This window comes from Zalophus californianus, chromosome 4 (genome assembly GCF_009762305.2).
Source record: "Zalophus californianus isolate mZalCal1 chromosome 4, mZalCal1.pri.v2, whole genome shotgun sequence".
Lineage (NCBI taxonomy): Eukaryota > Metazoa > Chordata > Mammalia > Carnivora > Otariidae > Zalophus > Zalophus californianus.
In genome coordinates, this window is record NC_045598.1 from 65291462 (window position 1) to 65363550 (window position 72089).

Genomic DNA, 72089 nt, shown 5'->3' on the forward strand with positions numbered 1-72089 from the left:
ATAACACTGATATCAATGTAAATAACCCAGAAAACAACCTGAAGACTGGCAGAACAAACCTCCCAACTAAATGTGGAGAAAAGGCCACATCAGAGATGGTAGGAAGGGGAAGGTGAGGTGGGAAGGGACTTGTGGGCACAGAGAGGGGAGAGAAAGAGACTATCACACTTGGGGAGCTTGCATAGGGAAGATGAATCGCTGTAACATTTGGCATTGAAAACCAGAGGGGCTGAATTTCCTGAACTCTTACAACCAGCAGGACTTAAAACCTGGAATTTTTAAAAATCAGTGGACTTCGCTTTGGAAGAAGGGGGAGGGCAAGAGAGAACTGAGGCCCTGCCCTTAAAGAGACAGTATAATAGTCTGTCTGGAGATAAAATATAGAAGCAGCAGTTTGAAAAATGCCTAGGGCATATGGGAAGCAGAGTTATTTATTAATCTCAGCATGTCCTAGAAGGACAGAGATCACTGGGAGACTCCTTCAGGCTCAAAGGAGCTGGCAGGTAACATTTCCTTCCCCTTGTCCAGCATAAACCTACAGCCACATAAAGGAACCAGTGTGGCACTGACATTCCCTACCTAACTTGCTGACACCATGCCCCCCCACCCCCTGCTGTGCTTCAACGGGTCTGTCCCCTCCAGCCAGGCCTGCCTTGGTCCCAGTGCTGTGGATCTTTTCTCTCAGAAGACCAGTGCAAACCTTTCTAACACATCTTCTGACATGTGCACTTTATGGATCTGCCTCTTCCAACCTGGCTGACCTCAGTCTTGGCAGTGGCAGTGGCAGGTCCCCTCTTATAGAGAACCAGCATGCAAACCTTGCTAAAACTGTGTGCCCTGTCCCCATGCATCTTTTGGATCCACCACCTTTAATATGCTCTTGGCTGGAGCCCATCCAAACCAGGGCCACAAGCCTGGTAGTGTGCAAGCAGCCCTGATAGAGGTCAGCACCACTCCAAAGTGACTCCTGCCCCAGGGAGAAGGAAGGATAACCACACACACCAGTCATACTGAGGCCTCAGCAGTGGACTGGGGGAAGACAGCTGGTCTGATGGTAGGTCCCACCCACCAATGAATACTTCTTAGGGGACAACACAGGGAAAGCACCCTGCAGTTTGGTGTGACTACATCTCTAGCAAATGCCTGGTCTGACTCAACTCAAGCCCAAGGCAGCCCAGACTGGTCCATTAACACCACAGGGACCAAACACTGCCCACAAGAGGCAAAGAGAGCCACTGAGATGAATGGACTTGAAGGAAAAATTAGCTCAGCCACAACAGCAGGGCACATGCAACACACACAGAAGATACCTCTAAAGTGCCAGGTTCTGGTGAACAGGGGACTTTGTACTGCAGGGCACTACAGGACATCTTTTTCATAAGGTCATTACTTTCAAGAGCAGGAGTCATAGCTGACTTTCCTAACACAAAGAAACATAGAGAGTTATACAAAATAAGGAGACAAAGGAACATGTCCCAAATGAAAGAACAGAATAAAATCACAACAAGAGACCTAAGCAAAATAGAGATATATAATATGCCTGATAGAAAATTTAAAGTAATGACCATAAAGGTACTCACTGGACTTGAGAAGAGAGTGGAGGACATTAGTGAGACCCTTAACAAAGAGATGAAAAAGGACCAATCAGAGATAAAGAACACAATAAATGAAATTAAAAAAATACAGATGGAATATATATGGAGTAAATAGCAGACTAGAGGAAGCAGAAGAACAAATCAGTGACCCGGAGGACAGAGTAATGGAAAGTAATCACATTGAGCAGGTTAGAGAAAAAAAAATATGCAAAATGAGAATAGAATTAGGGGACTCAGTGACATCATCAAGTGTAATAACATTAACATTATAGGAATCCCCAGAAGGAGAAGAGAGAGAAAAGAGGGCAGAAAATTTATTTGAACAAATAATAGCCGAAAACTTCCCAAATCTAGGAAAGGAAACAAATATTCAGATCCAGGAGGCACAGAGAGGTCCCAACAAGATCAACCCAAGGAGGTCCACACCAAGATACATAGTAATAAAAATGGCACAAAATCATGACAAAGAGAGAATTTTAAAAGCAGCAAGAGAAAAGAAAACAATTACACACAAAGGAAACCCCATCAGGCTATCAGCAGACTTTTCAGCAGAAACTTTGCAGGCCAGAAGGGAGTACCATGATATATTCAGTGCTGAAAGGAAAAAAATCTGCAGTCAAGAATACTCTGTCCACAAGACTATCATTCAGGATAAAAGGACAGATAAAGAGTTTCCAAGACAAACAAAAGTTAAAGGAATTCATGACCACTAAGCCAGCCCTACAAGAAATGTTAAAGGAAATTCTTTGAGTGGAAAAGAAAGATGATAAGTAAGAGTAAGAAAAGTAGGAAATACAAAAGCAGTAAAAATAAATATATCTATAAAAGTCAGTCAAGGGTCTCACAAAAGGATGTAAGGTATGACATCATATGCTTAAAACATGGGGAAGGGGGTGGGGGGAGAGGAGTAAAGAATGGGTTCAGACTTATGTGATCATCTACTTCATATAGACTGCTATATGCATAAGATGTTACATACAAACCTAATGGTAACCACAAATCAAAAACCAGTAATAGATATGCAAAAAATAGATAAATGAATCCAAGCACATCACTAAAGAAAGCCAGCTTATCATAAGAGAAGAGATGGAAGAAAGGAACAGAGAAGAACTACAAAAACAAGTAAGAAAATGCCAATAAGTCCATACCTATCAATAATTACTTTGAATGTAAATGGACTAAATGCTCTAATCAAAAGTCTTAGGGTGATGAAATGGATAAGAAAACAAGACCCATCTATATACTGCCTACAAGAGACTCACTTCAGACCTAAAGACATATGTAGATTGAAAGTGATGGGATGGAGAAACATTTATCATGCAAATGGATGTGGAAAGAAAGCTGGGATAGCAATACTTACATTGGCAAAAATAGACTTTAAAACAAAGACAGACACCATAAAATCATACAGGAGACAATCTAACAAGAAGATATAACAATTGCAGATATTTATGCACCCATACTTAAGCAGTTAATAATAAATATAAAAGAAGTAATTGAGAATAGTACAATAATAGTAGGGGACTTTAACACCCCAGTTACATCAATGAATAGATCATTCAAACAAAAAATCAACAAAGAAACAGAGGCTTTCAATGACACATTGAACCGCATGGATTTAATAGATATATTCAGAACATTCCAACCTAAAACAGCAGAATACACATTCTTTTGAAGTGCACACGGAACATTTTCCAGAAAAGTTCACATATTAGGCCACAAACAAATCTCAACAAATTTAAAAGATTGAAATCATACCATGCTTCTTTTCTGACTATAATACTATAAAACTAGAAATCAACCACAAGGAAAAATCTGGAAAGAGCACAAATAAATGGAGGTTAAATAACATGCTACAAAACAATGAGGAGGTCAACCAAGAAATCAAGAGGAAATAAAAAAATACAAATGAAAATCAAAACAGAATGGTCCAAAATCTTTGGGATGCAGTAAAAGTGGTTCCAAGAAGTTTATAGCATTACAGGCCTGCCTCAAGAAGCCAGAAAAATCTCAAATAAACAACTTAACTTTACACCTAAAGAAGCTAGAAAAATAACATAAAAAAACTCCAAAACCAAAAAAAAGGAAGGAAATAATAAAGATTAGAGCAGAAATAAATGAAATAGTAATTAAAAAAACAATAGAACAGATTGATGAGACCAGGAGCTGATTCTATGAAAAGACCAATAAAATTGATAAATCTTTAGCCAGACTCATCAAGGAAAAAAAAGAAGAGATGACTCAACAAAATTGTAAATGAAAGAGGAGAAATAACAACTGACACCACAGAAATACAAAGGATTATAAGAGAATGTTAGGAAAAATTATATGCCAACAAATTGGATGACTTAGAAGAAATGGGTAAATTCCTAGAAACATATAACCTCCCAAAACTGAATTAGGAAGAAATAGAAAATTTGAACAGACCAATTACCAGCAATGAAATTGAATCAGTAATCAAAAAAAAAAAACAAAACTCCCAACAAACAAAAGTCCAGGGCTAGATGGCTTCACAGGTGAATTCAACCAAACACTTAAAGAAGAGTTAATACCTATTCTTCTCAAACTATTCCAAAAAATAGAAAAGGAAGAAAAACTTCCATATTCATTCTATGAGGCCTGTATTAGCCTGATACCAAAACCAGATAAAGACACCACAAAAAATAGAAAACTACAGGCTAATATCTCTGATGAACATAGATACAAAAATCCCCAACAAAATACTAGCAAACTGAATCCAACAATACATTAAAAAATCATTCACCACCATCAAGTGGGATTTATTCCTAGGATGCATGGGTGGTTCAGTATTCACAAATCAATCAATGGGATACATCATATCAATAAGAGAAAGGATAAAACCATAAGATCATTTCAATAGATGTAGAAAAAGCATTTGACAAAGTACAACATCCATTCATGATAAAAACCCTCAACAAAGTAGGTTTAGAGGGAACATACCTTTAGAGGGAACATAATAAAGGCCTTTATCTGAAAAACCACAGCTAGCATCATACTCAATGGGGAAAAACTGAGAGCTTTTCCCTTGAGGTCAGGAACAAGACAAATGTGCCCACTCTCACCACTGTTATTCAGCATAGTACTGGAAATCCTAGCTGTAGCAATCAGACATGAAAAAGGAATAAAAAGCATCCAAATTTGTAAGGAAGAAGTAAAACTTTCCTGTTTGCTGATGACATGAGACTACACAGAGAAAACCCTAAAGACTCCACCAAAAAACTACTAGAACTAACAAAGGAATTAGTGTTGGTGAGGACATGGAGAAAAAGGAACTCTCTTGTGCTTTTGGTCAGAATGCAAATTGGTGCAGCCTGTGGAAACAGGATGGAGATTTCTCAAAAAATTAAAAAAAAAAAAAGAAATACTCTGTGATCCAGTAATCATGGTACTGGTTATTTTCCCAAAGAATACAAAAACACTAATTTGAAAGGACATATGTACCCCTATGTTTGCTGCCGCATTGTTTACAATGGAAGCAGCTCAAGTGTCCATCAATAGATGAATGGATAAGAAGAGGTAGTATATTATTCAGCCATAAAAAAGAATGAAATCTTGCTATTTGTAACAACATAGATGGAGCTAGAGAGCATAATGCTAAGAGAAATCAGTAGGAGAAAGAAAAATACTATATGATTGCACTCATATGTGGAATTTAAAAAAACAAAGGCAAAGAAAGAGACAAACCAAAAATCAGATTCTTAACTATAAACAAACAGAAGGTTATCAATGGGGAGGTGAGTGGGGGAATGGATGAAAGAGGTGATGAGGATTGAGAGTAAACTCATCTTGAGCACTGAATCATGTATAGAATTGTTGAATCACTATATTGTACACCTGACAATAATATAACACTGTATGTTAACTATACTGGGATTAAAATTTTTAAAAAAGTAACACAACAATGCTAAAATACAACACAAGAGATAACACTTAAAATATTTAAATTTGATAACATTAAAATTAAAAACAGATTTGACAATTACATAGTTTACAAAATGCTCACCAGGAAGTATAGTTACCATCTGTCATTATATAACATTATTACAGTATTATTGATAATATTCCCTATGCTGTACTTTTCATTCCCATGACTTATTTATTTTATAACTGGAAGTTTGTAGCTCCTAATCCCCTTCACCTATTTTGCCCCTCCCCTCTGGCAACCACTTGATTGTTAATCTGTATTTCAGTCTGTTTCTTTATTTTGTTGCTGCTGTTTTTTGTTTTATTTCTTAGAGTCCATGTACAAATAAAATCATGTTTTTGTCTTTCTTTGTCTGACTTATTTCACTTAGCATAATACCCTCTAGGTCCAACCATGTTGTCGTGAATGGCAGATTTTATTCTTTATTTATGGTGGAGAAATATTCCATTGTGTGTATATACCACATCTTTTTTATCCATTCATCTAGTGATGGACATTTAGGTTGCTTCCATATCTTAGCTATTGTAAATAATGCTGCAATAAATGCAGGAGTGCATATATCTTTGAATTAGTCTTTTTATTTTCTTTAGGTGAATACACAGAGGTGAAATTCCTGAATTGTATGGTAATTCTATATTGTATGCCTGAAACTAATGTAATAGTATATGTCACCTATATTTCAATTAAAAGTGCAACATAGAAAATAAAAAAATATGCAAAAACTGAACTGCTCATAAAAAATGATAGCATAAAGAAAATGAAAAGGCAAGATGTGGGCGCCTGGGTGGCTCAGTCGTTAAGCATCTGCCTTCGGCTCGGGTCATGGTCCCAGGGTCCTGAGATCGAGCCCTGCATCGGGCTCCCTGCTCTGCAGGGGGCCTGCTTCTCCCTCTCCCACTCCCCCTGCTTCTGTTCCCTCTCTCGCTGTGTCTCTCTCTGTCAAATAAATAAATAAATCTTAAAAAAAAAAATAAGAAGAAAAGACAAGATGTGATTTGGAGAAAAAAAAGATATTTTCAAAACATTAACTGATAGAGGTTAGTAACTAGAACACAAAAGTATTAATGAGAAGAAGACAAACAACCCAATAAAAATTTGGACAAAAGAGACAAATAGGTATTTCACAGAAGAATAAATATAAGTGAAAAGGGAAATGTCATTTAGGTCCACAGTGTAATATCATTTTACTATCATCTGGCTGGTAATAATTAAAAAGCTAGACAATTCCAAGCCATTATCATGAATGTGGCCGATGAGGAATTCTTATGCACCATTTAAGGAGTGTGAATTGACACAAGATTTCAGCATTATCTTGTAAAGTTGAGTTGAACATTCTCACACCCTATGACCCAGTAATTTTATTCAAGGTACGTATTCTAGAGAAACTCCCATATAAGGTGAAGGGCATGAGACCATACTCATAGCAGAATATTTCCTGAGAAAAAAAAATTGGAAATAACCCCGAGGGTTATTGACAGAATAATTCAAAACTTTGGATAGCCAAACATTGAGGTATTATAGAAGTTTGTTAAAGAATGAACGACTATTGCATACAATGATATGCACAAATCTTACAAGTCTTGTATGAAAAAGTTATGGACTGGTAAATCATAAGATAAGGAAAATTAAATAATATATTGGTTCATCTGCATATTTGTGTGATAAAACAATGAAATTCAAGAGAATGATGACAAACACACAATTCAGGATAGTGGTTATCTCTGTTATTTCTGATGGAGGGGTACAGAGGATTGGAATGGAGGCAGAAATATACATATAGATGTAGCAATATTATTCATGTTCTAATATAGTTCTTGTTATGGATTGAATTGCTCCCCCCCAAAAAGATATATTGATGTCCTAACCCCCAGTATCTGAGAATGTGATTTTATTTGGAAATAGGGTTGTTGCAGATGTAATTAATTAAGACCATGTCATACTGGAGTGGGGTGGACCTCTAACGCAATATGACTGGGGTCCTTAAAAGACCTCCTGTGAGATCAGAGACACAGGGACGATGGAATATGATGATGAAGGCAGAAATTGGAGTGATGCATCCACAAGCCAAGAAGCACTAAAGAATACCAGCAAATCCCCAGAAGGAAGGCATGGGACATGGAGTAGATTCTCCCTTACAGCCCTCAGAAGGAACAAAACTGCTAACACCTTGAGTTTGGACTTCCAGCCTCCAGACTGTAAGACACTACATTTCGGTTGTATAAGCTACCCACTTTGTGGTACTGTGTTACAGCAGCCCTAGGAAACGAATGCAGTCCTTATATTAGGTAGTAGGTGCCTGGGTGTTTTATTTTTTATAATTCACAATTTTCAAATGTGTGACATATGCTACTTTTCATGTATCAAATAGTTATATAATAAAAATAAAAAGACAAAAGATGTTATTATTTTCATCACTACCAAATCAGGGCATGTTTCTACTATTAATCTCAATGGCAAATTCCAGAAAAGCTTTTCTAGACAGTTTTATTAAAACCATAAAATTCAACTTCCAACACTCCCTTTAACTTTTATGGAATTTTTATTGCAACCTCAGTGTCACTGAGTCCCCGTTTCTCTGACTTTAATTACAATGTGCACATCTTCCGAGCAAAGTGTCCTGCATCTAATTCTGAGTGAAGGTGATTGCCAAGCACACACCTGTCATGGTATGTTAGCTCCGTGCAGACTGGCTGAGGTCAGCTTTGCCTCCATTGAACACAAAGGGAATCCTGAACATCTAAAATCACTGCAAGGTCTCCAGGACACGTGCCCCCAAAGTAAGTGCCTTCCCTTAACATAGAAGTCACACCAGAGGAGGGGCTTTGTAAGCTTTGTTCACACAGCTGTATCGCTGCCACCGAGAAACAGTGCCTGACATGAAGTAGGTTCTCAAAAAATTTCTTGAATGACTATATCAATGAATAGTTTTGTGAAAGTGTCCACTTCTCAGGAGAAGTTCCAATAGCAACTACCACATTTCAGGAGAGTTTATGAGCCATGCCCCAGACCCCACTAATTTTTTTTTAAATCTGTTTATTTCTCTTATCTGTAGAATCACCAGCTCTTCTTCCTTATATAAGCAGCCAAAGGCTGCCTTTGGGAACTTTGAATAGAGGATCAGATTTGGATCCCATAAGGCCAGAACCCGCCCCCCACGTGTGTATATTTTTTCTTTTACCAATAGGTGTCTATTCTTCCATACCAATTAGTGCTTGCTCTGCTACTAGTAACATATTCTTTCTATCTTGAGGAGAAGAGATGTCACTGCTTTAGAATCTTTTATTGATCTTCAAGTGGAATGCGTCTGGATTAAGGAGTGGATTCTAAAAAAGAAACTCCAAGAATACATGCAAAGTAGATAATTTAAAAAGAAATGGAATTTATGGGGCACCTGGGTGGCTCAGTTGGTTAAGCCTCTGCCTTCAGTTCAGGTAATGATCTCGGGGTTCTGGGATAGAGCCCTGCATTTGGATCCCTGCTCAGCAGGGATTCTGCTTGTTCCTCTCCCTCTGCCCCCTCCCCTGCTGTGCTCTCACTCTCTCTCTTAAAAAAAAGAAAAAAGAAAGGATTTATGTAGTATTTTGAAAAACAAATTTCTATTGTTTTAAATATATTACATAATGCATGTTATGATTTGACATTATATTGAGATTTCTTTCTTTACTTGTTTCCCCCCAGTAGACAGAGCAGCTGATGTTAGTGAGGTGCTCCAGTGAGAGATGGAGAATTTTCAAGATCTCAAACTATAATACTGAAAAGGCTGATTGTACCATCGATGAATTCAAACAGCATTTGGTAAGTGTACAGGCACAGTCCTAGGTGAGGGTGGAGATGAATAAGACCTCTGCAGGAATTCATTTCAGTGGGAGAGACAGAAATAAACACATAATTGCAATGTAATGTGATTAAGTGTTCTTAATCATTGAGGAAAAGACTGGTGCTTTATGGCATTCACGTTTTCTGTGTAGTTTATTACAGAGTTGTTCTTTGTTTACTGGCCATCTAGATATAATATTCCTTTACTAACCTTTGATTAGTCAAATTGTTCAATTCCCTCACCATACTTGAGTAACAATTTTACAAGTTATGATCATATCATTAACAAAACCCTCAATATCTACCACAGGGGAAAACTGTGCAATCGTTCTTTTCTATAGTTAATGGCTAATTTATTTTATCTCACTTTAGCATTTTACGATCCTTTTCAATTTCCAGGAATTTAGAGGCCCCTTCTGACTTTAGAACAGAGTAAAGAGGGTTTATTTCCATGTGGCACTAATTTTTCACATAGGTGGTGGAACACTTTACTAAAATAAAAAGAACAGAGGTCACTAATAGATTCCTATCTATTTTATCTTCCAGTTTAGCTGGAAAAATGAGACACAGTAGGTATGGATCAGAACAATATCGGCAAAAAGCAGTTCCAGTATTAAAATGACCCAAATCATAATTCCTAGTGAAGTAGTGGGTATTTCTTCACTTGATAATAAAATGATCTCCACAAAATTTAGATTCAGAACTCTCTGGGTAAACATATCATTAGAAATACTGTCACCATTGGGCTTTTAAAAAAAATCATTAAAATGTTACTAATACCTTATCTGCAGGTGTCCTTCAAGAATACTTCTCATCCCTTTCCCTTCTTACATTCCTTAGAAAGTTAGAAACATAGTCCAGTCCTCTGATAGTGAACCCCAAGGCAGTGACTGTTTTCCTTCACAACCACGTGGCTTAAATACTTGTTTTTAACTCCCTGGGGATATCGGCCACTAAGCCCTTTCCTCAAATACACCGTCTCTTTCTTTCTGCCTGATTTCTTGATCTTTTTCGAGCTGGATTTGGGACGGATTCAGTCAGCAAACTACAATGTGACAGTCCAACACGCTGCCACGACAGCTGTCGGTAGGCTTTCCTGACTCTCCTGATTCCTATTTTGCAGCTTTAGAGATGGCGCCTTTAGCTTGAACATGAGTTTGAAACAAAACTTTTCCCTAAGTGGTGGGGCTGCTCCTCTGATGCTGGTGCAGATGCCGTAGCATCCGAGCGCGGAGCCCTGGTCTCTCCCGGTCGGGCTCCGGGCTCCTGGCAAAGGGGGCGGAGAGGAGACAGGAGAGGAAGGGGGGGGGCGGAGGTCACCCGCACTCGCCATCCCGCCCAGGCTGCGAGCGCCGCCGGGTGCTGAGCGACCGGAGGAGCCCTGTGCGCCCGCAGGTTCCGCGCTGGGGGAGCGCACGGAGGGACTCGCGGCGGGGCCGAGCAGAGCGGGAGCGGGAGCCGGAGCCGGAGCCCGAGCGGGCGCGCGGCGCTGCGCGGGAGGAACTCCCCTTGGCGGCGGAGCGGAGCCCGGCGCGCCATGGCACTCGGAGCGGGGCGCCCTTCTCCGCCGAGAGCCCTACCGGCGGCCCGGGATGCCAAGGTAACCACCCCTCCAGCGGCTGCATTCCCATGGGTCGGCCTCCGGATGCTCCACCCCACCGAGGTGGAACCCTCACCCGGCCGCACTGGAGGGCACCTTAGTCTGAGCTTGGCAACAAGTTTGGACCAGATGCCCCGAGCTGGGGAGACCTTCAGAGAGAGGGGTATTCCGGCTGACCCGAACTGATTCTGAACTGCGGGTAGAAAGGGTCTCAGGGGAGGGAACCGGACCAACGGAGAGATCTCTTTCCCGTCCGGTGGTTCCTGGCCGGCGACCCTTGGAGTCCCGCACCCGGGCCAGCGCAGGCCTTTGGCGCCCCCCAAGGAGGGAGGGAAACGGGCCCTGTGGCGTTTGAGCAATAGCAGAAAGTTTCAGCAAGTTAGATTTGGGAAGGATGTTGCAAGCAGAGGCTTAGGGGCGGTGGGGTAGTCACCGCGAAAGTTGAGCTATAAGACCCGGAGCAGGCGGCCGTCCTCGGGCAGCCCGGGCGGCTCCACTCCCGTCCGGCCCAGGAAGGCTGGCTCGGTAATTCCCAGCCTCCGGGAAAGCTGCTCGGGGGAAACCGAATTAGCAATCGAGTTAGCTCGAGGCGTATGGCTGTGGTCGTGGGTATGGAGGGTCTGTGACTCAGGCCTCAACACACTACGGAAAGAACGATAAATGAATACAAATGAATACTTTGTATGAGACGTTGCTACCCTGAAGCTGTAACTTGATCAACAGCATGTAGGCAGACGTTCTCACAGGGAGCACGACGACGAACTGCCTCCTTTCCTGTCGCGAGCCAGGATTTCTGCACAGGTGCTAGCTGGACCAGAAAACCTTCTTAGAGACTCACCACTCGACCTTCCACAGGTCCCACATGCGTGTGGTTTGCTGTAATTTGATCTAAAGCTAACAGTTTTAGAATGTATTCAGAGAAGCCCCATTTAACATCAGTGAGTTTGCAGGTCCACTCGGTCCCCTGCCAAAGTTTGAAGAAGATTGTTTTGTCTGCCTGACAAACACTTAGAGAATAATCTGCAGTTTGGGGACAAAGCCCATCCAAGAAAAAAGCAGAAACTTTAAATGTCACTTCGTTATTTAAATAGACGATCATGCTTTTAAAAACTTTGTTGGGTTTAAATCTAATCTTGTTGGTGACTTTGTAAACTTTACAAGTTTTAAGGTGCCTGAGACGGTCAGGAGGAGATTTAGGAGGTACCCATTTGCAGAGGGGCCACAGAGTGAACTGAAGGGAGTCTCAATTTTGGCAGCTTGTTTACCTTGAAGATGAAATGTGGAAGGGGGGGCAGATGTGTGCTGCTGTGGTATGATGCAGCCTTGCTTATGATAGGCCAGATACATCTGAGTCCCACCGCAGGGCGCTGGGGCGGTCAGTCTTAAATGTCAGATGAGCAGTTATCCAGTGCTCACCATTCCTCTGTCTTTATGCTACAGATGTCCGGACTGCAAGCCTGCACTGTGCTGAGAGGGAGATGACTTGAGTGGCCAGCTTTTTTTTTTTTTTTATCTCCACAACAATGTCTATGAACAATTCCAAACAGCCAGTGTCTCCTGCAGCTGGGCTCCTTTCAAATACAACTTGCCAGACGGAAAACCGGTTTTCGGTATTTTTTTCAATCATCTTCATGACAGTGGGGATCTTATCAAACAGCCTTGCCATTGCTATTCTCATGAAGGCCTATCAGAGATTTAGACAGAAGTCCAAGGCATCGTTTCTGCTTTTGGCCAGTGCCCTGGTCATCACAGACTTCTTTGGCCACCTCATCAATGGAGCTATAGCAGTCTTTGTATACGCTTCTGATAAAGACTGGATCCGCTTTGACCAGTCAAACATCCTTTGCAGTATTTTTGGTATCTGCATGGTATTCTCTGGTCTGTGCCCACTTTTTCTAGGCAGTGTGATGGCCATTGAGCGATGTATTGGAGTGACCAAGCCAATATTTCATTCTACGAAAATTACATCCAAACATGTGAAAATGATGTTGAGTGGAGTGTGCTTGTTTGCTGTTTTCATAGCTTTGCTTCCCATCCTTGGGCATCGAAACTATAAAATTCAAGCATCGAGGACCTGGTGTTTCTACAAAACAGAGCACATCAAAGACTGGGAAGATAGGTTTTATCTTCTTCTCTTTTCTTTTCTGGGGCTCTTAGCCCTTGGCGTTTCATTCTTGTGCAATGCCGTCACAGGAATTACACTTTTAAGAGTTAAATTTAAAAGTCAGCAGCACAGACAAGGCAGGTCTCATCATTTTGAAATGGTCATCCAGCTCCTGGCTATAATGTGTGTCTCCTGCATTTGCTGGAGTCCATTTCTGGTAAGAGCCTAACATTTTGACAATTTCTGCTTTCTTCCATTTTCCTCTGTTTAATACAAGGTTTGTTGTCTTTTTCCAGAGTTGTTGGTCTTGATGGGCATCAATCTTTTTTTTTTTTAAAGATTTTATTTATTTATTCATGAGAGACTGAGAGAGAGAGAGAGAGAGAGAGGCAGAGGGAGAAGCAGGCTCCCAAGGAGCAGGGAGCCCGATGCGGGACCCGATCCCAGGACTCTGGGATCATGACCTGAGCTGAAGGCAGACGCTTAACCATCTGAGCCACCCAGGCACCCTGGGCATCAATCTTTTAAATGCTGGAGTTTACTCCTACTCAAAACTTATTTCAGCACCCAGCTCTGGCTCAGGATTAAGCTACTTATGGTACACATGGTTATTTTCCCACAAGTCCTGAGTTGAAAGAAATGTCTTGCTAAACAATTCTAACTATACTGTAACCTGCTTGCAGAAGAGGATAAAGTAATTTTAACAGAGCAACATAATTTTAATATACTTAATAGGATTAGTTTCTAAAATGTGAAAAAAATGACCAACTATATTGGTCATTTAAATTTTTTTTCATGATGTTCTTGAGTTGGTCCTAGGAACCCAAGCCCAGGGAGGCCCGGTTGGGTCTGTGGGTGGCAAGTCAACATTTTGAGGCTTGCCTGTTGTCATTTCAGGAGGCCTGAGGTGAAACCAAGCAGGGATTTGATCTGTGCTCATAGTCTAGTTATTTGACTCTGAATAGCAGAGAACAGTATTGGACTGGACTCAACTAAGTCTTGGTAGAAAGTGAGACAGACTTTTATGTAAAAGTCATATTAGCTCCTGGGTTTTCTAAACACACAAGACTAGGTCTTGGCTTCCAAAGGGAGGTGATGAGTTGAGATAGTTGGACAGTTGAGGTGAACTCTATGGATAGGTTAGGTGAAGAAATCACTAGTTCACCAACCCAAGAACAATGCCAATGGTCCAGGGAGAGGTGTGATTGGCAGGAAAACCAGGGACCCTCCCTTACTTATCATTCCATTCCTTTAAAAAAATTTTTTTCTTTTTAGTGTAGCCATTCACTATGTTTGACAGCTCGATATTTTTATTTGGAAATCTAAGGTTAAGGAATTAACAACAAACATAAGTCATTTATAGTATCTTGTAGATAGAAGAAAAAAAATACTTATGATTTTTAAGTATGGCCTTAAACTCCCTTCATCATTTTACTTTATGATGGAAAGAGTGACAACATGCCATTGAAAGAGAAAAAGAGTCCTCTGTATGCAGCTAGTGATAAGAGTAAAGATGATTTTCATTCCTTTCTCAGTACTGGTGAAGAAATGGGCTAAAGACAGTAATACAGGGGATTCACAGATGGGGAGACAAAGGTAGATGGACCACAAAGGCTGTGATCATCCTGGTGGTATGAAGGTGCTTATTACTGATGCAGTTTTCCTTGGCCCTTAGTAGGGCCACTGTCCACACGTTGTTGCCAGTGGAGTTTTAATAAACAATCTTGATGATCCTGAAGCACGAGGAAGTTTGTGAGAGCTGCTGTTGCAGACAGATCCCATGGCAGCTGATTTTATTTTACAAAAGGATTTCTGCTTTTTGAAGATTTCTTTATTCATATCATGTCCTCACAATTTGAATTTAGCTGCTTGAATTGTTAAATCATTTAAAAATTTTTTTCATGATGTTCTTGAGTTGGTCCTGGGAACCCAAGCCCAGGGAGGCCAGGTTGGGTCTGTGGGTGGCAAGTCAACATTTTGAGGCTTGCCTGTTGTTTCAGGAGGCCTGAGGTGAAACCAAGCAGGGATTTGATCTGTGCTCATAGTCTAGTTATTTGAATCTGAATAGCAGAGAACAGTTCTATCAGTACATGGAATCACTTCAGCGTTCATTCTTTAAGTTTAATTTATGCCACTCGACAAGGGGAATTCCCTTGGAAGGATACTTCTTTTTTTCCCCTAAACTTTGAAATAGAGTAGCTTTTCAAAATAAAAAGTGAGTGTGAGTAGCACTGAAATGAATTGGGGATTGGAAAGAGAATATGAAGAAGGTGAGAAAAGAGGTACCTTAAAATATTTAAAAAACATTTTAAATGAAGGTCATCGCCCCAGAGAGAACCTGCAAACAATGGAAGAGGGAGCTCAGGGAGAGAGACAGGTGGTCTGGACAACTGAGGTAATCACTTGTGCTTTGGTTTTTGTTTGTTCTCAGTCCCCTTTAAAATTCTGCTTAGTTCTGGCTTTTGACTGAGAAATAGGAGTGATTGATAGGTTGACTGCTATGAGACTATGGAAGGTAGCAAGATTTCATGCTCATCATGGATATTTTGAATTTATGTTTTTCTCTAATTTTTCTTCCCGAATTTTTGGTTTCCTTCACTGTTGAAGTAGCTATTACAATTTAGTTCATATTTTGAACATATTTCTACTGGGAACATAATTTTATTTTTGTGAAACATTTTCCAAGGTCTATGTTCTATTTACAAATTATCAACACACCTATGACACCAGTGGATCAATACTTCTAAAATGCTTTTTAGGTGTGAGAATTATTTCTGTGTTAGATGCAGAGTGGATATACCACAGATACTTCTTGATGGATTGATATTTTATTTGAAGTGTTCTTTGCGTTCCTGGTTTCTTTTGTGGAGACTTGTGTTTTCATAGCACATGTTTCTGACTAAAAGATTTATAACTTTTGTGGTCTGGACACAAACTAGTGCCTTTGGCATTAGTTTAAGGCCATCAGACAGCTCTAAATGGAACCTGAGTAAAAAACTCATGTTTGAGAATGCCAAATAACACCCAGCACTAGCATCTCATTTGAAACATTTCTCTTTTTTCCCTTTAATGCTTAGGAAAAATTGCATAGGTGTTAATGACTGAGCCATCACTCTCTACCCTATATTATAAAAACTAAGAAGTTTTAAAAATGCCTTTGAAATCAAGCTTCTGGATTCCCATAGTTGTCCTATAATGCTGACTAGCTTCCCCTGATGCCCTACTTTACATCATGTGCCTTCTTTCTATGATTGATGAGTATGAATTGTTGGATTTATAATCTGGATGAACATCTGTACCCACTTTTGACCTGTTATCACTGTCATTTTAAGCCTCAAACTGGAACAAAGTTACAGGTGCACACATTAAATGGAGCAGATGAATAATGCTGGTAATAGCGGTTGTGCTTGATAAGATTCATTGTATCGAACCTTGTCAACAGTGGCATAATTTCTAAAACTATTTAAATTTGTAGCTGATGACAAAGGGAATACTTTATTAATTTCGATGATGGTGTTCAACCAATACAAAGGTAAGATGATCATGTTGTTTGAGTTTTCTCCTCCTCTGTCTATTTAATAGACTTTATTTCTTCTTGAGTAGTTTTAGGTTTACAGGGAAATGAGTGGCAAGCGCAGAGTTCACATTATACCCGCTCATGTTCCCACTGACCCCTTTGTTACCTTTATTATTAAGTATTGCTTTGGTGTAGTACATTTGTCACAATTCATGACCCATTCTTCTTGACTAAAGTCTGTAGTGTTTTGCCATAATGTTGTACATTGTGTGAGCTTTGATAAATGAAGATTGACATGTGTCCACCATTGTAGTATCATACAGAATGATTTCATTGCCCTAAAAATCCCCTGTGGTGTTTTTTTTAAATTTTTAAAATTTAATGTGTTATTTTTCCGAAAGAGGAAATGTTTTCAATAATTAAGATTTAGAAATGTAGTACAAACTTATTAGTTTAAGTTATAGCTCATTAAAATTTTAAAATTTAAACTTTTACAATATCTGATTTTATAGTTTTAAACATGGTGAACTCATATAAATTCATTTAATTATAATCCCAACTGAAAAATGCAAGAAACCACAAGGGGCACTTATTAGTTTACAATTTCATTTAACAACAAATTAATACAAAAATCTTTGAGTCATTGTCTTCTGTGTATCCTAGGTGAATCATGGTTCCTTAATAAATAAATCTTGAAGACATTCTTTTGATGTTCCTAGGGTGAGGAGGAAAAAAAAACATTTACCAGCCCTTCAAGTAACATTTTCTTAATATTATTTTTGTCTTTATACAAGTAATGATTCTTCTTAATGTTCTGTTCTAGAATACATAACCCTAAAAGGAACTTATTATTATTGCTATGCTTATTTCATCAGTTTGGCAGAGCAATAAATACTTGTTGACTGGTTGACTGTAACTTAAGTAGTATGAATGTCCAAAGATTGCAAATGATTGACCAGAATGTGGATTCTCAGTTTTGTAGGTAAGAGTTAATTAGGCAAATACTGAAACCAAATGGTAATTTTTAATCTGTTCCCTAAGTCAGCAACTGTAGACACTATTAAACTTCAGCAATCTTTTACTAGAAGGACATACATTTGTTTACTTTCTCTTCAGGGAGAGAGGATAATTTTGATTTGGAAAAAGAAGAGTAAAGCATATGAAAAGTAAATAGATGTCTTATGTAGATGGGTTTACCCAAGAAATGTGTTCTCTTGCATATATAAAGTTTGAACTTGATTTTTTTAAAGATTATTTACTCTTAATGCTAGTGTTTCTAGCCAGTGTAGTTAAACATTTAGTCACTAAGATGTTTGTCAGCAATAAATTAAAAAGTTGGGTAGCTGATTGAAGTTTGACTGAAATTACTACAGGTATTGGCATCATAATGAACAGGTCTTAGAGGGCTTATAGCAAATGATGGGTGAGCCTCGCTCTCACAGGGAAATTACCCTCAGCCAAAGGAAGCTGCTTTGACTGTGGTGCCCCCCCTTTTTATGGTCACTCTGTGCACAGTGACGGGTGGATGCAGAGATATAAAGCCCTGGCCCCCTTGCCTCATTTAGGACATTTCTGAAGGGTCATCCATGCTTCAGAGCTTGCTGAGGTTTTCTTGCAACTGCACTGAGCTCTGCTTTTCCCTTTGCCAAATCCTGCTTCCCTGACCACCTCACACTCCCCCAGAACACTCCCTGCAGACAGATCTCTGTCTCAAAGTCTCTTTCCTGCAAAGCCTGGCTTCGCACAGTCTCTCAGAAGTCCAGTTGTTCATACATTATCAAAACGTAAAGTATATTACAGATAGGTTTACAGTGTGATTTGATTAACATATTGAGCTATGTATAGACCTTTGGAGTTGAATTCCTTCAAGTTTATTATCTCACTCCATGAAAGTGTCTGGTGTAAGATTGGTCCAGTAAAGGTCAATCAATTAAAGAAGATATTGCTAAGCTGAGAATTTTCATAAAAGTCAGTTGCTTTAGATGTGTACAGTGGTGTGGAATACTTTTGGTATTTTAAGTTAATTTACTCTTGGCAAAACATGATTTCCTGTTTTTAAGGAGAAAGAGTTATAAAAATGCCCAAAGATACCATAGACATTGGGAGGGCACTTAAAAACATTGCTTGAATGATTCAAGAGTAAATGAATCAGAAACATGTGGATTAAATTTATACCCTCTTGGATATAAAAATCTTCTGGCTTAATGCGTCTTGGGGTTTTTATTAAGCTCCAAAACATTTAAAGAACAATTCAAGATGTTAATGTGCCCAGAATCTCTCTAGGTTGCCAGTTTTAACTTTGTTTAGTCTTTCTTATTTATTTATTTATTTATATTAATTAATTTATTTATTTGACAGAGCGAGAGAGAGCACAAGCAAGGGGAGTGGCAGGCAGAGGGAGAAGCAGGCTTCCTACTGAGCAGGGAGCCCAATGTGGGACTTGATCCCAGGACCCCGGGATCATGACCCGAGCTGAAGGCAGACACTTAACTGACTGAGCCACCCAGGTGCCCCAACTCTGTTTAGTCTTTTTTTTTTTTTTTTAAGATTTTATTTATTTATTTGACAGAGAGAGACAGCGAGAGAGGGAACACAAGCAGGGGGAGTAGGAAAGGGAGAAGCAGGCTTCCCACTGAGCAGGGAGCCTGATGCAGGGCTCTATCCCAGGACCCTGGGATCATGACCTGAGCCCAAGGCAGTCGCTTAACCGACTGAGCCACCCACACACGCCCCAACTTTGTTTAGTCTTATCCTTACAAGAGGTGTATAAAATACCTTCCATTTATATTTGCTTGGGAAGGCATTTCTAGCCACACCAAATTTTAGTTGGTACATCAATGCCATTTTTCTATATTTAGAGAAGACTTCACCCAATAGGAGAAAACTATCTTTTGACATTTCCAAGTATTACTTTTCAAAGCTTGTGTAACTGTCATTCTGTCCCTCCTCTGTCCTGGGTGTAAGGATGGTAATGCCATAGAAGAGTGGATACAATTGTGGCTTCGTGCAGACAGGGAGGTGGTTTTTCTCACTCCTCCTGATGGTGGACCGCCAAAATGGAGTGGCTGTGGTGTGATGGTGAGGGAGACAGAAACAATTGGGTGATATAAAAGGATTCATTTTAGCTTTCTGTGCACAGTTCCAAATCAAGCCTTCTTTTTAAGATGCTGTGGTTATTTAAGTACAGGTAGGGAGGATAGGGTCCCATCCCTACCACCTCTCGGCTGTGACAGGGAGTTACTCTAAGCTGATATTGTACGTCTGTGAACGGGTTATAATACTACGACTTACTTAAAAGTACTATCAGAAAAAATGATTTGACCTCCCTACATCTCATAAGACAGTGGGTGGCCTGTAGTAAATTGAAAATCCAAAAATCCTCAAAAAGTCTATTGCTTTTACTGCCACCCACCATCTCAATTAGAAAATTAATTAATCATCTGTGTTTTGTTCAGGTGTTTTCCATGTTCTCTTTTAAGAAGGTTTGGTTGCAGTGGAAAGGAGCGGAGGGGGCTCACAGCTTCTGAAAACTTTTCTTGGACCTCTCCACCTAAGTTTCGGGTTACCTTTCTTTATTTCACTGTCTCACCAGAAATAAAAACGTTGCCTGATAATCTTTTGCATATTATTCAAATTCAAATACTCTAATATTTTATAATGATAATCATTTATAAGATATTAATTTATAAATTCCTGGGATCAAGTTAAAATTAGCCCCAAATTATTGAGACTGTTATGTATAAGGCACTATGCTCGGGTTGTGAGTAGTTCCAGGGAGTAAGAGATAAAGCTCTTTCCTCAAAGAGCTTGTAACTTAGTGGAAGTAAAAGGCATTCCCTGAGAGCTAAGAGAGTCTTCTTTCTTCCACTTCCCGCCTATGTGACCATAACCACTCTGTGCCTGTTTCCTCATGTGTAAGATAGGTATTATAATGCTTCATTGTGTTGTTGTGAGGACTAAATAAATTCGTATATGTAAGTTAAAATAGTGCCTGACATAGTATCGTATACTGCAGTTATTATACTATTATCGTTATTGTTGCTGTTACTATTAAATATTACTGCTGCCAGACGATACCTTTGTCAATGAGACAATCGAAGGCACTTTTTAGTTATTAAATGAATAATGGATGATCTAGTTGGTGGCTGTGCCTTCCGATTTGGTGGCCCACAATTATTTGTTTATAGGTTTGACAAATATTTATTGAGCATCCTACCATCGTGCAAAACAGTGCTTTAGATACCACAGTAACAATCTCTGTGATTTAATTGTCACAATATCTATGCTGTAAGCAACAATACTTGTAGAAGATGAGAAGAGAGGGCATGTGTAGGAAATTGAAATATGAAGGTATTTGATTGTGTTTTCTGTTATAAGAGAATAACAGGTATTCTTTTGTGAATATATATGGATGAGATGATTTTTGATAACATAAAAGTGAAAAATTTCTATAGTACATCATTTAGGAGGAAAAATTACTGGAAATAAATGTGATCCTAAGTGAAATAATGTAAATTATAAAAACCAAGGAGTGAAGAGTTAATAATGTATATAATTCCTGAGATATAAAAATGTACAAATAAACAGTGTTTGGGACAGACTTTTACCATATCAGAACACAGCAGGTCGTGATAAATTAATAAAAGCTAGGAGAATTTTCAAGTAATGACACATGAGTAACAGAAAAAATAGATCAGATAATAACAATTTAATAATTCAAATCAGTATGTTATACTGTCTTTTGGTAAGAAAAGTGACTCAGTATATAGAAGAGAAATAAATGTGGGTGAAATGAAGCATTACAAAAACCAAGTCTTTCTAAGAATTTATGTTAGGAAAGTGTCAGAAAGGACTGAAAATAGAGAAAAACAGATTGCTGTGAACATTAGTAATAGAAATGAAGAAAATAAAAAAATCATTTATGCTTTAATGTACTTGTTAACTTACTCATTGATTTGCTCATTCGGCAGACTTCTGCTGGGCGGAATGTTGGTTGTTTCTCTAGGTGGACAGTGAAGCAGAGACAGAGACTTGACCTGGGAAAATATTCCTGAGGCACCCTCTAGGAATTATCTCTTTTAGCTTCATTTTATCCATGGTCTTTGCACTCCTCTCCAACCTCTAATTCATACTTTTCCTTCTCTTTCCGCTTTTATTTTTTAAATTTTAATTTTTTTAGAGAGGGAGAGGAGGGGCAGACGGAGAGGGAGAGAGAGAATCTTATGTGGGCTCGATCTCACAACGCTGAGATCATAACCTGAGCCAAAATCAAGAGTGGATGCTTAACTGACTGAGCCACCCAGGCGCCCCTCTCTTTCCACTTTTAATGTGGGATAAATATAACTGGTTGCATTTTTCTGGCCTTGTGTGGGAGCAGGGCAAAGGGTTAACTGCTGTATGAATTGCTTTAGTAAATAGTGGAGGAACGTCTGGGCCCAAAGATGCATTAATAAGCATTCAGTAAGAACACTGCTGCAGCGGCAGAGACAACAGTAGTTGATATTGTTATTATGATTACATATTCCTTTATTTTGCTGCTTGCATTTATGTTCATGGCAGAGGACCAGAAAACAAGGAAAACAAAACCCACAGGAATGTCCAGGAAGGACTGGGAGACAGATGCAGGAGTGCGGGCGGGGTGGGGGGACGAGCAGGTTCAAGGCAAGGAAGGAGGCAGAAAGCCAGAAAGGCAGGTGTGGGAGTCACAAGTGAGTGGACAGGCACTCCAGGGTCTTAGAAACTCCACTGGAAAGGAAAGGCCTCTCTTTATTTCCACAGGTATCTTTTCCATATTAAGGAACAGTAAATTTTGTGTATCATATTCTCTCAAGCTACTTTAAAAAATGCAATGTTTTCTCTAAGTAGAAAATTTTATTGTAAAAAAGATACAGTAAACTACACATTCAAATTAAGAAAAAAATCTTCCAAATCCCACTCTCTAGAGATTACCACTGTTAGCGTTCTGAGCGCATACTTTGACTCATCTGATACGGAAAAGATATTGGTTTAATTTCTTTGATTAATAGAATAAACTTTCTTTTTCTTATATACTTGGTCATTATCTTCTTTTTTGTGAATATGTAGATTTCTGTAAATGATTTTCAAGAACTCTTTGGATAACAAAGAACAGATAATGCTAATATATAAAAATAATTATAAAATCAGTTTTTGTAAAAGCAGTTGTTTTTCCATGTTCATTGTTAGCCTTTTCATTTAGTATTTTAATTTATAAAAGTAGAGAATGAATCAATAAGTTTTTTTGTGGTTACTGCTTTCATGTTCAGAAATACTTTTCTCAGGCTGAGATGATGTTGGTATTCATCTCTTTTTTTCCTAGCACTTTTGCTTTTTCATTTTTTTGTATTTATGTTTTTAATACATTTATACTTTATTTTGTTTAGTTTGCAAATTAATAATATAAATTTTCTTTTGAATGGTTAGCTAGCTGGCCCAAAATAGTTTATTGAATGATTTTTCTGTAACTCTCTAAAATTCTACCCTTATTATAATTATGAAATTGTTAAATGTGTTTGGCTCTTTCTCGACCTTTTATTTCACCCTACTGATCTGTCTTTAAGTACAACTACCATCTTCTTCACATTTTATTTAGAAGTGCATTCAGTTTAGCAGTTACAATGTAGAGTGTTCCCTTCCATGACCATGATCTCCCATAATTGAAATCATTTTCTGAGTAATAATTTATTTTTATTGTGACAAAATTCACACAACATAAAATTCACGATTTTAACCATTTTAAAGGGTACAATTCCATGATGCTTTTTACATTCAAAATGTTGTGTTACCGTCATCACTATCTTGTCTAGAACATTTTCATCATCCTAAAAGGAAGCTCCACACCCATTAAGCAATCATTCCCCATTCTTTGCCTGTTTCCCACTCCCTGAGGCCCCTGGCAACTACTAGTCTCTCTGTCTTTATGGATTTGCCTATGTTGGATATTTCATATAAATGGAATTTTAAAATATGTGACCTTTTGTGTTTGGCTTCTTTTACTTAGCATAATGTTTTCAAGGTTCAAGCATGTAGTGGCATGTATCAGTACATCATTCTTTTTTTTTTATGGCCGAGTAATGTGCATTTCTATGCATATACCACATTTTGTTTATCCATTCATTAGTTGATGGACATTTGGGTTGTTTCCACCTTTGACTATTGTGAATAGTGCTGCTGTGAACATTTGTATACAAGGTTTTGTTTGAACACTTGTTTTCAATTCCTGTGGGTATATTACTAGGGTGTTTGCTAGGTCATATAGTAATATTATGTTTAGCTTTTTGCGGTAACACCAAACTGATTTCCACAATGGCTGCACCATTATACCTTCCAATCAGCAATGTATGAGGGTTCCAATATCTCTACATTTTTGCCAACACTTGTTATTTTCTTTTGGAACATTTTTTTTATTATGGCTGTTTCAGTGGATAGCCAGTTGTAGTTCATTATAGTTTTGATTTGCATTTCCTTTCTGACTAATTATGTTGAGCATTCATGTATTTTGGGGAAAAGTCTTTTGTGCATATTTTTGTGTTTAAAAAAGTTATATGGGTCTATAATTTCCTTCTTTTATTGTATTCTGCTTTTAATACTAGTTTAAAAAACAATAGGGAAATTCTATCTCTTATGTACTGGAATAATTTAACTAACTTGGTTGTTAGCTGTTTTGTGATGACTTGACATCATTTCAGTGTTTTTTTTTAAGATTTTATTTATTTATTTGAGAGAGAGAATGAGAGAGAGAGAGCACATGAGAGGGGATAGGGTCAGAGGGAGAAGCAGACTCCCTGCTGAGCAGGGAGCCCGATGCGGAACTCGATCCCGGGACTCCAGGATCATGACCTGAGCTGAAGGCAGTTGCTTAACCAACTGAGCCACCCAGGCGCCCCATTTCAATGTTTTTTGATAGAGTTTCAGAGTTTTTCTTTTTTTCTTTCTTTCAAGCTTTTATTTAAATTCAAATTAGTTCACATATAGTGTAGTATTAGCTTCAGGGGTAGAATTTTATGATTCATCAGTTGCATATAACACCCAGTGCTCATTCCATCAAGTGCCCTCCTTAATACCCATCACCCAATTACCCCATCTCCCCACCCACCTCCCCTCCAGCAACCCCCAGTTTGTTCCCTATATTTTAAGAGTCTCTTATGGTTTGCCTCCCTCCCTGTCTTTATTTTTTTATTATCTTTTAATTTTTCCTTCCCCAAGTTCCTCTGTTTTGTTTCTTAAATTCCACAAATGAGTGAAATCATATGGTGTTTGTCTTTCTCTGACTTATTTTGCTTAACATAATATACTTTAGTTCCATTCATGTCATTGCAAATGGCAAGATTTCATTCTTTTTTTTATAATTTATTATTTTTTAAAAAGATTTTATTTATTTATTTGACAGAGAGATAGAGAGAGAGCACAAGTAGGCAGAGTGGAAGGCAGAGGGAGAGGGAGAAACAGGTTCTCCACTGAGCAGGGAGCCCGACGTGGGGCTCGATCCCAGGATGCCCAGGACCATGACCTGAGCCGAAGGCAGTCGCTCAATCGACTGAGCCACCCAGGTGCCCCATGATTTCATTCTTTTTGATGGCTGAATAATATTCTACTATATATTCCATTATATATATGCACACCACATCTTCTTTATCCATTCATAAGTTGATGGGCTTCTGAGCTCTTTCCATGTTTTGTCTATTGGCTATTGTCGATAGTGCTGCTATAAACAGTGCATGTGCCTCAGGGTTTTTTTCTGATTTTTGGTTTGAATTTTCTGATTTTTGGTTTGAATTTTCTATTTTGTCTTGAGCCAACATTGGTATTTTGGTATAATTTAACCAATTTTATTGAGAGTATGAATTTATTAGTACATTTTTGTACTGAGAATTTCTTTATAATTGAAGATATTTTTATCTATTAATTTATATTTATCATACATATAAAATTATGTATACATTTATATGTGTTTATTTTACCAATATTTTGTATAATATTTGTATTTTTTCTTTTTAAATTAGGCTGAATTTTCAGAGGGTTGTCTGGTTTAATAGTTTAAAAATTTCTTATACCAACTTGTAAATCTTATTGTTTTCAAATTAGTTAACTTCTTACTATAAGATTTTGTAAATGCTTCTTGGGCATTTGAAAAGAATCTATGTTCTTTTTTTTAAGTGATAAAGTTCAATACATAGGTACTAAATCAATATTATTTATAGAATCCTGTTTTCTTAAGCAATTATTATTGCAATAATAGCAATAGACTTTTTGAATATTCTGGATTTCATTGTGCATTTACTATTACTGATACAGTCTAAGGAACTTTTAGTGCCATTCTTATGAATAGAATACAGCATCATCATAACATTCAAACAAAACGAGTAAAAATTTTTCCCCTCTCTGTCATGCCCCCATATCTCTTGGTTGGACTCCAGAATTCTGACATTGAAAAAAAATAATGTGGAGAGTACATTTTCTTCTTATATTTGGCTACCTGTATTCTGATAGCAGCTTTGGTTTTGCTGATTTAGTAAGTATAAAGTTAAATCCAAAGGAAGTCAATGAATGGAAGAACATGGTTAAATTTGCAGTTTAGAAAGCAAACTGATTCTGATTAGTCCTAGGAATTTGCTCCTGACAACTCTGAATATCAGCACCTGTAATTGGCCTATCCATCCAGTTCTGCTTGAGGTTTTGGTTTAGAATTTCCCAAGACCTGTGCACCAGGAAGACACTTCTGAGGCTATTCCTCCAGCCTAGCATGTTCTTTGGGTCTGTTGATATTACAAATGTGCTTTCTGGAGAAAAGCTGGAATAGAACTGCATATAGAAAGAACTGTGTGAATGCCTTCTTACTCCTCATTTCCTAATATAAAAGCTTATTTCCAAATGGTAACACAAAAGTAGCAACAGATATCTTTATCATTATGCTTGTGTTCCTTGCAGTGCATGGAGAATCAGTTTCTGATATAGTTTAATCTTCATGTGCTTCTATAACTACATATTTTTATGACTGATGATTTCAGTATTTCTCTTGTACATTATTTCTGCATCAAAAAACTATGTGACATACCAAAGAATTTTTTTTAAAATTCCAGAGTCTTAATAAACTTTGATAGCATGAGGGGGTTTTGAAATGATTATAGGATGTGTGGTGATTCTTTTCTCTACTGAAAGTCCAAAGACAACTAAGGCAGACTGTTTCTTATTTTGAAGGAATATAAAGAATTGCTGGGAAAAAAAACAACAACAATGTACCAAGCAGTTCTAAATGCATGGCAGTTAGAAGTGATCTTTGTTTTTTTAGTTCATCCCTTGAAGCTTATAGCAGGTTGATCTATGGATATGGGTGCTGAAGCCAGTTTGCTAAATGCTGTCCTGGATGGTGGCAAATCCAGCAGTCTGTCTAGGAACAGTTTCCGCTGTGTGCTATTGACCTCCTAATTGCATGCTTTAGGTTTATCTGTATAAGCTAAATGGTAGTAATACAAAGTCATTCTGCTTATTTAGATAGTTTTAGATTGATGTGGATTTCCACATGGTCGATTTAGCACACCATTTATATTTGGCCATAAAGATGAATGGATAACCTCTTTCACCTATATTGATGCCCTTGCCTCTAATACCCCCCTTGTGTATGAACTGACATTAAGATGTAAGCCACAGTGTTGGTGCTATCCTTCTTTTGAATTTCTTCGTTTGTTTTATATGGTTGCCGAAATCTCAAGTTCAAATCAATTCAACTCACCCAGATATTATTTGTCTGCTAAATAGTATAAAGAGACAACCAAATAATCAATTAAAAATCATGCATCACAGTGATTTCTGAGTGATGCCCTGTATATTCAAGTACTGAGCAAAATAACAGAACCCAAAGAATCCTGAGGAATTTCTGTTACCCTTCCCTACCCTCTTCCCTAGTGAGGCCAAAACACTAAAAAATGTTTTAGCTTGAAAGATGGAGATCTCTGTTTTGGAAATAACTTCATTTTCCCTGTCTACTGAAGGCCACTCTTTGTGGTGGGTAGAGGGAGAAACACAGCCTTAGGCCTTCCTTCCCAGTGACAGACCTACTATCCCATCCAACCTGAAGAGGGCAAGGAGGGATGAATATGCTGTGGTTGTAATAATATGTACATACTGTTCATTAAATAATGTTTTATAATTAAAGTCAGAATGCTCATATATAGGCGCGCCTCGGTGACTCAGTCGTTAAATGTCTGCCTTCAACTCAGGTCACGATCCCAGGGTCCTGGGACCAAGCCCCACATCAGGCTCCCTGCTCAGCGGGAAGCCTGCTTCTCCCTCTCCCACTCCCCCTGCTTGTGTTCCCTCTCTTGCTAGCTCTCTCTGTCAAATAAATAGATAAAATCTTTAAAAAAAAAAGAATGTTCATATATAAATGCTGATTGAGTAACTGAGTTGCCAAAGTTACATAGGTTAGCATGAAGTGTAGTCAAGTGTGTATATGCCTGGTGGCTAAAAATCATCTCTGTAGGAATATGTTACTATAGCACATTACGCTGATTCGAATCTGATTTTCCTTTTATTAGAGGAATTATAATTCTAAAATTCAGTGTTTTTACATTTGTGATAATTTTCTCCATGAAACCTGTTCTGGTTATTTTAGTCCACATTTATCTCTTTACGGATAAAATATAGCATCTAATTCTATATAATCTTAAAATTCACACTGTTTGTTTTGTGATTGTCTGATCTCTTAACTGGAAAGGGAGCTCTTTAGTGACAACGTCAATGTCATGTTTCTGCTTTGTTTCCTGTGATGTCTGGTATACGTCTTGGAAAGGCTCAAGGAAAATGCAGCTCATCTTTAGAATTCTTTCATCACAAATGAAATTAGTGATGAAACATCTTTATAGCTATGTTTATTAAAAACATATCAATGTCACATAAGGATTTTATTTTTTAAAGGTCATTTTTTTTAAAGAATAAAGTTTTGGAAATATAACTATAAAACTCTAATTGTGACGATCATTTTAAATGTAAAGTTCATTCTTGCTTAGAAATTTTGTTTTGTATTGTAAGGATTAATTAATTTAAAAACTTCATCTATAACTCCAGATACAATGGAGACACAATGCTCTCAGCATTCTACTAATATTAACCCATGGAATCCTTATTATATTTTTGCTTGTATATTTTCTCAGACATGACTGTGTGTGCAGTGGGTTCACCCAAAGGATGCAGTCATAGAAGGCTTGATGTTACTTGCATTTAACATCAAGAGCAGTTACACAACTACCTTGGTCATGCATTATAACTGAAATTTTAGTTAAAATCAAAATGCCTTCAGATTTAAGTCTAGATTCATGAGAAAGAGCTCTGATAAGAAGACAGTTCAAAGACATTGAGTTGATTGTAATTTGTGGAGAAAGAGAAACATGATTAAAATGAGGATTATTTTTGTACTCTTATTGTTGTACTGACATAGGCCTGATTTTAAAATAAATCTTTGAACAAATTTGCTAAAACAGCTGCCTTCAATAAATTAAAAAAATTTTTTTTTGCTTCTTTTCTCTCTTCTAGAGCATTGACAATGTCGTTAGTCTCCTACTTTCCCTTGTCCTCAACCTAAAGGGTCCTAATTTATCTGTGTAAATTAAAAATTCCAATTAAAACAAATATGGCAGCTTTGCTAGTTGATATGGAAAATTAAAAATAACCCGGATTTTGGCAGAATTTTTTTACCCTTTGAGAAGTGTTCTTTTTCTTCTCTTCTGTCATTGAAAGGGTAAAGCCCCTTCCGGGAGAGAGAAGTCTTTGCTGAATGTTTGAGGGACCAGTGAGGCTTTGATTAAAACCAGAGGGTGCCATGAGGATTACAACAAAACAAACTTTTATGTTGAAAATATGTTCGTCTTTCACTGAACAGCCTGTTTATTCCAAATGTCTTGCAAAATCTGATGGTTTTGGTATCAGGACACTACTGTCTGCAGTCATACCCAGGCGTGTTTGTAGCTGGAGGATGCCATAGTCCTTGATTTTTATTTATTTATTTATTTATTTATTTATTTATTTATTTTTAAAGATTTTTATTTATTTATTCATGAGAGACAGAGAGAGAGAGAGAGAGAGGCAGAGGGAGAAGCAGGTTCCCAAGGAGCAGGGAGCCCGATGTGGGACTCGATCCCAGGACCCTGGGATCATGACCTGAGCCAAAGGCAGACGCTTAACCATCTGAGCCACCCAGGCACCCCATAGTCCTTGATTTTTAAAGAGAGCCAAAGGTATGGCCTTAGTGAGAATCTGCTATAAAAAAGCAATGAAAACACATCTATAAATATAATATGTTTAGAAATGCTCAGTCATTTATTTAATAAATATTTTTCTTAGTGCCTTCTAAGTGTCAGACAGTGTTCTGGGTGTTAGGCTATGGTGCTGGATAAGACAGGCAATATCCCCTCTCTCATGAAGGTTACATTCTTTTGTAGTGGTGGTTGCCAAGGGCTAGGGGCTGTTTGGAGAGAGAGAGAGATATAGAGAGAGACGGAGAGAGATAATAAGTAAATAAATTAATGGGATGATTTCAAATAGTGGTAAGTGCTATTGTCACTGAAGGTGGGGCTAGGACTCTTAGATTGGATGGTCAAGGCAGGCCTCACTATGAGGTTAGCCCTGGGTGACAAAAAGGAGCCAGCTATGGGGAGATATGTGGGCACGGTGGTCAGGCAGAGGAAACAGCCAGCACAAAAACCCCATAGTGGGGTTGAGCTGTTGTAATGAGGGACAAAACAAAGGCCATTACCTGGAGCAAGGGAGCGCCGGTGAAGGTGGTAGAACTTGAGGATGGAGAGGAAGGCAAGGGTCAGATTCTTTTATGGGCCATGGTGGCTTTGGATTGAAATTCAGTGGGAAACCTTTGGAGAGTTTCTTAACAAGGGAAAGGTATGATCTGTTCCATGGTTTAAGAAGATCACTTTGGCTGCCATATAAAAGAATGGATTGCAATGGAGAAGAACTATAGCAGAAAGTTGTTTGTTTGAAATTTCATTTGACACATGAGTAACGAATAAATTACCTTTCTAGAATTTATATGGAGAAGTAAAGCAAATAATAAATCACTATTAAATAAAGATTAGCTTGTGAGTAACAAAGGAAATCCTTTCAAAGTAATTCTCCTTAAGGCTTGAAGTACAGTTATAAAGGAAACATTTAATTATACCTTATCTATTATGCTTGATTAATAACTTCAATATATCTTCTCTGTTGGTTGAGCAAAGGGCACCTCGATGGGCATTAATTTGGCTGAGAATATGCAGTTATCCATCTGCATTTTGCTCTTGAGATGAAGTTATTTGGCCCACTTTTAATTCTTTTTATTATTATTAATTTTTTGGTTCTGGTTTTGCATAGCATTACACACACATGCACACAAAAATAGGTAACTTCATGTTTAGTTACAAATGGTTTTCTGTTTCTTAACTCTAGAGAAATCAGCTTTGAAATGCCCTAATAATTATTTTAATACAAAAGAGAAATGTTCAGTCATCACTGCATATGTTATTATAATATGAAGGACACACACATACATGCATTTATAGGAAGGTGTGTATTACATGCCAGATGGACCAGGAGTTTATATATCCCTTGTTTAGGGTTTATTTAGGGTTTGACTTTGGAATAAAAGTCATTTTTTTTTTGCTATTGATTTTAATACCACAGTTCCCACCATTTAAACTGTATCAAATATGAACAAGGCATATAATTTTATTTTGCAGAGCTTTTCTGTAGGGTCCTAAAATATTTTAAACCTTGAGTACCCTGCAGAAGTGAATCTTTCTGGGAAGAGAAAGACAGCTGGCCCCAAAATAACAAACTTTAGCAAATTCTGACCTGAGAAGAGGCTCTGCTTTCTGAGTCAAGGTGCTTAACTATTCTCTACCTTCTGTTATTGGGAAGGAAGGATCAGTATTCGTTCCCTGTTGAATGGCATAATTAGGACCTCAGTAGGATTTACTAACTTGGAAAACCAGTTTCCAACTTCAGTGCAACATTTACCCATCAGATATTTAGCAGGTACCTATTATATGCAAAGGTTTCTCAATTTATGTTGTTTATACCAATGAGCATCTTCGTCAGCATTGACCCCACAACGTATGACTCTACTGAATCTCTTTAGCCTACCCTTGAATCTCTACTTCTAATTAGGTGAGCTCCTGTAGCCTATTGTATGCAGACATTTCTCACTACCTGAGTTTGGACAGACTAACCACATGTCCTTTGGAAATTACTAAGAATCATTGTGTGCCTCAATTTTAACTTCTGTAAAATATGAATAATAATACTGACTACATCACTGATTTAATCAAGTAACATGATTTTCTACATGATACCTGGTAAGCATCCAGTAAAAGTTTCTGTGTGATAGCTATTATTACTGTTACGACCATGATTCCATTTGGTTGCATAGTAAAACCCAGTGGCAATTTGAAAAACATTTACTGAGTGCCTAGCATGGGCATTTGCACATATGCTACATGGGTGTATAAACATGACTAAAATGGGGTCCTAACTTCAGAGGATTTTGTAGTTTATTTGGGGAGGCATGAGCAGAACCAGCTCTTTTACAAAAGAGCTAGTGTGAGCAAGTGCCCATGACCTCCCAAGGGGCAGCTTTGCTGAGAAGCTTTGTCTGTATTTAGTCTCCACCAAGAGACGAAGAGTGGTGAGTTCTTGACCAAAGCCCCCTTGAGTTCAGGTTCATTGTGGTCTCTGGTAGTCTTTGGGTTTAGTGAAGTAGACTCTTAACCACTAGTCGTGAGACTGAGTTCTCTCCCAGGAATGCATTTCTTGTCTTTTGATTTAATTGTTGATTTATAAACTTTGTTTTCTTTTCTTCCTTGGGTTAAATGACGTCACCCTTTTCCTCACTGATTTCTTTTCCATAGACTTGTAGTAAATGCCATTTTAGGTTTATACCTCAGCCTTTCTTTTCATGATGTGCTTCTTAATATGAATGTGTTTAATAAGGTCAGTTCTTCTCTAAGATAGGATCTGGTTTTGGGATTTTGGACCTTTACCCTCAGGGCTAGAGGAGTCTTGGCCCTTCTGTCTTTCACTGGTTAATCAAACCAGGGAAATATGAAGGCTAGTTAAGCCCATTTTCTTCATCAAATCACTTACCTGAATGCAAAGCCTAATTTCTTGTTGATTACATATTTTGTTACTTCTCATTTATTTCTGGGAAAAGTCATGTTCTTTTAAGTGAGGTCATTTTCGTGGTATTATGTGGAAAACCTTGTAAGAATACAATGTCTACTATACAACCATGGAGGAAGGACTTGGCTTTCTGGTATTGCAAATAATAGCACAGAACTTGGTAGTTTGATGGACAAAATAACATAATTTATACTGGAAAGAAGGGAGTGGAATTGGAGCCACAGTTTTACAGTATGCAAGGAAGAAGTTTTCTGAGCTTTGGGTGATGGTCTCCTAAGGGAAGGAGAACAGTCTTGGTGCTTTTGGTGGTCATTTTCAGACCAAGTCATAGGATTACTTACATGTTTCTTAGTGATGTGTGTGAATCATTCGTGCAGTTTGTGATGATTTGCCTTCAATGTGGGATTGATCATGGTTAAAGTATACAGAGGGTGTCTCCATTGCTTCCCTTGATTATGTTTATAAAGTGAAATTAATTTGACCTCTTAAGCTGTTTTTTTATATTAAATTTGCATAGTGCTCTGGTGGATTTTGTAAAGGTACTTATTAAGTATTTTGTGCATTAATCAATATCTTTGGATTACCCCTGGGGTCTGAGAATCAAACTCCATGAGGGATTTTTAACCTCGTCATGTCATAATCTTGACATTTAACCTCTTCATTTCATCATTTGAAGGCAGGTGATGGCAAGGTCCCCAGCACTCTCGTTCGTGAAACAACTGAGTTCATGCAGAGAGATGCAATCTGAGCTATGCTCACTTTTTTGTTCTGTCTCCTCAGGCAGGAGAGAAGTGTCAGGTGCCGACCATGAGGGCTAACTCCCTTTGCTTTTCCAGCCTCCAGCCTCAGAGACAAGTCCTTCCCCTTTCCATGCTAGCTCTGTTTTTGCTGCCTGCAATCTTTTCAGTAAAGCCTCTTGCCTTCCTGATCTAATTGTGCTCTCTTCCCTGTCTTCTACTAAGGAAATATAATTAAGTAAGAGAAAAACCTCAGAGAAGTTAGAAACCTGAAGTCTGTCTTCCCAGCCAATTCAGAGTGAGAAATATAATAATCACTTAATTAACAATTATAAGGTACAAGGCTGAACTGCTTATTTATTGCCTGTGCCATTCTGATTGATTGGTGCCAATGTTCTACATATTTTGAATATCACCATTGATATGGTATATTTTTATTAGCAAAGTAGTAGATGTTTATTTTTATTTATTTATTTTTTAAAGATTTTATTTATTTATTTGAGAGAGAGAGAGAGAATCAGAGATAGAGAGCACGAGAGGGAAGAGGGTCAGAGGGAGAAGCAGACTCCCCACTGAGCGGGGAGCCCGATGCGGGACTCGATCCCGGGACTCCAGGATCATGACCTGAGCCGAAGGCAGTCGCTTAACCAACTGAGCCACCCAGGCGCCCCAAAGTAGTAGATGTTTATTATATTAAATTGGAAAAATACAGAAAAAGACAAATTAAAAATGTAAGCCCCTTTAAAGGTCTTGTTTATTTTTTTTTTTAAGATTTTATTTATTTATTTGACACACAGAGAGAGACATCACAAGCGGGGTGGGAGGTGGGAGCAGAGGCAGAGGGAGAAGTAGGCTCCAGCTGAGTAGGGAGCCCAATGTGGGGCTCGATCCCAGGACCCTGGGATCATGACCTGAGCGGAAGGCAGACGCTTAACTGACTGAGCCACCCAGGCACCCCAAGGTCTTGTTAATTTCTTAAGTAAATTCCTAGACTCTTTATAATTTCTATGCTATTTAGAATGGTATTTTTTATTACATTCTACTGTTGGTAATGTTAGTTAGGGAAGTGTCTGATTTATCTAAGTTGGTCATATATTCAGCAAGTTGCTGAACTTTTATCAGTTTTTTTTTTAAAGATTTTATTTATTTATTTGACAGAGAGAGACACAGCAAGAGAGGGAACACAAGCAGGGGGAGTGGGAGAGGGAGAAGCAGGCTTCCTGCTGAGCAGGGAGCCCAATGTGGGACTTGATCCCAGGACCCTGGGATCATGACCTGAGCTGAAGGCAAACGCTTAACCGACTGAGGCACCCAAGCACCACTCTTTTATCAGTTTTAATAATTTATTGATTCTAATCATTTCTAGATAACAAAAGTTTATCTCTTTTCTTCTAATTCTTATATACCTCATTTTCTCCTCAAAGCATTAGCCAGGAATTGCTATACTATGTTCAGAGGTGTTGGTAATAATGGGTATCCGTGTCTTGTTCTGGATCTTAAAATGTATCTATATTTTCTCCATTAAATGTAATGGCTGTTGTAGATTCCTGGATACAGATTTTACTATTTCCTAATTTTAAGTCCTTCATAAGTACTGTGTTAACTTTCTATTACTACATAACAAATTCCAATAAACTTAGCAGTGTGAAACAGCACCTGCTTTAAAATATCATAGTTTTGTAGGTCAGAAGTCTGGGTGGGTTCAGCTGGGGTTGGGGCATCTTTAGGAAGCCATTTTAGATTTTTTTTTTTTTTTTACACAAGTACATACCCAGGCTCTGTTAAGTACTGTTCCATTTTTGTTTATATACTTCCATGCTTTTCTCAAAACATATACACATGTATTAGAGAGACTGTATTAAGAGTATGACTTTGGGAACCAGATTATCTTTACTAACGATTTGACCTTGGGCAAATTAATCAACTTTTTTTAGTCTCTTTTTCTTTATCATTGAAATGGGAATATTGGTAGTACTTGTCTCAGAAGGTCCATAGTAATTATGCAGTAAGTTTTAGCTATTGTGATAATTATTATATTAGTCAAACTGAAATGCTATTATTTTGTCATCTTTATTTTCTAAACTATAACATAAATATTTTATCTGTAAGCATTCTTAGGCAACGTCATTTTAATGACTGCAAGCTATTCCATTGTGTAGGTATACTATAACCAATTTTGTTAGGGGTTGATTCTATTTTCCTACTTTATAAACAGCACTGAGTTGAGCATCTTGTGGATTTTTGCACACTATTTCTATTTACTTGATGAGAATAGATTCATAGACATAGAATTGGTATTTTCAAGGGGGAACTACCTGATGAAGACTTGTGATATATTTTACCACATTGCCCTGCAAAAAGATTGAACTCCCTCCCAGAAGTTTCACTTACTTTTTAAATTATGCAATAATGTTAGAGGGTGAGTCTTAGGGGTAAGTCCCTTAGAGCAGTGGAAGGAGGTGAAATAGTTCGATTCAAAGCTCATGGGGAAGTGGTTGTGATTAGAAGTCTGATTTGGAGTACAGGTTTTGGGGGAAAGGAGAATGTGAAAGACAAGTATGAGTACCTTTGGACTAACAAGGAAATAGGTATTCCAGAAGTTGGAACTCTATATAGTATTCAGATGTGACATACAGTTAAATTTAGAAAACTTTTGATTATTAATATTGCAACAGAATTTTACTTCAGTTAATTTTTTTGTGTCAGTGGTACAATATTTTAAATTAGCTTACACAATAAGTAGACTCTACATTGTTACGGTGAGCTATATTCTGTGAGCTCTAAATGGTAACTTATAAATGAGTGATATTTCAAAAGTTTATGAATTGGGGACTGTCTGCGTGTCATTGTTTAAAAAAGAGATCCAGAGGGTTTTCATTCATTCATTTCATTTTTTTGAAAGATTTTATTTATCAGTCTGAGAGAGAGAGAGAGATCACGAGCAGGGGGGAGAGGTAGATGGAGAAGCCGACTCCCTGCTGAGCAAGGAGCCTGATGCAGGACTCAATCCCAGGACCCTGGGATCATGACCTGAGTCGAAGGCAGATGCTTAACAACTGAGCCTCCCATGCGCCCCATTCATTTCATTTATTTCATTCATGGTAATTCATTAGTTCACATATTGTCCTGGTACACTCCTAACTCTTGGGAACTGTATACCTAGGATATCTAAGAGTGGTATGCAATCCAGCAAAAGTATCAGCACCAGATTTCTGAAGAGAAAATCTCAGCAACACTTCTGGCACACAGAGATCTAGTTGTAACTGACAGCATATAAGCAGTGTATGCGTTGCTTAATGTTGGTGATGCCTTTCTGCTGCTGGTATATAATCACCTGCTCATTAATAGAGAATGATATAGCTTGATGAAGCTAGTAAGAATTTCTCCATCGCTGTACTTGTCCCTTTCAACTCCCACCCCACTCATACCACACTCAGCAACTGCACACACCCAAGACTGGTTATTTAGTTGGTCCCAGAACGTATTGGAGCAGGGTTACTCCACTCTAACAAAATGAAGAAAAGGATAAATGCATACTATCTACAGTAGTATTGGACTTTTATTAGTTCTTGAAGTGACTCCAGAACCAGGAAATCCTAATAATAACAACTATAGTAATGACAAGTATAATAATTATGGTCATGTTTATAAGCAAATACTAGATATAATTTTTTAAGAACTTATTATGTACCTGACACAATACTGAGGGTTTAAATACATTATTTTACTTAATCTTATTCACTTATAAAATTGTTTTAAATTCCCCTTTTACTGATGAGGAAACTAAGGCACAGAGAGATTAAGGAATGTGCTCAAGGCCACATTGCTAAAAAGTGGTAGAACCATGTTTTAAACCCAGGACTCTGACTCTAAAATCTACATTTCTTTTAAAAAAATGTAAGCTTTAAAAATTTTTAAAAAATAGTTTTAGATGTACTGAAGAGTTTGCAGAATTATTACGGAGAGTTTCCATATATTAACTTAAGTAAAGACTTTATTTGGATCAACAGCTTTTCTACTTATGTCTTCTTTCTGTTCCAGTGTCCAATTCAAGATCCAACATTATATTGTCATGACAGCATTCATTGTCATGTTCCCTTGGTCTTTCCTTGTCTGTCATGACCTTGACACTTTTGAAAAGTTCTTGTGTTATTTTGTAGGATGCCCCTCAGTTTGGCTTTGTCTGATAATAAAACTGATATTCTCAACTGCCAGGCCTCTCAACAAAGATTTCTTGTATTTTCTAGATGAATGTATTATTTTTGTATGATTAGTTTACATTTGTATGTTTTGATGGACTGTATCACTTTGAATCCCTAGAATCTTGAGAAGCAAAAATTTGTACAAGCAGCAAAATTCCCTCTGCTGTTCCTTATAGAATTGGAGAGCTTCATGTTTGAAGGACTTCTGCAGCCAGAGTCTCTTACTTGCATTTCCCTTCAGACAGTGCCTTGGCCACTCAAGGGGCTGGGGGTGTGAGGGGTTGTCCTTGAACGTGCTTACATCTCAGCTGTGCGTGCATGATTCTCTCTATGTGGTTCAGATTCCTTCATGCCCCTCACTTGAGCCAGGAATTATAGAACGGAGTTTTCATTGTTCAGACAAGGAATCAATTCTACATTCTTTGTCACAAGACTTCTGTAATAGAGGCTGAAGAATACAAAGTTAGAGAGGTGTACCTTCTTTACAGCTTTGGAAAAGCCACTGTTGGCACTGAGCCCTATAGAGAGGACAGCAACAAGATAAGCCTTCCTTTCGAGAGCTTTAAGCAAGTTGGCAAAGTCATGTCCCATGTATGCAATAAGGAAGTTTGGTTTTCCTTTCGTTGCCTAAAATCTTTTAATGACCTGACATATTTGAAGAATAAGGGCCAAATCCCTTAGTTAGGCAGAGAAGTCCCTTCCACAATACTCACAGCTTTCTTTGCAGTGCTCCCTTGTGGTCTTGATTGCAGGACTTACACAGTTGCATTTATGTTTTTATGAAGGATGAAGGTCCTCCCATTAGAAAAGAGGGGCCTAATAATTCATCTTGACATCTCTAAATGCCTAGTACTGATTTATAATAGATGCTTTATAAATGCTTCTAGAATGATGAATATCTGCATAGGCTACCCCTTTTGTTATGCTTTGTCAGCAGAAATGTAAAGGAGACATTAAAAGTGCTACTTTAATGATCTATAGAAGACAAGACATTTGATTATATCCTGCACGCCATTTTTTTCTGCCTCTCTCTGTGGCAAGACAACCTGACTAGAATTTATCTGCCTTAGTTCCTGAACAGTGTCTTACCACAAAGAGCATGAGAATTACAGTATGATTTTAGATATTACAGATCTTCTCTTGTCCCAGCTTGGATGATAAATAGCTATTGAGCAAATCACTGATCTCCTTGGCTTTGGTTGTTTTCTTCCCTGTGAAATGAACAAATTAGGCCACATGATTTTTAAGGTCCTTTCCAGTTGCAACCTTTAATCTCTTCTATAATAGAATATTTGTCTTAAATGTCAATCAGAGGGGGACTGTGTTATAACTCCATTCAAAACTCTGCTCTTTGAACAAAATGCTGAGAATTTTTTTACTGCTAGTTATACCTAAGATAACCATCACAGCTTAATTGAAAAGTTCATGTATATCCTCCCAACAGCTTCTTAATGGTATGAAAATGGTATCCAGTCCCAACATGCAAGATCAATATCAGGATACCTAAACTGAAGGAATCCAGGGCTATTGCAATACTTCCAGCCTTACTTGACCTTTGTCACTCTGACATGCTCAAAGTTGTAACAAGGTACCTGCATTGCAATTCCGATGCTAACTGCCTGGAGTTATTTCAGATTTCACAGATTAGGGGCACTGTCTCCCTCAAGACTGCCCTCACTCCAGACACTAGCTGCAAGCCTGAGGATTCCCGGGCCCCTTGCTTTTCTTACCAACTGGCTACAAAATCAGGAGTTCCTACTACTTCTTCAGATTTATTAATTCTCTAGAATGACTCACAGAACTCAGGAAAATACTATACTCATGATTACAGCTTTATTGTAAAAGATACCCATCAGGCTAGCCAGAATAAGAGACCCAGGGGGTGAGATCTGGGAGGATCCCCAACACCAGGCTTCCATGTCTTCAGAATGTTTTCACCTTCCCAGTACATCAGTCTGTAGCAGCAACCAGGAAAGCTCACCTGAGCTTTGAATGTCCAGAGTTTTTATTGGGTTTCATTACCTACGCAGGATTGACGGAATCATTGACCGTGTCAATCTCTAGGAGGTCAGGCTAACATCTTGTGGCTCAAAGCCCCAACCCGTCACAGATTTTTCTCGACATCATGATGGGATTATGTTCTGATAAACCCATTGTAAGTTGAGAATATCGTAAGTCAAAGATGCTTTTTATGCATCTAACTTACTAACCATCATAGCTTGGTCTAACCTGTCTTAAACATGTTCAGAACACTTACATTAGCCTACAGTTGGGTAGAATCATCTAACACATAGCCTATTTTATAATAAAGTGTTCAATATCTCATGTAGTTTATGGACTACTGTACTGAAAGTGAAAAGCAGAAGAGTTGTATGGGTAGTTGTAAGTGTATCATTTGTTTACCTTGGTGATTGGCTGACTGGGAGCTTTGGCTCGTTGCCACTTGCTGCCCTGCATCACAAGAGAGGATCATACTGCATATGGCCTGGGAAAAGATTAACATTCAAAATTCGAAGTATGGTTTCTGCTGAATGTGTACAGGTTTGTATTATCATAAAGTTGAAAAAATCCTAAGTTGAACCATCGTAAGTTAGGGACCATCTGTAATTACATGAGTGGTCTTTCCACCATGGCCTGCCCCCATCCTGAAATTATCTAGGGGTTCACCAGGAATCACCTCATTGGCACAAACACCCATGAATTCAGGGGCCCACCATGAGTAATAAAGACACACCCATCATTTAGGAAATTCCTACGCTTTAGACGCTCCCTCCCAGGAATCAGGAAAAATGGCCAGCCAAATTCTTTATTATACCACAATACTGAAAGTCATATAACAATATTTTGTTTGTTGCCTTGAAATCTTAGAAATTGTTCTGATTCAATAGTTATAAATTGGAAGCAGTCTTCTGGAATTGGTAATATGCTTATAAAATAATTTGTCACATAATTATTATACCAAGGAGAACCGTAGTTGACATTGGTTTGTTACTGAGACTATTATTTTTTTTTTTTTTTAAGGATAGAGAGAGAAAGAGGGGTGGGGTGGGTAGCACGGAACCTAATGTGGGGCTTGATCTCACAACTCTGAGATCATGACCTGAGCCGCAATCAAGAGTACAATGCTTGACGGACTGAGCCACCCAGGTGCCCCCTTACTAAGACTTGTTTATATCAGATGGACAATACACCTTTAAAAAACAAAAATAAATGAATAAAAAAACCCCACCCAGGTCCTGCTCTGTACTGCAAGAACTAGCAAGAACTATACACAATTTAAGTTATTCATTGGACCTAAAAAATTATTGCTAGACCTTTATTTCAGAGTGATATCGTATTCAGTGACAGAAAATTGAAGACAACCGATACTTTTTTCTGAGAGGCTGCTGAAGTATAGGGTTAATGTGGCATCAAATTCAACACCATACTGAGATCCCAGGAGGTAGGAGCATTCCTGAACATCCTCTATTGGCATGATTCATTTCTAGAGATGGTCTAACAGGAGATGATTGAAGTCCACTAGGCATGTGCTGGTGCTTTTGCCTTTTGCTTTATTTGGTGTCATTTGTCAGCAGGAATGATTGACATGCGCAGTGTCAGTTGACAGGTATAACTTATATAGCCCTAACACCCCATTTGCCCCAGATATCCAGGGTTCCAAACAGTTTCACCTACAGATCTTCCTGAACATCAAGGTGCAGGACAAAAACACCAGTGATTTTATTGGAATGAAGGCAGGCCACCGGCTTTTTATAATAGAGGTCTTCAAGATTGGACAAAGGAAAAGAACGGGGTGACCACATACTGTTTAGCAAGCTACGAGTGAGGCAGTGAGCAATATCTCAGTCAGTAGCATGACAAGGAAATACTTCTGACCAGCACTGTGGTCTGTGAGAGCAATGGGAATGAGGTGCCTTCAGTGAAGCAAAAGTATGGGGTCAGTAGTGAAGCAGAGGACATTTCATGCGTGGGTTACAGTAACATTAAAAGGGATGGAATGAACTTGGTGTTCATTTTAGAAAATAATCACGATTTATCCATAAAATAGTTGGAGGACTCAGTCTGCTTCATAAAAGCCAGATATTGCAGGACTGTGAACCCCTTGTTAGGGATAAATGATACTATGGCTGATGTATCCTTTCTAGTAGACCTTTTTGACACATTCTCAGAAGTTTTCTCATGCTTTACTATAAGCCCTAGACTTCAGCTACAGTGGTAGCAGATGCAATTCATATTAGCAACTGTGAATTCTTAGGTAAAAGAGATCTGGCAATTAGTAATTTTTTTTTCAGAAAGAACATCAGCTCTACCTAATAACTATATATTCTGCATTGTAAAAATTTTCTTTTTATTTAAAAGTTGGATTTTTGTGATTTTTAAAAAAAAGCTATGGGAATCTTTACTTAGGAATTTAGATGGCATAAGGTAGCAAGTTTTCATATTTTAGTAAAATTGATTTTTAGACAGTGATTGCTGGTCTCAGTCTTAACTGTAACTAACAAAAGAATTTAGTGCAATTTATTATTTTTAAAAAATTATTAGTATGCTGATTACATGATTATTATTATATTGATTACAGCAGTACATGATTAACTTTTTGAAGCCTGAGGGAAGTAACGATTAATGGAATGCAAAAATGCCATCATAATTGCATCCCTAAAATCATACCAGAAAGATACATCGGTGACATGGTTATGCTAAACTTTCAAGGCCCACGTTTACCACTTTAAATAACTTAGTCTCTTAGCAAAAATAAATAAGTAAATAAGTAAAATAAAATGAATTAAAAAGATCCCCTCCTTACCCTGCTTAAGATCCCAAAACCCATTAAATCTGTGTTCTATTGGATGTTGAACATAATGGTATCATAAACTTGATGTAAGCTATTCATTTATGATGGCCATGTGGCCCTTGAAGTAAATTGGGATAGTTTTGTGCATTATAGAGAAGGTTGTATGCCAGTTAATAGTTACGCACCAACTATTAGCCCAGCACAGTATAACAATAGTCATGGTTTGTGGTCTCCATGGACCCTAAACTTTCTTCTTATTCATTTATTTCTTCAGTTGGTATTTATCGAGTACCTGTTATATACCAAGTATGGAGTGTGGCACTGAGGATAAAGGAGTCCACAAGACAGACAAAGTCTTTTTCTTGATGGGGTTGATGGAGCTGTGGAATCTGCTGCTAAGAGAGTTGAAGAATAGATCATGGTTATCTTTTTATTTTCAAAGGGACGCTCATTTCATTAAAAATTCTCATTAGCTAATGAATTATTGTCCTAGAACTTAGAGAATGCTTCAGAAATTCTTTCTGAACTTCTCTAATAATAAAGGAACTTTGCCAGTTGGAAATTTCTCTTTGGAAAAACATAATATGTTTCAGAGCAGATGTTTACGGAAACACCTTCCTCTACAGTCCACTTTTGCTGTTGAAACAGTGTTGCCAACAGTCAAAGTAGTCTTTTGTTTCTGAAAGAGGGTCGCTCCCATACTATGACTAATTTCCAACTAGGTCTGTTCTCTCTAACTCAAAGATGAGTTGCTAATAATTACTTTAGATATGACATGTTAGTTAAAAAGTTCTTGATTAGGATGAAAATGTCTTCTGTGTCTATCATTGCCAATGTTTAAAACATAATCCATGTTTGTTAGCTTAACTATGGGTTTGAGGTAGATAATTACAGCTAGAAAGAACCAGAGTTTACAGTGCTGTTAAAAGCATAGTTCAAAGTAAAATGCCTCAGACTACTTTTATAACAAGGCAGGACATAAAACAAACACATATATTCTCATACACATGTTATCTTGTAAGATCTAAAAAATTTGCCTATTGATTTTTTATTTTCATCAGTGTCAAAGAACAGAAATGATGGAATAAGGATAATAATTACAAGTGTGGATTAAAAAAAATAAATAAACGGGATCCAAAAGGACATCTGAAGACCAAAAGCGGGTACTAAAATGAAAATTATGCCCTTTATCGTGGAGTAGATATGAAGGAAAAAAAAGGATGCTGAGTTTTGTCTTATTGTCTGCATCACTTTATTAGTAAATTAAAAAAATCCTTCCCTTCCAGGACAGATAGGTATCCTTTGCCCTTGCGTCTTTTTGACAACTATGCTTCCGAAGGACACCTCAGCTGAGGGGTACTGGACCCAAATGACCTACCTGTCACATCTGTTGTTATGGGCACGAGAGATTTGGAGCAACATATTTAATAGCATACATTCCTGATTTTAACAAAAGATACTAGTGAAAGTGCATTAATAGAAATACTGGGTGAAAAAGTGCTAGAATCAGCTAGAAAGAACACCAGATATGGCAGAAAGAAATAAAAACTTAGTGAGTTAAAAATGAGACCTACTAATGCCAAGGAGACAAATACATGCATCCTCACTCACCATCTCCAGCTCTTCAAATCCTGACCCCATCACTTTTTAGTTCTATGACCTTGGGCAAATTACTTAACTTCTTTCTCCATGCTTCAGCTCCTTCATCTTGACATAGGGAAAATACTGCTTTCCTCAAAGAGTTGTTAACAGGATTAAATATGATAATAGTTGTAAAATATTAAAACAGTGTCTGGGGCCACCTGGATGGCTTAGTTGGTTAAGCGTTTGCCTTTGGCTCACGTCATGATCTCCGGGTCCTGGGATTGAGCCCTGCATGGGGCTCCCTGCTCAGCAGGGAACCTGTTTCTCCCTCTCCCTTTCTCCCTGTTTGTGCTCTCTCTGTCTGTCAAATAAATAAATAAAATCTCTAAAAGATAAATAAAGCAGCATCTGGAACATAGTAAGTACTCATAAATGTTTGTTATTATTTTTGGTTTATCATCTTGTTCATAAATACACAATTATTGGTCTCATTACTGGGAATGGTTTAGTAAAAGATCAGAAGCTCTGAAGCCAGGTAGACAAGTTTAAATCCTGCCTCTGCCACTTACCAGCAGTGGGAACTTGGGCAAGTTAATGTCTCTGTGATTTTGTTTTCTTATCTGCAGTATCAGAAAAATAGTAACTATCCCTGGGAATTTTGTGGGGATGAAATAAAGTATATAAATTGCCAACAGGACTTTTCCCTTCCCTTTCTTTCCTTTCTTGAAGACATGTTAGGGCAAAGGAATTCCATTGTTCCTATGGGGCCTAAGTCACCCTATTGGACTGGTCTGGTCTTCCTGACTCTCCCCTGTGGCTGGAGCGGTCACACACTGACAGGAACAGTCAATGGCCAGTTGTAGGTAGGCCAGAGCTTTTCTAGAGTTAAATCAAACTCACTGACTAATCAGTGTTAGCTGTTGAGTCTAACAACTTATTATGTAGGAGGTGCAGGGATGGCAGAAGCCCTTTAGCCCAGATGAGGACCTCTTAGACAGAGAAGTCTCTGTTGTAGCATTTTGAAGATATCCCCGCACCCCCTGCCCTTTCTAGGTCCTCAAAACCCTTTTGGGATCTGGCCAGGTAGGAATCTCTGCATCTGTGCTTCTGCCCTTTACCCTCCACAATGATTCTCAAGTTTGACCAGAGATTAGGGACCCTTCCCTAAACAGTAAAATAAATGTTTGATTTATCACCTTAAGAAAATTAAAAATTTTAAACTAACTTTAATTGTAGCAGATTCCTTTAATCTTAAGTACATAGGCACTCGGACAGGCTAGAGATGAATGGTCTCAGAGTCGGAGGCAGTCTTTGAAACACGCGTCCACATAAGCTTTCATTTACTTCTCTTGTTTTTCACTGTAAATCCTTGACTTCTTGAATTTGGGGCTGCGCAGCCTGCTTTCTGCTTAACTCTCCAAAATTCTGCACTTCAAACTACCTGTTTCTTCTTGTCTTTCTTCATCTCAACTGTGGGAGTCTTTTCCCAATTATCCTGTCAAAAGTAGAGGAGAAAGATTTGAAGAAGTTAAAGACATAAGGCACATACAATATAACCGAAGGACTATTATGTGGACATTTTCTCATTATATATTTTACACATGGTACTGATCTAGTGTCTATCAGTGCCAGTGGAATGGTGGCAAATGTGAGGGGAGTATAGAATGAGAGAGTTTATGAGATATAGAGAGATTAGGGAAGGCTTCTTGGAGAAGATGGGATTGGGAAGGGTGGAGGATTTAGACGGGTCCTTCCTGGTGAGGGAAGGACAGGGAAAATGGTGTGTTGTGGCATTTATGAAATATTTGACAAATACAACGAACAAATTGAAATAAGATAAGTGAATAAGTAAATTGTGTCTGGAGGACCAGTTAGGAGCCCATAATAGAATGGTCTGGTTTTTAAGTGATAAAACAGCAAACTTGAGAGGGTTTGAGTGACATCATGTGAGTAGATCAGAGAGCATGTACAGGGCTCCTGCCCCGGGTTTGATATCTGAGGCTCCAGAATTCGATATATATACTGCAAAGCTAATCCATTAAGACAGAGTCACAGATATGGGACTGTAACTGTGCATATTTATGTCTAAATATTTATACATCCATACATATAAGTCTGAATAATTTGGAAATAAGCAGGGAAATGTGATGGTTGTCTTGTTCCACATATTCACTAGGAGTACATCTAATAAGTAAGAAGCTTATTTCTTGTAATGCAGTGGGAGTTAGGACCTATTCAAAGGAGAAACTAGCTGAGATAATCCTGGAGGCACAGATAGGAGTCGTTTGTCTGGATTTTAAGCAATGATTGTTTCACTGCGCTCTGTCCTTGTTTAACTATATAGAGAGTGTAAATTTTATTTCTGACCAGTGCATTTATTTTATTTATTTATTTATTTATTTATTTATTTATTTATTTATTATTTATTTATTTATTTTTTAAAAAGATTTTATTTATTTATTTGACACAGAGAGAGAGACAGCAAGAGAGGGAACACAAGCAGGGGGAGTGCTGAGCAGGGAGCCCGATGCGGGGCTCCATCCCAGGACCCTGGGATCATGACCTGAGCCGAAGGCAGATGCTTAACGACTAAGGCACCCAGGCGCCCGCTGCATTTTTTTTTTAAAGGAAGATCAAGAAACTAGTGTATAAGAGGGGGACAGCCAGGCATTTGCAAGCCATGTTGTATGAGGAGCAGTAGAAGAAATGGAGAAATAGATAGAAGTTAATGTTATTTTTTAACGTATGTGAAAAGGTGATAGCACTTATTCCATGCTGCTCTGGAGACAAATACTAGAATATGTAAATTTCAACTCATGATGATAGAGAATGTTCTACAACTCACAGTTTATTTTTTTAAATTATTTTTAGAGAGAGCGTGCACAAGCGTGGAGGTAGGGGCAGAGGAGAGGGGAGAATCTTAAGCAGGCTCCATGCTCAGCGCGGAGTCTGACTCGGGGCTCGATCTCATGACCCTGAGATCATGACCCCGAGATCGTGACCGGAGCCAAAATCAAGAGTTGGGTGCTTAACTGATGGGGGCCATCCAGGTGCCCCAACAACCCGCACAGTTTAAATGGAAGGGATTCTCCTATGAGTCGTGCTGAGTCTTTTCCACCAGATACTTAAAGACACCTGCAAGGAATTTCTGCTTTATAAAGAGGATTGGACTGGATGAAGGAAACTTTCCTGCTTTCTCAAAGATTTTGTGATTCTGTCTTCTCATGTGAGGCGATATAGAGTTCTGTGTGTTTATAAGTGAAGCATATTCTGTCTCCCTTTGTTCTTGGAATCTGTTCAGTTACATTCCTGCTTTACTTTCTGAAGTATGAAATTGTACCTTGGTGGTAGTGATCACATGAACACATAATTTTTTACTCTGTATCATCTCTAGCTTTGCACTAAGAAATTTGAACAGAATTCCCTGGATCCCTCTGACTAGGAGACATCAATCCTAAATCTTGTTTAGTTGCCCCTGTCTTGTCATCCTTGGCCTATTTTAGGGGCAAGGTCTGTGTATCTGTGTTAATCTGAAGGGAGAAAGAGGAAGGCTTCTTCAGGCATTTTTATGATGGGAACAAGGCCTCAATTCTGCACTGTTTTCTCCTTCCATCCCAACACAGCCTCAGGGTGGGTGGGGATGTTAGCAGGAGAACTGGCAGGAACAGGGCCAGGAAATGCCCTTTTCTTGATGCTGAAACAGATTCTACGGTGTCCTTCCCTAGGTGTGGTTGCTGTGAGGTCTCTGTTCCTTCAGGCAAGTGCTTCCCATAGTGTCTCCCACTCCTCAGAAGGCTTTCTCTACTCTCTCTCTGGGTGACGTTTGGTAAGAAAATCGAGCAAGTACACTGCGGGGCTGTAGGCAGTCTAATGGAGTCATTAGAAGAACAGGCCCTGGACAGGCTCTGATGCTTCCCATGGACTGGTCTCTTATCTTGCTGAACCATACTTTTCTTATCTGTAAGATGCAGATAATGCAAATGTCACAGGGTTGTTAGGAAGATTATTTGACCTATACATAAAAAAGAGGCTTCCTAGCACAGGGAAATACTCAGCTCTAGTTTCTATTGTTAGTATTCATGGCTATGTCTCTCACTCCTATGTGGCACATTCTGGTTTACAAGAGACTTTCTACCTTTCCCATGATTCAGGATCCCATAACTGCCAGAATGACCAGTTCTTCTGGACTCGTGCTGGCCTGTGTTTTCATAGTGGTCAGTTAACCTATGAGGGGTCTGCCGTTTGTCATAAGGATGTTCTCTTAACTGTATAGTTTGTTTTCATTCAGTTAGGAATAACTTATTTTTATTGTAACTTAGTACATTCTCTATTTGGTCTCTAGCGTATATCTTTTGATTGTACTTATTTTACATTTTCTGGAGGTTTTCTTAAAGAAGGGATCGCATGTGACATAACATATATACATTTTATTTATTTTACATTTTGTTATATTTGGTATTCTGGGATAAATGGCTATATTTTATTCCTTTAAAAAGTGTCAGAAAAAGAAGTTAAAACATTATTTTGTAAGTATTAGTAGCTGAGGACCATATGGACAGTTATTCCTAGGAATTCTCGCATAAATCTTTCCACCCAACAGACTTAAAAAAAAAAAAATGCAGGCCTGGGAGAAGAGACTGGAATAGCAAATGAAAATGCATGGATTCTACAAATGAACTTTCTTGATTTTGATGAACTTTTTGATTTTTTAGGTATATTTTTTCTTCTCTATGTACTGTTTAGTTTAAAATTTTCCCCATTATTCATTTTATACATCATTTCTTCAGCTGGTCTGAAGGAGCAAATATGCACATAAAGTATGATGGTTGTTTGTCCCATTCCAAAGGGGGCGGTATCTAAACAGCATGCCCTGTTTTCTCATTTCTTTGCAACTTTGACAGTCTTTCAGCAGAGGCAGGAATGTGCTGTCAGCTGGGTCATTGGTTTATCTTCTATCGATACATACATCCAGTAGGAAATAAAAAGTTGCTCTGTACAAGTGTTTCTATTTTGCAGCACCGATCTATACTTTAGGGATGGGCAACATTATGCAGCTATTCTACGCTGGGGTATAAGAAATACCATATGCTCTTGTCCTCCCCCCATTGTGGTATTTTTGTCTTACTAATCTCTAAATCATCTACCATGCTCAAAATACTATTTTAAAAAAATTCTTAATGAGTAGTCAGTAAATGGGAAATGACTGAAATATTGTTACCTTTTATATTTAATGGAGTAGACACTTATAACAATTTAAGTATGGAAAAAAATCATAGTTGTAAAGAAGTATCCTCTCAGAGCCTCTATATTTCAATTTTTTACAGTTTTTTTTAAATCTATATTTCTGGATTTGCGTAAGAGTAATTTTTTCCCCCGAAGTTTCTTGCAGTCACTATTGCAGAGATAAAATATTCTATTTCACGAATGCTGTATGGTTAAATCACCACAAATATATTTAACTCTAAAAGTCACCTGTTTAGTTGAGATGGATTCAGTAATTTACGTAAGGTTCCTTTTCCAAAACTGCCATTGCAATTCAATTAAAAAGAAATTTCTCAGGGTGCCTGGATGGCTCAGTTGGTGAAGCGTCTGCCTTTTGCTCAGGTCATGATCTCAGGGCCCTCGGAACGAGCCCCGTGTCAGGATCCCTGATCAGCGGGGAGTCTGCTTCTTCTGCCTCTGCCTCCCCTCCACCCCCCACTCATGCTCTCTCTCTCAAATGAATAAATAAAATCCTAAAAAAGAAATGAAATTTCTCATTTGCAAATACTCATAGGTGCTGTGGTATTTAAAAATCCATCATTTGTACCTAGTTCTTTAATCACCAGTCATCTAAATAACACAGAAGTTCAACTTCTGAAACACGGAGATGGAATGGAACGGTCCCTTGGCAAAGCTTCCAGATGGGACTTTTTCACCATCCAATAAGGCTGGATTGTAACTGCATATTCACAACTAGCCCCTATCTTTGTGGTTATTTAAGTGTCAGACTCAAAGATCAGTGTTTGGATGATAATATTATAAGGGACAGTAACTTGCAAATCAGTGGATTGTACTTCTGTGTACCCTATCATTCCCCAAAGTCACCGTCTCTGAACTAGTGTTCTGTGTTGACAGAAAAGAGAAAAGGAATAGTCTGCTTCTTAGAATAAGGGAACCACATGTGAAAACATCCACTTCAGTGACTAGATGAGAACCGTGTGTAATTATTAGAGACATTGTTCATGTGCAAATGGATGTTGATAAAATTCTAGAAAATGGTTTGGTGTCTAAGAAGTTGGACATTCCACCAGAAATAGTTTTGATTATGTATTTATTTAAATTTCCTTAAAAAACTAGTGCCAAGGAAAATTCAGACAAACTACAGCAGAATCACTATAAATTCAAACTTAGTCAAGTCTGAATAATTGAAGTTTTGATACACTAAAAAAATTGCAAAAACTTAAAATTTTCAATAACCGCACCTGAGATCACAGGTCAGTAAATAGCCCTGCCTATGGCACCTTTTACGTGCCTGTGTTATGCTACAACATTTAACGGTTTGTGTTCTTGCTGGGCTCTCCTCGTAGGGACTTCATTCATTTAATTCATTCAACAAATATTAATTGCCCTACTGTATGCCAGGTGCTGGGGATACAACAGAGAACCAATCAGAGAAAAATATATGTTTTCAAGAAGATTCTATTTTAATGTGAGAGGCAGAAATAAAAACTAGATAAATAAGCAACATATATCATATGTTAGATGGGATTTCTCTAAATATTCACCTCTGCATCACTCGTATCTAGCACAATACCTGGATATAGTAAACACTCAAAAGCTACTCACTGCTAGATTGATTTATGAGATAAAATTGACCTATAACATCATATTACTTTCAGATGTACAACATAATGATTTGATATTTGTGTATATTGCAAAATGATCACCACAATAAGTCTAGTCACGTCACCACAAATTTCCCTCACTTGTGGCAAGTACCAATCTGTTCTCTGTACCTGGGAGTTAACTTGTTGTTGGTTGTCTGTTTTAGATTCCACATAAGAGTGAGATCTAGATTAATTTACTTTTATGATTACTCAGAGGAACGAAAGCATAATTTTTAAAATTACCTTTGCTTTTAAATGTGAACAGCCACTGGAGTCCTGAAGTGGCCCACAGATGCACATAGACTTGCGGTAGAGGCTTATAGAACTTGCAGAAGAAAACTGTTATCTATGAGTAAAGCAGCCTGGCAGATTTGTTAATTTTGGTAACCTTAACAATGGGTATAATTGTATTGCATGGCCCAAATGAATGGATATTTTATGTCACGATCTACCTGTATCAGATGCTCTGAATTCATTCTAAAAACCTCTTATCTATAGTTTATCTGTACTTTAATTTATTTACATAAATAAACTTTAGTTTTTTTTCATGGAAACATACACATGTGTGTTGGCTTTGAACTTAACTATTCCCCAAAGTAAGAAAAAGTCAATTACTTGTATCAGTGTTTGTCCTCTCTTGGGTCGTTCTATTTGTGCACATTTGACTTGCCATATAAGTTGTCATTTTTGTAGTTCTAATGTCAGTTTGAACTCAAAGGATCCAGATGTCTACATCAATGTTCCTGCTACTGTTCATTTCTTTTTGTCAGTATTTTGCAAAATAACATCACTTTGTGGAATGTGAAATGGATATCTTGCAGCTTAGCTAGTTAAGTTAAACAACTAAAGGACTGAGAAAATATCTGTATCAATGGATTTTGTTATTTTGCTTGTTTTGCAGGTGACAATGGCCAACATTGGAATAAATGGAGATCATTCTCTGGAGACCTGTGAAACAACACTTTTCGCTCTCCGAATGGCAACATGGAATCAAATCTTAGATCCCTGGGTGTACATTCTGCTGCGGAAGGCGGTCCTTAAGAACCTCTACAAACTGGCCAGACGCTGCTGTGGAGTGCATGTCATCAGCTTGCATGTGTGGGAGCTTAGCTCCATTAAAAATTCCTTAAAGGTTGCTGCTATTTCTGAGTCCCCAGTTGCAGAGAAAATAAGTCAGCAAACACCTGGTTTAATAGGACAGTAAGGCAGTGTAGATCTAGGGCAACATTCAGGCGAGTTTTGTCAATATTTCAGTTAATTGGATAGAGATAGAAGGCCTAACTAGAAAATTCAGACCTCAGCAGTTAGTTTGGGGGGTACTTTTGTCAGATTTGGCTGTTGAAATTTGTTAAATTCACTGTACAATTGCATCTTTTCACTTGTTTTTGTCAACTGGAGGTAAACATGATGCGATGATGCCATGGGAGTCAAAATGAAAAAAAAATTTGGCTTATTTGTGTTATTCACGCTTTTGGAATGAGTGACTCTGTTGAAGCCTAAAGCATTTGCATGTTCTATTTGTCAAAGAGCATCTTACTATTGACTTGCACAGTGAAATAGCTGTTTGGGTGTCGTTGCTCTGCAGCTGTTCTTGATAAACGAGGCTCATGAAGTGGAGCACGCTCACTGTTGGGTCTGGTCTGTTATACCCCTCATTATGTAGCTTCAATCAATGTATGTATGGTCATGTCTCATGGGACTCATGGTGGCTTTTTATAGTGACTTCCATGACACCAGGTGTGGCTATCAGGTTGCCTGACCTCGTGAGCCTCCTTAGAATGAGCCTATCCTTGTCATTTTGACAAATATGACTGCTTGCATGTATTATTGTGAAGATAAATTGTTGCTTGAAGGTTTTTTTGTGTGTCATAGATTTACCCAGTTTTCACATAATCTCCTTTTCCTCTGAAAGTTTTAGTGCACAGTAAATAATTTTTTGAGAAACAGTCTCCATCTCAGCACATATCTGGGTGATTTGCCTTATAGCAGTTCCTGTGAAGCTCTGCCGCAGATAATGCAAACAAACAGAATTTAAAACCCCATGATAGGTACAAAGCATATTGGCAAAGAAGCTCTACTTTGAACTGTCATTTCTGTATTAGAGAACAAAAGAAACACAATCTATATATAATATTCAAAGACTATCTGCAGCTAGCGTGTTTGTGCTTTCTACACACACACACACACACACACATACACACACACACACACGTACACAGCATATCAAAAATTTCTGTTGAAAGCTAGTTCATTAAATCTGTAAGATGGCATCTTCTAGAGCCTATGTTACCTATGTCAAGGGGAAAATTGGCAGTTAGTCAGGAACTTGGTGATCATTATTATGGGTAGCCAAGAGATCAGGGGATAATGATCTCTCTTCAAATTTCCCAGTAATACTTCAAACTTCTTTGCTTCTTTGTATAATTCAACCCCCCAAATTTTAGTGATCTTTGAAAATGTCCTGGGGCTAGCAGAACATAGGGTAGGGAGTTCTGCTTCACAGTAAGGAAATTTATTTCTGTAAAAGATTTATTGCTTTCATTACATGTGGTCCACTTAAAAAAATTAACCTTCTCTGTGAGCCTGATTTCACATTCTCCAGGAAATCTATGTGTTTCAGCTAGACTTAAATTATTATATTCACAAATTTTTGCTTTTGACTGGTAATATACATTGGAAGTTGTTGTCAACTTTTGTGACTTTTGGTAAATTCTTATGAACAAATGAAAAGAAATTAAGCAAATAACCTCATTGAAGATTTAAAGGAAACCACTTTTTTCCAGTGAATTTAAAGAGGGGAAATACACACACACACAGGGGCACATGATATTCTTAATTTAAGACCAGTAAATGATGAATCACACAAAGTTAGGTTATTCTCATGTATAGAATACATAGTAGTTGCTCATAAAACACTTGCAAAATTGAGTTACAGACAAGAGTTTTTTTGATGCAAAATGGGCATGGACTTGCAAAGTTTTTGTGCATTTTTACTTAAAATGACAACTACATATTGGTTATTTTGATATATATGTGTGTGTCTATGTATATTTAAATATCCAGTGTATATACTTAAAAAAAAAAGCCATTGCAATTTCTGATTGCTGTTACATTACAGGAATGTTCTCATGTGTTTCAAGAGCACTTAAAGCCTAGAGCATTGAGATGGCTTAGAGGAGACATTTATTTCCCACAGCTCCTTAAGAGAGTGTTGGTGTCCTGGCAGCTGAGGCACAAGGAACCACAGCTTCATCCTTCCTTCTCATGCTAGATAGGATGCTGTAGCAAACATTTCCATGTATTGTGACCCGGGAGAGGCGTGCAGAGAAACTCTCATTCAGGCCTCCCGGCCTCTTCTCTTCAAGGCTTCTAAGTAAATGGCATCATGGTTGTTCTATTGCCATGATGTCACCCTGGCCACATGTATCTATAGTGAGGAGATACTGTGACCTTACTATATGTGGGAATGCATGGGCATGTAAGGTGTTAGGGAATGACAGGGCAGTCATTCTCTGCATATCCTGGAAGGATTCTCTTTATTATCTGAGCACAGGCTTAGGGCAACTAAGTTGGTTTATAATGAGGTTAAACCCAAGAAGTAGACACCAAAAATTGAAAAAAAAAAGGAGTAAAAGAATATGCATTTACATTGTGTTAGGCCTTTTGTCCAAGGAAAATGAAATAAAGTGAACACAATATGCATATATCTCACTTCAGAATTTTATTTCTGTTATTATATATATTTCAGTGTAGTTCAGCATCTTATTGTGTGTTGAATAATAGACTGTAACATCCATCAACCACTTTCATAGAAATGTTCAAAGTGAAAATATACTTGTTCCGATTACTAGAAATAAATAGTACAAATAGTGTTCACCAGGTTAACCAATTTTGAAATTTTAAGCTCTGTTTTAAAATTTATAATTAAACTGTCAGAGCAACTGAATTGCCCTTCTCATTGGGTAAAGTAGTATCAACACCACTTCACTTACTATTTGATCATATTACTTCTGGGAGAATTTATTATTCTGGGCACATGACTTGCAAATGCCAGGCTTTTCCTTTTGTTAGTGAATTTAAAAACTGAGACAAAAAAAAGCCAACAGCATATGGGTTTTTATGATTATGAATACAAAGACAGATAATGTTGACTCATAATTAGTTGTAGGTGCATCCCAGTGTATCACACTTTTTACTGAGGCTTTAACTAAGTGACAAATATTCTACATTTTTTTCTAAAGGCTGAAAGTTCCTTTTAATTATTTGTATTGCTGAAGTGCAAAATACCTAAAAGTTAACTCATACACACCACACACGCACGCACACAGATGTATCTGTCTTACGCAATAAATGGTCTTGTTTGCTCATTTTCAGTCTTTAAAAGAAAGACCCACTTTAGCTTTGTGTCTAATCTGAATTTAGATCCCAGATAAGAGCACTTGCTAAACACATAGATGAACTTTGTGTGAAACTTGCCGCCAGCTTCGCCTGTATCACATCATTGCTCCAAATTAATAAACGAAGGTCAGAATATGAAAGATGGGAATGTCCATTTTCTTACTTCTTCATCTGGGTGTCAAATATTTCACCACATGGCAAATAATGTTGGACTTCAACTTGTTACTGAGGTATTTTAACAGTAGATACAATGTGTTATGTGAATAAATATATTTTGTGTTCTTCATACTTGCTGGACTGTATGAGATTAAACAGTGATATGTATATTTTGTGACTTGTATCAGTGTACGACTCATGTAATTTTAGTGTTTTGACTAGTTTAAAACTTCAAACAAATGATTTACAATAAACTTGGACTAGTGTTTATCAAGAGTGGCTATTTTTCGGAAGGTCATATGAAGCTTGGAACTCTTGAACCTAAACTTCCATTTTCATCTATTTGGTGGGAAGATCGCCGCCTGTTCCAACCAGCAGTTCAAACTCCCAGTCCAAACCCTCCCACCGCCTGAGCCCTCCTCATCCGAGCTGATCATCCTTTTGCTTATGGGAGCCCCCTCTTCGACAGACCCCGCTTCTTAAATGGAACCTTCACCTAGTCAACCCTCTCCCCACCCTAACCCTCTCACTGCTTGAACCCCCTCTTCCGAGGCCGGCACCAAAAGAGCCCCCTGCCCATGCAGACAACAAGGATGACTGAATCCCCAGCCACTCGTCCTCTCTCCAAAAAAAAAAAAAAAATAAATAAATAAATAAAAGAAACAGCTTCAAAAACAAACCCCTTCGCTCCCAGCTGGAAGACCCCTCAGTGTCCAAGGTAGAATGAAACATGGCTTTTAAATACCTGAGGCCTGGGTTTGCAAGCTCTGCTACTGGTTAGAAGAATTTCAACTTGTTTTCTTTTATTACCTTTGGTATCTGTTTCCTGCCTGTTGTTGTTGTTGTTCTTGTTGTTGGGGTTCACCCAGGCAGGTCATAAATTTTGATGGGAATCTGATAATTTCCAAAACACACTGGCCTAGATGTGTCAGGATAGCAGAGAAATGTCTGTGATAACAAATCGCCACCCAAGTCTTCATGCCATGAACCTTCAAAGGTTTATATCTCACCCATGGCTCCTGTCCAGTCAGAAGGGGAGCTCTGTCCATTGTAATCACTCAGAGACCTTAGGTGACAAAGCAGCCACGGTTTTCTAGGTTGCTGTTTGCCGTGCTACAGGGAAAAAGGCCTGGTGAATCATGAACTGGCTCCTGGGGCTTCCACCTAGAGGTAAGAAGTATTCCTTTGCTCACACATCTCTGGCCAAAGCAAGTGATGGCCTACCTCCTTCAAGGAAGCAGGTTAGTGCAGGCAATACTATGATATGCCTTGGAGGCGAACTGAAAATAATTGGTGGACAGCACAAATGATTTCCATATTAGGTCAAATATTTTCATTCTTGCCCTTCTAATATAATTCAAACTAGAACTGTTTATTTTAAAGTTTTTATTTATTTAAGAAAATCATGGAATGAAAGCATATAGGATTCATTCTTCTAAGTAGCTTGTAAAATATAAAGATAAGTTAGAATGAACACATATGCTGTTTGCAATTAATAGGAATTTTAGAAGTTAAAAAATCAATATAGAATAAGTGAAAACACTTGTTTTTTTGTTTTGTTTGTTTTTTAGTTTGAGAGAGACAGCGAGAGAGCATGCGCACACAAGAGCAGGGGGAGGGGTAAAGGGAGGGAATCCCAAGCTGACTCTGTTCCCCGCTCAGAGCTCGACATGGAGGCGCTCGATCTCACAACCCTGAGATCACGACCTGAGCCTCAGCTAAGAGTTGGATGCTTAACCGACTGTGCCACCCAGGCACCCTGAAAATGCCATTTTATATATATCCTTATTCATACCAAAGTAGAAGCAGAATTACTGAAATCTAGAGGAACTGTATTTTAGATTTAAAGTGTGCTTTACATTTCCACTTATACAAGCATATAAACTCTTAGAGTTTTGTATTTAATAACATTTGAGTTCTTTTTTAATATCCGATTGGTAAAACCTCAAATTAACAAAATGCCTTCTGTTGTTGTAGTGCTAACTTCCCCATGTTCAATAAGGGAATCCTATACTAGTATACACCTAAATAATTTTAGTTTAAAAAAAATGAGATTCTACTAGACATACTGTTGTGTTGTAAAACTTTTGTTTTTTCAATAACCCATGTTGGTACATGCAGAGTATTCTTTTTAACAACTTAATACTCTTACATAAGAGAAGTGTACTATAAATAACAATTTTCCTATTGAAGGAGAGCTGTTTTTGTTTTCAGTCGTTTCCCTCTTTCCAATTACACTATTTCAATATGCACATCCTTATCCTTTCTTGTGTTCTGTGGGGTTGCTGGGTTAAGGGCACGCACCTTTTCTTTCTTTTTTTTTTTAAGATTTTATTTATTTATTTGGCAGAGAGTGAGAGAGCACAAGCAGGGGAAGCAGCAGGCAGAGGGAGAGGGAGAAGCAGGCTCCCCGCTGAGCAGAGAGCCCAATGCGGGGCTCGATCCCAGGACCCTGGGATCATGACCTGAGCTGAAGGCAGATACTTAACCGACTGAGCCACCCAGGCGCCCCAAGGGCACGCACATTTTCAATATCCATAGAAACCGCCCCGTTGTGACGTGTGTACTCTCCTTCTCTTCTTAAGAAAAGGCCCTATTCCTGACACCACCTACTGTTTATTTCAGCAGTCTTTTTATTGTCACCCATGTGATTGGCAAAAATAAATCATATTTAATATTAGCTTTGTTATGTTACTTGTATTTCCCATTGCTAATGAGGCTGAGCATCTTTTCATACCTTTATTAGTCATTTCCACTTCCTCTGTAAATTTTCTGTTCCTGACCTTTATCTATTTTTAATGTTAATTTTTTTCTTACTGACTTTCAGGAAGACTGTGTATATTAAGGATATTGTCTTAGTCAGCTTGGGCTGCTATCACAAAATACCATGGACTGGGTGATTAAACAAGAGGAATTGATGCCTCACAGTTCTGGAGGTCCAGAAGTCCAAGATCAAGGTGCTAGACAATTAGACACCTGGTGAGAGCTCTGTTCATAGCCATCTTCTTTCTGTTTCCTCACATGGTGGAGAGAGAGATAGGGGATGGGAGTGTGGGGAGGGGGAGAAGATAGAAGGGAAAGGAGAGACTGAGAGAGAGAGAGAGAGAGAACCCTTGTCCCAAAGGCACAAATCCCATCATGAAGATCCCATCGCTCATGACATCATTAAACCTAATTACTTCCCAAAAGCTCCGTCTTCAAATACCATCACACTGAGAATAGGGCTCACACACATGAATTTTGAGGGGGGGACACAATTCAGTCCATACTAGACTTTATTTTTTATGAATGTTAACAAATACTTTTCTTCCAAGGCTGCCATCTTCTTCTGTGCTGAAGGCATCTTTCAGCATACTAGATGAGTTCTACATTTTTACTTAGGCAGAGCTAAACTTTCATGGGTTCTTTATTTTGTTTCTTGTTTAGAAAAGCTTTCTGTCCTCAGAGATTATAAAAATATCTGCCTCTGTCATTTTCTACAGTTAGAGTTTTGTTTTTTATCTTTAGATATTGTAGTTTTCATGGAATTTATTTATTTTTTTGTGCCATGTAAGATAGGGACCGTTTTTTATTATATATATATATATATATCAAATGTGTAACCAATAAACCCAACATCATGACAGCAATTTTAGAAAAAATATTTTTTTTGGTTATATCCTTGGAGTCTTATCTGGGGTACCCTTTTATTAGGCTTTTTGAAATATTGAACTTAGCTCACCTGGCCTCTATTACTAATTCAGGTTGAGAATACTAGTCTAGACCACACAATTGTAAAAGTAATACTACTCTTAGGATTCAACAATGACCCTAAGACCTATCATTAGTGGGAAACAGGCTTTGGATTGCTTTTTCTTCAGTAAAGAAATTTTATGTGTATGCCACATAATTTTATGTAATGCTATTTCATTTTTGCCAGATGTCTGATGTGACCAACAGTTTCCAGATGGTTAAGTGGGTTCATTATGAGCTATATTAGTCTGCTAGGGCTGCCATAACAAAGTACTACCGACTGGGTGGCTTAAACAACAGAGATTTATTTCCTCACAGTTCTGGAGGCTGGAAGTCTGAAATCAAGATGTTGGTAAGATTGATTTCTTCTGAGGCCTGTCTCCCTCTCTTGTAGGCGGCTGTCCTCTCCCTGGGCCCTCACAAGGTCTTTCGTCAGTATCTAATCTCCTCTTCTTATAACGACACCAGTCCTATTGGACGAGGGCCCACTCTAGTGACCTCCTTTAACCTTACTTGCCCCTTTGAAGACCCTATCTCTAAATCCAGTGGCCTTCAGTGGAACTGGGGAATTAGGACTTGAACATATTAATTTTGAAGGGACACAATTCAGCCCTAACAAGAGTATAGTCTGCAATCCTGAGATAAAGTTACAGTAACTGACCCACACAGGGATTGAGCTTGTTATCACAAGTTTATTATCCCGTGGTTCTCAAATATTGGCATGCATCTGTTTTACATAAAAGACTTGCTAAATGAGATTGCTGGGCCCCACCCCAGTGACTGATTCAGTCAGTCTTAAGTAGGGCCAGAGAATTTATATTTCTTTCTTTTTTTTTTTAAAGATTTTATTTATTTATTTGACAGAGAGAGACACAGTGAGAAAGGGAACCCAAGCAGGGGGAGTGGGAGAGGGAGAAGCAGGCTTCCCGCTGAGCAGGGAGCCCGATGTGGGGCTCGATCCCAGGACCCTGAGGTCATGACCTGAGCCGAAGGCAGTCGCTTAAGGACTGAGCCGCCCAGGCGCCCCGAAAATTTATATTTCTAACAAGGTCCCAGGGAAGGTCCCAGGCACTGCTGATCTGAGGAACACACTTTGAGAACCACTGGCTTAATCAACTGTGCTAATCAGCCACAGATGACATGATATGAAACATACAAAGAAAAATGAAACTTTTAGACAATGCAAAATTGTACCACTATTTTGGTACTGGCAATTTAATTCCTTTCTTAAGAACTGTTTTTCTCTAACCTGAAACAAATTGGACCTGAAAAATGTCAGAGTTATGCAAGAAAGAGCTAGAAGAATGCAGGATGCTACAGATTGACTTAAGTAAGAGTCACGTACAAAAAGAAAGCAGATGTAAGTGAGGCTATGGTTTAGCTGGTCACATGTCCCTTACTGGTGTCAAAAAGACTTTTGTTGTCATATAGACAGACAAAATTCCCGTAGTAGTCTGGAAATGCTTATGTTTTATCACTAAACAAAAACCTCTTTTTTTTTAAAAAAAAAAGGAAAAAGAAAAATGCTATTTGGATTAACTTTACATTTTTTTTCTTCCTTATGCTTTCAATGTTTATAATCTTCTTTGATCCTTACATTTTCCACTCTTATTTGAGTCCAGTTAGTCTTAAAATAATTTCCTACTTCAGTAAAATAAATCCTGAGTCAGTTGTTGGTTTCCAAGGGGAGGAGGGAGTACTGAAGCTTTTTCAGTTTCCAAATAAAATATAATACTAATACTTTTGGGACAAATAAATTATTATAGTGGATTTTATTCAGAACAATTAGAATGACAGTAGAGAATAAATGGACCCAAACTAAATAAAAATACTTGAATTCAAAATCTCATTCTAAAGACATTAAAAATACAGCATCTTTTGTATAAATCCAAGTAAGTAGCATTTCTAAGGTCAGGGAAAAAAAAAAAGTAACTACAGAAGAAAAAGCCCAGGCTGAAGTTTCTCAAGACATGATTCCACTCGGGAAAATTCTTTTCTCTCTTAAGAAGAGTATGTCATTTGCCTCTGGGAGACTTAAAAAGAATATCAAACATAAACACAGATAAAAACGTTTTAAGTAGTCATTTAGTTTTTTAATATTTATTTATTTGAGAGAGAGTGAGTGAGAGAAAGCACGAGAGGGGGTTGGGTCAGAAAGAGAATCAGACTCCCTGCTGAGCATGGAGCCCTAAGAGGGGCTCTATCCTGGGACTCCAGGATCTTGACCTGAGCTGAAGAAGAAGCTTAACCGACTAAGCCACCAGGCACCCAAGTAGTCAATTATTTAAATATATCATTCTACAATCTCAGAGTAAAGTATACCAATTTGTAAAATTTCAACTGTTAGAAGAGTTGAAAATAACAACAGGATATAATTTCCTGATGATTGTCACATTTGTCATCACTTACGATTATGGTTTTATAAGATTAGTGATTTCCTCAGAGCAATACTCATAAGAAAATGCAAAACAGAGAGCTCAAAAATGTTCTGAGAATTAAATTGTGGTTAGGCAGATATTAAAATTGTCCTGTTGTGATGCTTCTAGTGATACCTTAGAAAATAATGGCATTTCCCATGAGGTAGAATTCTCCAGAAGATCTAGCTATAGCCCTTTGGATTTTACCCTTTGTATGATTTGTGGTACACACCTCCTAAGCCTTTATTAATTGCACTAATCAGCAACTTTTAAGCACCAGGAAGAATTTTCTAAGAAGAACCCTATGTGCCAAGGTCTTGAGGTGAAAAGGAGCTTGAATTTTTGTGGTGGCTGTGGTTTTGTGCTAAATAAACAGGTGTCAACTGATTTCTGTCTCCTACATTCCCTAAACATGTTAGCCCATCCTTCAGGCCTGAGAAGATAGGTTGTTGGTCCCCTTCTGATTTAAGCCCATTACTGCTTATGTCCAACTAAAATATAAATGTATTTTGGACCAGCTTGCCTTCACATGTGAAGAGAACTTATTGTGAATTGTGATTCAATCCAGAATGGAGGCAGCAGTTCATTTTGACCTAATGAAGCATTATCAAGACTTAGCCTATGGGCTGGCATTTTTGTTATTCACTTGTACATGTGTTTAAGAACTTTTCACACTTCTGATTTGTGAGGAGTAATCATGGAGTGGGATTAAGAGGGAGATGGTTTTAATATCTCTAGCCTCAGAAGAAAAAACTCTGCAGATTTCAAGAATGGAAGATGATCAACCATCACATTACAACATTGCTCTTGGAAATACTTCAACTCTCATAAGTAATACCAGTAATTCTTTACTGGTAAAGATTTATAACCACCCTCTGAAATTTCACATTTCAACTGGAATTCTGAGTAAGTTTTGCAAGTAGGTAAGAGTGTCATTATTAAATTTGTAACTCTTACTACCATCTGAGGGAAAGCTTGTGGTTTAACCTTCACTTGCCTAATGACACTTTTTTTTTTTTTATGGAATAGAAGTCATTCTTTGCTCTGATGATTAAGAGATGATACATGGCTGATGAGTCCCAACGTGTAAGCTTCTTGATTTTGCTCTTCATTGCAATTGCCACTGCAGGTCAAGCATCATCCTGGTTTTCCTGATGTCTAGCTGCCTAGCTGTTTTCTTTTTCACCACTTTGTTTCCCAAGAGTCACCATTTTGTCTCTTCATATTGAATTTGTATTTTTTTTCCTAAAAAATAATTATGACTACTTTTCCCACCTGCTTTCAAATTATTCCTTTCCTCGTTGCCTTCAAAATCAGGTCCAAACTATTCAGCATGACAAACAGTTCTTCACTGTCTTGTCTGTAGTGGATCTTTTCTCTAGAGTCTGAGCAGCCTTCTATCCTCTCTTCTCTGAGATTTCTAAATCTCCTTCTATCATTATCAGGGGTACTTACCAATAACTAGCTTGTACCTGAAGACTAACTGGATTTCACCATGAGTAGGCCTCTTTATCAAGTTGTGAAACTCAAATTCTCTTGAGTGGAATTTTTAGACTCATGGAGCTTATCAGTTATCTAATTTGATCCTTACTGTGATATTATTATTCTATTCTATTATTATATTATTTTAAATAGACACAATCTAGAGCTTGAAGAAGTTATTTGCTTAAAAGCACAAAGAGAGGATTAAAACACCAGTCTCTTAAAATCCAGGTTACATTGCTGTCATGAAAAACATTTTAAATGTGGTTGTATAATTAAAATTCCACATGGATTACCTAATTTGTAAGACTGGACATCAGAATCATTAGCAAGAATTCCATTTGTCTAATGTTAACAGTGATTAAAGGAATATGAACAGACATTTCTCCAAAGAAGACATCCAGATGGCCAACAGACATATGAAAAGATGCTCAACATCACTCATCATCAGGGAAATGCAAATCAAACCACAGTGAGGTATCACTTCACCCCTGTCAGAATGGTTAAAATAAAAAATGGTTAAAATAAAAAATGCAAGAAACAACAAGTATTGGTGAGGATGTGGAGAAAAAGGAACCCTCTTATGTTGTTGGTGGGTATACAAACTGGTGTACCCACTGAAGAATGAGTATGGAGTTTCCTCAAAATGTTAAAAATAGATCTACTCTATGATCCAGCAATCGCACTACTACCCAAAGAATACAAAATCACTAATTCTAAGGGATATATGCACCCCTATGTTTATAGCAGCATTATTTACAGAAGCCAAGATATGGAGGCAGTCCAAGTATCCACTGATTGCGAATGGATAAAGAAGATACGGTATATATATATATATATATATAATGGAATATTACTTAGCCATTGAAAGAATACAATCTTGCCATTTTAAATGACACAGATGGAGCCAGAGAGTATAATGCTAAGTGAAATAAGTCAATCAGAGAAAGACAAATACCATATGATTTCACTCATATGTGTAATTTAAGAAAGAAAACCAATGAGCAAAGGGTAAAAAAAAAGAGAGAGAGAGAGACAAACTAAGAGACAAACCCTGAACTATAGAGAACAAACTGATGGTTATGAGAGGGGAGTGGGGTGGGGGGATGTATAGAGTAGGTGATGGGGATTAAGGAGGGCACTTGCTGTGATGAGAACCGGGTGTTGTATGTAAGTGTTGAGTCACTATATTGTACACCTGAAACTAATATAACACTCTATGTGAACTAACGATTTAAAACAAAAACTTAAAGAAATTTAAAAAATAGTAAAAGAAATTCTATGTTTAGTTATCTACCCCAAATACTACTCATTAAATTTTTTGTTTTGGGGCACCTGGGTGGCTCAGTCGGTTGGGTGTCTGGACTCTTGGTTTTGGCTCAGGTCATGATCTGAGGGTCGTGAGATCAAGCCCTGTGTTGGGCTCCACACTCAGTGGGGAGTCCGCTTGAGGATTCTCTCTCTCCCTCTCCCTTTGCCCCTTCCCCTGCTCAGGCATGCATGCACAGGCTCTCTCCCTCTCTCTAAATAAATAAATAAATAAATAAATCTTTAAAAAAATAAATTTTTTGTTTTTCCAGAATTACACCTAGCCATTTTTAATCTTGATTATAAGTATATTGAATAAATGAATAATCAGGATGAATGTAAATTTTTAAAAGACATTGATTTCCAGTTGATAATTGGCTTTAAAAAATTGGGGGGCAGTCATCTGACATTTCTGATGCGCATATATTTCTACACCAGATGCGAGAGGCCAGCTGGGAAAGGAGGAATAGAAGTGTGAATAGATAAGAAAGGGGGAGATACGTTTTTTGAGTATGCTCCCTCCCAGTCATTGTAGTTGATACACGTTTCTGAATCTTCATGAAACCTCAAGAGACATGTATTATTATCATTATTTAACAATGAAGCCAAAGAAAAAGTACTTTGTAGATTTCTAAAAGGCTTTGTGTATCTATCACATCACAACCATACTATTAAATATTAAATGTTGTAGAGGATTATGTTAGAAAAAAACCCACCAAAATCTAAAAAAACCTTTAAGACAATTGCACTGATAGGGTGTTGGTTGGCAGGACAAGAGAAAAATCTAAGACAGTCAATCTCTCCAGTGAGATCTGTTTAATTTTTGTCATGGGAATGTGAAATGACTTTACTCTGAGAATTGCCGAACTGTGGCAAGCAAATGTGATGCTAGAAGTTTCTACATCCTCAGTTTTAAAAGTTATCTGTATCACTTTCTTTCACTGGTGTAGATAAGGACGGTCATCTAAAGAAAAATCACAAAGACTGGATTATTTCAGCACATGGGGCAGACAGCAGAAGATACAGTTGTAGGAAATCACTATATATTTGAGAAATTTTTGGTATGCTAGAAAGAGTGCAATGTTTATGTTTTCTCTTTGACTTTGGTATTTTGTACCTTCAGGATTTCCGTATTCTTTCAAAACTGTAATGCATAAAAGATAAACCGTTAATTGATGTTGCTTAAACAAAGTTTTCCTTGGTCAAATGTATTTGAGAAACATATTCTAAATCTTTTCCAAGGCGTGCCAAAATCTTCAATAGGATTAAAAACCTATTTAATTTGTTTAAAATTTTGTTTAAAAATGCATTAGCTAGGGCAAAGACTGCATGGACTACTTACTGGAATCCCTTAAAACCATTTTGGAAAGCACAGTTCTTGATAAGAACATAGTTTCTTGCTATTCTTAGCTGTACTTTGTGATATTTCTTTGAGTACTATTATCTTAGATATTAATTACATAAGGAAAATTCTAGAGCAGAAAGCCATATAATAATAAAAATTTCAAGAATCATCAATACTGCTATGTATTCTTTTTTTTTTTTAAAGATTTATTTATTTATTTTTAGAGAGAGCATGAGTGAGCAAGCAAGGGGAGGGGCAGAGAGAGAGGGAGAGGAGGATTCTTTTTTTTTTTATTTTAAATTTTTTTTTTTTAAAGATTTTATTTATTTATTTGAGAGAGAGAGAATGAGAGATAGAGAGCACGAGAAGGAAGAGGGTCAGAGGGAGAAGCAGACTTCCTGCTGAGCAGGGAGCCCGATGTGGGACTCGATCCCGGGACTCCAGGATCATGACCTGAGCCGAAGGCAGTCGCTTAACCAACTGAGCCACCCAGGCGCCCCGGGAGAGGAGGATTCTTAAGCAGAGAGCACAGAGCCCGACTCAGGGCTCAATCTCACGATCCTGAGATCATGACCTGAGTCGAAATCAAGAGCTGGAAGCTTAACGGACTGTGCCACCCACACTACTATGTATTCTTGATCTTTGAAAGAATAAATCAGATGGCTTACTGACTCCCGAACATTCAAATTTACCGTAAAGGAGGATAGCTAGAAAGGATCAAATATAGTCACTTGGGGACTAGATGAAGTAATGCTTACATTGTTGCTTTATTTTCCAGTGTTTATTTGCTTGTTCCTAAGTAGAGATATTTCTGCTCTCACATTCCAAAGCAATGTTTGATGTGGTTTCATCCTTTAATGTCTGAGACAATTATTAACTAAGTGTGAAGGTGTTAAATGGAAGTTAGCTGAGAAGGAAAAGTTTGACATGGATTTAAGAAATTTCTTCTGCCCTGCAGAATACTTTTATCCAGTACCAAATTTGTATTATCCATGGTCGACTCTTAGTCATCCCTCATTCTTCCAGTCTTCTTCTTACAGCAAAGTAAGTAAATGCAAGCATTAGTTAATAGTGAGAAATGTAGGATTAGTCCACGAAATCAGGTTCCTAGCATTAGTCATAACCAAGGATAGCCCAGTGGAAAGATGTAGTGTATTCAATGTGTCTTTAACCAGTAAAATAGCAAGTAGAACAAAGGAAATGGAGAGAGTATTTTGGGTGTAATATGTTTCTCTCAGGCTAAATAGTTTGTTCCTCTTATATGCCTATTTCGTTTCTTTTAGGATAGGAACCCATGGAGATATTGCAGATTAAATTTCACAGTATGTTGGAAATGTGTGAAAATAATCTAGAGCAGACAAAATCTCCCTCTTGATTGTAATTCGCCATGTTGTTACTGTCAGTTACTTGGAGCAGTAGAATAGCTGATTTGAGCCTGTTATATCACTTGAGGTTTTTGAAGGAGGTTCTGCACTGTTTCCTAGAAATGGTTATTGCTGAGGCACCTGTGTGGCTCAGTCATTAAGCGTCTGCCTTTGGCTCAGGTCATGATCCCAGGGTCCTGGGATCGAGCCCCACATTGGGCTCCCTGCTCCGCGGGGAGCCTGCTTCTCCCTCTCCCACTCCCCTTGCTTGTGTTCCCTCTCTAGCTGTGTCTCTCTCTCTCTCTGTCAAATAAATAAATAAATAAATCCTTTAAAAAAAAAAAAAGAAATGGTTATTGCTCTTTCTGACTTTCATTGACTCTTCTCCATGAGACTGAAGCAGAAAGAGAAAGTGGGAATGGATATAGTGTTTTCATCACACTGATGGGTAAACCCATGGGACTGAGAGTTTCGGAAGTGGGTCACTTGTCCAATGACTACTGAAGATGAGGAAAAGTTTTCCCTACCCACTGGGAAATCTCAGTCAGCTGTTGGAGTAGGTTTCTTTGTGACTGAAAGACAATGGCATTTATCTTTGTAGTTGTGATGCATCTACCAATAATTCCACAGTACCTCACACTGTTATTGCTCAATACAAGAATCACAGAGGAGTTTTGAAGGAATAGTGAATTTATTGACTCATGACAGAACATTTTAAAACACAACTTAACCCATATTTCAAACAAAGATTTAAACTAGATTCATGTCTGGTTAGTAGGGTGCAGGATGACTATAGCAGTAATTTGGCGTTGTGGTATCAGTCATGTGAATTTGCAAGGGAGAAACTGCAGGGGCAAAGTGTCTTTGTTAAACACAAGATAGACCTCCATGGAATGAAGATTCTGAGTTAAGGTTTCAGAATTCTCCTGGAAATGTGATTAGGGATCATGTTGTTCCCATGTATCCCACAAAGTATAAAACAAAGCGTCTGTATGGATAGCAAGGCACCAGGTATCTGGGCAAAGATATTTACCAGAAGATTGAATAGTATCAATAAACTAGTAATTTTTTTCTTTTTCTAGAAAGAATATGGACAAACGCATTTACTAAACAATAAATTCACAGTATTCAAATATACCATTTAAAAGATAGTCATAGTTTTAGGAAAAAAACCTGATACTTGTCAGAGATACCGGAAAAAACAGTGAAGTAGAAGGGTTGATGGACTATCAAGTGAAGTAAAAACAAAGGATGAGAAAAATTTCAGGTTCGCAAGCTTCCAGGATTGAAGAAGTCAGGCTGCAGCGAGAATGTTGCTTTCGGCCTGACCTATTTGACCTGCTCGGTGAGGGGCCCTGTCCCGATGGCCTTGGTCTGCCTGTTACCTATTTCCAGCCTTCCAGCCTTTCTGCTTTCTTTACCCCCTCCTACTTTAGAAGAAAAACAAAAGTGCCTCTTTGTTCTCTTTTCGTATCTTTCTTTTTTTTTTTTTTTTTTTTTTTTTTACCCTCCCTCTTCATTTTCCTTAAAATGCCTTCTTTGATCTTGGTTCAATTTTCAGATAATGTATATTACTAGAAGGAAGAAAAAAAGTGAATTGTGTGGCTAAACATGTTATTTCTTCTACTCTTACAGCTTATTTATCCTGCAAGTAATATTCGAAGAAGATCTGCTTTGGACTTACAGTTTTTATCATTAGCTTGTAGAGCAATTGACTTTATTAAATGCTTTTGGCAAACAAAGGATTTTTTTTCTCCCTTGCGTCCTGGACTTGGCTAAATAAAACCTGTCATGGAAGATCTTTTGTTAAAGATTTTTAATCACTGGCCACTTCTCTCTTAAATGCTTCAGTAATATATTCTTGGAATCATAGTTGTTGATATTTTTGAGATATTGACCATGCTTGTGATTTTTTTAAGAATTATTTTTATTGTTATGTTATGTTAATCACCATACATTACATCATTAGTTTTTGATGTAGTGTTCCATGATTCGTTATTTGCGTATAACACCCAGTGCTCCACGCAGTACGTGCCCTCTTTAATACCCATCACCAGGCTAACCCATCCCCCCACCCCCTTCCCCTCTAGAACCCTCAGTTTGTTTCTCAGAGTCCATAGTCTCTCATGGTTCGTCTACCCCTCTAATTTCCCCCCTTCATTCTTCCCCTCCTGCTATCTTCTTCTTCTTCTTCTTCTTCTTTTTTTTTTTTTTTTTAACATATAATGTATTATTTGTTTCAGAGTGCTTGTGATGTTTTAGAGAAGTTTAAAAAATACCAGGGTCGCAGCAGGCCTATGCTTTACAGAGTACCCAAGTACATTAATCAGTAATAAAATGAACCCAGTCTTGTTGGTGTGTACCTCTTCAATATCAATTAATCATCGCAGTGCATTCTGGAACTTCCTAGGTGAAAAATATTATACTGAGAACTTTAGAAATCAATGTGGAAAATCTTAAAAGTGGGATTAAAGGCAGGAAATTCATTTGAAACATGCTTTCTATTTACAAACTGTCTTGTGCATTGATAAAATAAATAAGAATTAAAGAATAATTATTTAACAGATTAGGCCAGGGATGCTGTTGCAGTTGGGAGAAACTCAAGTGGCTTCGATAAACATGAATGTTTATTAAATCTTAAATTATGGTTTAGAATCCTGTGTCTGCAAAGCTAGAACTGGAGCTATTTCTGAAATGAATACAGAAATTTATCAAATTCAAGTATGTGGAAGATGCCATAAATCCGACAGATTAGAGAATTCAACCCATCTGTTCTCTGAGAGGACAGTCTGGGCCCGAGCAAGAGTGATGAGGACACTCCCCTCAGCATGAATTAAGGCAGGCAAGAGAAATAGGACCTGAAGCAGGAAAGGAGAGGGCCTTACCTCAACCAGAGTTGGGGATTGTGTTAACCCAGGGGTTTTTACCAAGTTTGATGGTGTTTAAGACTCCCTTGAAAGGCAGGAGTGAGCAAAATGTAAACCAAGTCCAGGATTGTTCCTTATGTCTTGAACTGTTTATTGTCAAATGGGGAGAAAGCTCAGAGACTTGGCAAACGAGGGCACAGAGTCAGAGAGTCAGATAGCATGACGATAAGAACATGAAGGGGTGGCTCGTCAGCGGCTGGTTAGTTTCGGAAGTCAGCACATGTGGCAACGAGGGAGAATTATTCTTGACAGTGTTACATCATCTCTGAAGCACAGTATTTGAGGTTTTGTGTATACAACAGTATGGTGTAATATGTATATACAATGAATATAGAACATTAATATGCAGAACAATCCTCATCACTATTTACACACTTTTTCTCGCTTTTTCCTTTTTTTACCAAGCAGGCAGTTCAATCTCAGGTTAACTGTGCAAATGATGTGACTCCAATGAAATAATATTTTATTTATCTATCCATCTATCTATCTATCTGTTTATTTATTGGGGAGAGTGAGAGGGAAAGAGAATCTTAAGCAGGCTTTACACCCAGCGGGGGTGCGATCTCATGACCCCGAGATCATGACCTGAGCTGAAATCAAAAAGTCAGCCCCACTGACTGAGTCACACAGGTGCTCCCACTGAAATAATATTAATAATTATTCCAGTGTAGGTTCCATTTAATGAGTGGCTTCATCTTCACCAGAACTTTGCTGATGCTTTTAGATATTTTATTTCATTTACTACTTACAGCAACACGGTGAGATGGGGATTGTTGAGCAATTTACAGATTATGAATCTGACACTGAGAAAAGTTAATAATCAGGCAGCCAGGATTTGAGCACAGGTCAGTCTGATGCTGAACCTAACACACTGTCCATAGAACATGGGTGCACATATACACTATAGATAGATCAATGATAGAGAGATAGACTCACACACATCCATAGCACACAGATATATATATATGGTGCCACTGCATTTTTCTCTCAATTGCGTGACTTCAGAGAAATTGATAAAATATTATGATTAGATTCAAACTGTTCTAGTTCTTACTTTCTGAATTGCTGACTGAGAACCTTTTGGAGAGAAGAATTGATGTCTTGTGGACCTCAAAGAAGAGTAATGAGGAATGCTGATAGCTTTTATAACCCACACTTTACAGAACATATTGGCTAGAGAGAGATACTAAAAATTTAAGTAGCTAATGTTTCGCGGGGTTTAATTATGAATCAGGCACTTTCTATACGTTGCTGTGAGTTGAATTTTATCTCCTCAAAATCCAAATGTTGAAGTTCTAAACCTCAGTTCCTCGGACTGTGACCTTACTTAGAGATAGGGTCATTGCAGATGTAATTAGTTAAGACGAGGTCATATGGGAATACGATGGTCCCTTAACTCAATGTGACTGGCAGCCTTCTAAGAAGAATGCCACGGGGGCACCTGGGTGGCTCAGATGGTTGGGCGTCTGCCTTCGGCTCAGGTCGTGATCCCGGGGTCCTGGGATCGAGTCCCGCGTCGGGCTCCCTGCTCCTTGGGAGCCTGCTTCTCCCTCTGCCTCTCTCTCTCTCTCTCTCTCTGTCTCTCATGAATGAATAAATAAAACCTTTAAAAAAATAAATAAAAAAGAATGCCACGTGGACAGGCAGGGCCATCTATAGAAAGAAGATGATGTGAAGACACAGGAAGAAGACAGCCATCTATAACGCCACAGAGAAGGGCCTGGAGCAGACCCTTCCCTCACAGCCTTCAGAAGGAACCAACCCTGATTCTGGCCTTTTAGGCCCCAGAACTGTGAGACCATCAATTTCTATTGTTTCAGCCCCCAGTTTGTGGTCCTTTGTTTTCGTACTGCTAGCAAATTATTACCTCCATTATCTCATTAAATCTTCCCAGCAAACCTATGAGGTCGGTGTTTTCACTGTCTTCAGTGCACCAATGAGGAGAAGTTAAGTAGCAGTGAGCAAGGGGCCCTCTACGCTGTGACGCCAGGTCCCACTTCTGTCACCCATATGCTATCC

At 38.0% G+C, this 72089-nt stretch overlaps 1 protein-coding gene across 2 annotated transcripts; it reads left to right on the forward strand.

The window, feature by feature from the left end:
• Window positions 1-10699: 10699 nt before the first annotated feature.
• Window positions 10700-55753, forward strand: PTGFR (prostaglandin F receptor). 2 transcript variants are annotated; one of them, XM_027582409.2, is made up of 3 exons: window positions 10700-10957; window positions 12398-13278; window positions 51843-55753. In XM_027582409.2, exons 2-3 carry the CDS (start codon window positions 12481-12483, stop codon window positions 52143-52145), a joined length of 1101 nt encoding a protein of 366 aa, XP_027438210.1. In that variant the 5' UTR covers window positions 10700-10957; window positions 12398-12480; the 3' UTR covers window positions 52146-55753. The 2 variants fall into 2 exon arrangements, with proteins under 2 accessions (XP_027438210.1, XP_027438219.1); XM_027582418.2 differs by lacking the exon at window positions 10700-10957 and adding an exon at window positions 11523-11758.
• The last annotated feature ends 16336 nt before the right edge of the window (window positions 55754-72089 follow it).

What these genes read in the sequence shown, in the direction of transcription:
- PTGFR (XM_027582409.2), top strand. Translation starts at nt 12,481, where the DNA reads ATGTCTATGAACAATTCCAAACAGCCAGTGTCTCCTGCAGCTGGGCTC. An exon ending in TTTGCTGGAGTCCATTTCTG is followed by an intron (nt 13,279 to 51,842) that starts GTAAGAGCCTAA and finishes CTTGTTTTGCAG; the next exon opens with GTGACAATGGCCAACATTGG.